The 61,051-nt window shown below is 43.9% G+C and overlaps 1 protein-coding gene across 1 annotated transcript; it reads right to left on the bottom strand.

Moving 5' to 3' along the window:
- Positions 1-20,665: 20,665 nt before the first annotated feature.
- On the bottom strand, positions 20,666-58,279 carry TF (transferrin). The gene is made up of 17 exons (XM_054982260.1): positions 58,156-58,279; positions 54,857-55,008; positions 52,937-53,039; positions 51,378-51,569; positions 48,295-48,430; positions 44,090-44,145; positions 43,089-43,258; positions 41,697-41,868; positions 36,813-36,964; positions 35,522-35,618; positions 33,566-33,607; positions 32,922-33,080; positions 29,205-29,355; positions 28,003-28,067; positions 24,745-24,929; positions 24,274-24,466; positions 20,666-20,885 (listed from the first exon to the last, which is right to left on the bottom strand). The coding sequence occupies exons 1-17, from the start codon at positions 58,190-58,192 to the stop codon at positions 20,836-20,838; spliced, it is 2,112 nt and encodes a 703-aa protein (XP_054838235.1). The 5' UTR covers positions 58,193-58,279; the 3' UTR covers positions 20,666-20,835.
- Between the last annotated feature and the right edge of the window lie 2,772 nt (positions 58,280-61,051).

Raw genomic sequence — 61,051 nt, 5'->3', positions numbered from 1 at the left:
ATTCATAAGCATAAGATTAAAAGCAAAGGCAATTCATGGGTCAATTCGTGAATGCAGGATTAAAAGCGGGCTAATTCATATATAGTTAAGCAATTCATAGAGCAATTCATGTATACATAGATCAGTTCATAGACTGATCTTCCTATATAAAACGAGCTGTCCTTCTTCCCACTGCCTTGGGTTCCTGACCCATCCTAGTTTGCGGTCCATGTCCTTCTGGGCTACACCTAACTTCTGGACCACCTGCATGTGGATGGCATGTACCGACGAGACAAGATCCTGAACCCAGGCATCGTTAATTACTACTGGTTGTATGTCGGCAGGGAGCTGAGTATCTAACCAGAAGGCCTCTGGTAGTTGCATTTTTCGTCCTGTCATGACCATATGGGGTGTTAGTCCGTGAACTGCGGTAGTGTCTCTAATAGCCATTAGAATGATGGGGAGTTTTTCATCCCAGTCTCTCCCGGAGGAGCGAACCATCTTTCAGAGAGCCTCCTTGAGGGTCCGGTTGGTTCTCTCTATGGCGCCGGAGGCCTGAGGATGGCCGGCGATGTGAAAGCGCTGCTGAATGCCTAGTGCCTTACAGAGCTCCTGGGTGACTTCCCCAATAATGTGTGAGCCCAAATCTGAATCCATGACTCTTACAGTGCCACACCGTGAAAATACGTTGTTGAACAGAAGCTTGGCCGTGGTGGCTGCGGTGTTGTGCTTACATGGGAACGCCTCGACCCATTTACTGAAGGGATCTATGACAGTAAGACAGTAGCGATTGCCGCGGGGAGTGGGAGGAAGGGGACCAATAAAGTCAATCTGTATGCGAGCCCAGGGTCCCTCAATTCTCTGATGCTGGAGGGGGGCTCTGGGTCCGGTGGGGTCTGCATTGACCATGGCACAGGACAGACAGTTGTCCACCCATTGTGCTACTTCGGTGTGCATGCCAGGCCACCAACCAACCTCTCTTACCCTCTCCAGAGTCAGGTCCTTGCCTCGGTGTCCCTGCTCATGGACAAACTGAATCAGGTCGGCCCTGACTTCCAACGGTACCACCCAATGGCGCTCACCATCTGCATCTACTGCCCATACTACACCTTCCTCCTCTCTAATCGCTAATTTCCCAGTCTGGTCTCTTCCTGCTGCCAGGAGGTTGGCTACCTCGGGGTTGGACGCTTGTAGCTGGGCTAGGTCTAGTGTACTTGCTGGTTCCTGAGCCTGGTCGCGGGCCTGTGCCCGAGTAATAACAGGATGGAGGGGGAAGCCTGGGGCTGGATCTGGCAGCGGAGCATTTTCAGTAGCGGCGGCTTTGGCGGTAAGGTCTGCCTGGTCATTCCAATAAGCGGTCTCCAAATTTATCTTTTGGTGCCCTTTAACATGCGTTACTTGTGTTGGGCTCGTGCGGGACTGAAAGAGCAAGGCTACACGCTGCCATAGCTGGAGGTGGGCCACGGGCTTCCCATCGCTCGTTCTCCACCCTTGGTTCTGCCACACCGGGAACCAGACCGTGGTGGCTTTGGCCGTCCAATCCGAGTCTGTGTAGATGGCAAGTGGGCTCTCTGGGGGCTCAAACTCAAGCACCGCCAAAAGCGCTTGCACCTCAGCCGCTTGGCTGGAATGGGGGCAGGCTGGACCCTTGAGAGTGAACGCATCACTCACTCGCACTGCGCCATAGCCTGTCCGAGGAGAGCCGCCAATGTGAAAGGAGGAGCCGTTGCAGAACCAGCAAGTGAAGCCGTTCAGCCGGGCTTCCTCCAGCGAGACTCCCCAAGTAACTGGCCAGACAACCTGCGGTGGCGGATCTAGGGGGCACTCGTGCTCGGTCCCGGTTACTAAAAGGCCGTATGGGGCAGGTGGCTCAGTTGCTTCCTTCTTAAATTCCACTCCATGGTTGACCAGGGCCAAGGTCCATTGTGCTATGCGGGCGTTTGATACCTGCCTGTCCTGTATCTTGCCAGAGAGTATATATTTGAGGGGCGTGTGGGTTGTCTGTACAATGGTGCGGGAGCCTCCTATAATAAATTCCCAATGGGTCAGGCTCCAAACTAGCGCAAGGCAAGTCTTCTCACAGGGGCTGATTTTGGTTTCTACCGGAGTTAGATTGAGAGAGGCATAGGCTACTACTCTTGCGGCTCCTGCGTGCTGCTGAGTGAGCGTGGCTCCTATGCTTTTATCGGAAACCGCTAACTGGATATAGAACGGCTGGGTGACGTCCGGATGTGCTAAGGCTGGAGCTGCGGCAAGACTGTGCTTAAGTTCGACTAAGGCTTTCTGCTGGTCGGGTCCCCATTCCCAAGGGGTGTTCTTTTTAAGGAGGGCATAAAGAGGGCGAGCCTTGTCTGCAAAGGACTCGATGAAGTCTCGTGAGAAATTGAACGTCCCTAGTAGAGCCCTAAGAGAGGGAACGTTAGTGGGGGCAGGCAGCTTAGAGATGACCTCCATCCATCCGGGGTGCGACCCTCGGGTCCCAGGGTCAGACCCAGGTACTTGACGCTGGTCTGAACCAATTGGGCCTTCTCCCTGCTTGCCTTGAACCCAGTCTCGCGGATGAGCTCTAGGACCTCCTTCGTGACTTGGTGGGCAAATTCTTCCGTGGGGGCGTGGACCAAAATATCGTCCACGTAGCTCAGGACGTGGGGCCTCAAAGAAGGTTGGAGGCGCTCCCACATCTGTACTACGTGGGCATGACAGATACTGGGGCTGAAGTGGAATCCCTGGGGTGTCCGCTTGAATGCGCACTGCTGGCCGCGGAAAGTGAACGCGAACTTGTACCAGCAAGACTCATGCAACCTGATGGAATGGAAGGCATTGGCCAGGTCTATGACCAAGTAGAACCGGGATCCGGCAGCAATGGCCGTCAGGATCTCATTATACTTGGCCACAACCGGGGCAACTGGGGGTGGTGGTGGTGTTCAGGGCACGGAAGTCGACCGTCATTCTCCAGGTCACTCCATCTGCTTTCAAGACCGGCCACAGCGGGGCGTTGCAGATGGACTGCATCAGGAGTATGACGTCCCACTTGAGTAGTCCTTCTATTGTCTTAGCTATCCCTGCCTCGGCCTCGGCTGGGTACCTGTACTGTTTCTGAGGTGGGGGATCCTTCCCTTCAATTAGGACGCAAGTGCCCTTCACTATCCCACACTCAGCCTTGTCTACCACCCAAACTTCGGGGAAGTCCTGAACCCAGGGATCCTCGGTGATGGGGGCCAGGGGCATGGGTGCCTTTAGTGCGGCGCACCGGTGGACTGCATTGACAAATCTGGGCCTCCAGGGATGCGCCAAAGGAGCCTGTTTGCTAAGTCAATGGTCAGTCCCTCGGCTCTGAAAAAGGGCATGCCCAAAAGTCCATCGTCTTCTCCCCGGTTCTCGCACGCCGAAATCCGGGTGGTCAGGTTCCCAACCATGAGGGGAATGTCCTGCCAGAACTGGGATTTCTGGGCGCCGCCTCCGAACCCGGCGAGGTGCATGGTAGTGGGGGTCTTAGTTCCTTGTGCAGCTAGGGTGGGCCGGAGTATGCTAAGCGATGCTCCGGTGTCTATGAGGAGGGTGGCAGGCTTTTTCTTCTTCCCGGGAGTCCCGATCCCTGCCTTCACTGTCGGTCTCCCCCATGTATCCGGCTTTAGTCTCGCGACTATGCCCGCTGAGGGAGACAGGGACTCCGGGCAGCCCTATTCTGATCCTAGGTCCTGACCAGCCGAGGCACTGCTGTCCCTGAAGGGGTTGTTGCAGCTCGAGACCTCCCGAACGGCGGCTATCGGGGGATCTGAAGCTGAGTTTTCAGGTGCCAAGGGCGGAGCCATGGGAAGGGTTGGGGGCTGCTGCTGTCTTTCCCAGTCCATGATGGCCTGCATTAGAGTGGACGTGGGCTTCCCGTGGAAAAGCTCCATGTCCGCTCCAAGGTTTTTGAGGCGCAGCCAGAGTTCCCAGCGAAGCGAGTCCCTAGACGGAGGCACATTGCCGTGGTCTTGGGAGCCCTCGTGCTCCCTCTAGGGCGCTCCCCAGGTGCTGGCTGGATCTGGAGGGGGTAGACCTGGTGGCTGTACGGGTGTGGAGCCCGAGAAGACGCGGGTGCCCAGGACGTGTCCTGCTTCCGGGGTTCGGGGTTTCCTTGCTGAGAGGGCGGACAGTAACTTGGGGTGGGTGCGAAGGAGACTCCCGATCGGTAGTCCCTCGGGCCACGTCCCTGGTTGAAACTGTTGCTTCTCCCGCGTAGGATTCCTCCCCGGGGCTCCGAGTACGGGCCGCGTCCCTGGGGCTGGTATTGGGAATGGGGGCCGTGGTTGGCGTACGTGACTGTGCTTATGGGCTCGCTCTCTTTCCTACGGAGGGCTGGGGACTTTACATGGCGGATAGCTCCAGTTTCCCGCAACAGGCCAGCAATGCTCCTAATGCGAGTTTCCAGCTCTCCCCATGTAACGCTCCCAGGATCTATCCCTGCTAGGGCCAGGCATGTGGTGCCATTGAGTCCATCTACGACTGCTGCCCTAAAGTCAGGGTCATCGAAATCTGTGACATCGTCATCGTCAACGGCCACTTCCTCAGCTAGCTCGGCTAGAAGCTGCTTCCTGGCTAAATATGCCTCGGGGTCTTCTCCTGGTTTCTGGAACTCAGCAATGTATAGGGCTCTCAAGCTTTTAGTGGGCCATAGGAATGAGCAGAGCTCTTTTTTTTTTTTTTTGAAAAAATTTTTATTGGGTTAGGATCAATTATTTTCACATTACAATCAATTCTCCCATTTTCCAATTTCTAACCCCCTCCCTTTCCCCCCCTTTTTGTTGACTTCCAACAGTTTTCCAACCCTTTGTCCCTTCTCCCTTACTCCTTTTAAATTCCTCTATCTAACAAATATATATTCTCCCTCTATTCTAAGCAATACTTCTTTGACTATTTTTAAAACTCTGTACCCTAACTATGAGTCCTTATTTCCATATTGGACAAACAATTTATCCCATTTTTCATAATTCAAATTTCAAATATTTCTATAGAACATAAACCATATAAATCATACATTCATATAAATCAAACAGTTTGACTTATACTCTATGTGTTACTCATTCTATCTTCTTCTTTCTGTTTTAGTTATGTTTAATTACATTAGTATTTCTATTCACCTTCAATAGTAGATCTATATTACTGTCATTATATAATCAATCCACTTAACTCATATATATCTTCAGATAAACATATTCAATTTGGTACATTATACAAATCTTACCAGAAAGAAAATATTATTAGTTAATCAGTCCTTATGGTTAACCCTTATGGTTAGTTATTTTCTATCAATATTCTGTTTGTTAATCTATATATATCAATCTATTAACCTAACTGCTTAGAGATTCACGTTTATCTCGTCTCCCCCCCGGTAAAGTCACCCCCCTCTACATTTTATTATACTTCAATAGTTCTTAAACTGCCACAGTTCTCCTCCCACCTCCCATTTCTTCTCCAAATATTGTTTCAGCTTCTCCCAGTCTGTGTTAAACTGCCCTGAGTCCAGATTTCTCAGTTTTCTTGTCATCTTGTCCATTTCTGCCATGTACAGCAATTTGTATATCCAATCTTCAATAGTTAGCACTTCTTGTACTTTCCATTTTTGCGCATACAAAAGTCTGGCTGCTGCCGTCATGTAAAATATCAACGTCCTATGATGAGCTGGAATTCCCTCCATTCCCAAGTTTAGTAGCAGGAGTTCTGGGTTCTTATTTACTTGAAATTGCAAAATTTCGCTCATTTCTCTTATTATTTCCCCCCAGTACTGCCTAGCTACCTCACACGACCACCACATATGATAGAGGGAGCCCTCATGTTTCCTGCATTTCCAGCATTTATTAGAAGTGTTCAAATTCCCTAGCGCAATCTTCTTTGGTGTCATGTACCAACGATAAATCATTTTGTAAATGTTCTCTTTAATGCTCGTACATGTCGTTGTCTTCATTGTAGTCTTCCACAAGTATTCCCATGCCTCCATTGTTATTTCTTTATTAAAATTTATAGCCCATTTCACCATTTGTGTTTTAACTATCTCATCCTCAGTGTACCATTTCAACAGTACTTGATATACCTTAGATATTCTTTTCTTGTCCTCTTTAAGAAGGGTCTGCTCTAGTTCCGAATTCTCTATTCGTATACCTCCCTTTACAGAGTCCGAGTTGTATAAATCTCTAATCTGTCTGTACTGGAACCAGTCATAATAAGGTGATAGTTCCTCCTGCGTCTTTATTCTGAGTTTAGATGCTTCTGTTCTAGTAATTTCTTTGTAAGTTAAACATTGTTGCTCATTATCGACAGCTCTCGGATCTATCACCTCATATGGAACTACCCACAAAGGGGTTCCTTCTTGTAAATAAGTTCTGTACTTCTTCCAGATTGTATATAAACTTCTCCGTATATAATGATGCAGGAACATCGAGTTCACCTTTACTTTATCATGCCATAGGTATGCATGCCATCCAAATATTTTTTTGTATCCCTCTAGGGCTAGTAATTTCTTGTTCTTTAACGTCATCCACTCTTTCAGCCACACTAGGCAGATTGCATCATAATAAAGTCTCAGATTGGGCAGTTGCATTCCGCCTCTTTCTTTTGCGTCTTGTAGAACTTTCATTTTCACTCGAGGCTTCTTGCCTGCCCATACAAAATCTGATATCTTCCTCTGCCATTTTTCGAATTGTTTAGAGTCTCTGATGATTGGTATTGTCTGTAGCAAAAACATTACTCTTGGTAACACATTCATCTTAACTGCTGCAATCCTACCCAACCATGACAGATTCAACCTATTCCATTTAATCAAGTCTCTCTCTATCTGAATCCATAATTTTTCATAATTGTTTTTAAATAAGTCTATATTCTTTGCAGTCAGTTCAATTCCCAAATATTTCACCTTACTTGTTACCTCACAGTCCGTTATTTCCGTTAACAATTGTTGTTTCTGCTTAGTCATATTTTTGCATAATATCTTTGACTTCTTTTTATTAATATAAAAACCTGCCAGGTCTCCGAACTCCTTAATCTTATCTATCACTTTTGGCATATTCTCCAATGGGTCCTCTACAATTAACATTATATCATCCGCAAATGCTCTGACCTTGTATGAATAGTCCTTTATTTTTATTCCTCGAATTTCTTCGTCTTGTCGTATTTGTATCATCAGGATCTCCAAAACTAAAATGAACAACAGTGGAGACAACGGGCAACCTTGTCTTGTTCCTTTGCTTATAGTCAATTTCTTGGTCGCTTCATCGTTCACCACAATTGCTGCAGTCTGGTCTCTGTAAATTTCCTTAATTGCTCTGATGAATCTTTCTCCCAATTGTAGCTTTTCCATAGTGGCAAACATAAAGTCCCAGTTTAAATTGTCAAACGCCTTTTCAGCGTCAACAAAAAAGAAACCAACCTCTTTGTCACAACGCTTGTCATAATATTCAATAGCATTAATCACTGTCCTTAGATTGTCTCTTATTTGTCTGTCCGGCAAAAAGCCTGCTTGTTCCTCCTCTATAACTTCCGAGAGCCACCCCTTCAGTCTCTCCGCCAATATCTTCGCAAAAATTTTATAGTCATTGTTAAGTAACGATATAGGTCTGTAATTTTTCACATTAGTCAAGTCTTGGCCCTCTTTTGGGATCAATGATATGTTCGCTTCACTCCAGGTATCTGGAATCCTTTGATCCCTTAGAACTCCATTAATCACCTCTTTTAGGAATGGTGCCAGTTCGTTGGCCATTGTCTTGTAAAATTTAGCCGTAAGTCCATCTGGCCCTGGCGCCTTTCCTAAATTTGCAGATTGTATTGCTTTACTTATTTCCTCGTCCGTTACATCACTGTTCGATTTATTTCTCCAAACTTCCGAGATTTCTGGAAGTTTCGTTTTCTCCAAATATAACGCTATTGATTCTTTATTTACTTCTTTCTTATTGTACAGCTTAGCGTAAAATTTAAAGAAGGCTCTACTGATAGTAGTCTGTTCCAAATACGTTTTGTTGTCTTCACAATTTTTATTTATTATTTTCTTTTCCCTTCTCTTCTTCAATTGCCATGCCAGGTACTTCCCAGGTTTATTTGCACCTTCAAACGCTTTCTGGTTCAGTCTTTTAAGGTTCCACTCCAATTCTTTGTTACTCATTGCTGTTAGCTGTTCTTGAAGTATTTTAATTTCCTGATATAATTTCTTTTTCCCTGGTCTCTTTTTTAACTGTGTTTCTTTGGCTTTTATTTTCTCCTCAATCTCTTGTCTTTTCTCCTCTTTCTTCTTTCTTGCTCTACCATTTAAGTCCATTAATATGCCCCTTATAACCGCCTTATAAGCATCCCAAACTTTACCAGTTGGTACTTCTTTATTCACGTTATATTGTATGAAGAACTTTGTCTCTCTTCTCAGTATCTCCATATTCTCTCCTTCCTGTAACAAGTCCTCATTTATTCTCCATGCTTTCCTTTTTCTCCTTTTCCCTAATTTCCACATAATTGGGTTGTGATCTGAGCCTACCATCGGCATTATTTCTACCTCCTTAGTCCATAACGCTAAGTCTTTTGAGGCCCAGATCATATCAATTCTTGATAATGTAGAGTGCCTTACAGAATAAAAAGTAAACTGTCTGGTTTTAGGATGTTCTCTTCTCCATACATCTTCAAGAGTCTCCTGTTGAGTCAACTCAAAAAAGAGCTTTGGTAATAATCCTCTTTTCTTTTGTGCCGTTATTGTCTTTTTATCTAATTCCAAGTCCGTCACTCCATTGAAGTCTCCAGCAAGAATTATCTGGTCATATGAAAGATCGTCTAATTGCTTCCTCAGATCCTCAAAGAAGCTTTCTTTTGCACCGTTGGGTGCATAAACTCCGACTACCAACACTCTCTTTAAGTTCCAAGTACATTTCACTGCTATAAATCTGGCTTCCATATCTTTCATTACAAATTTTGGCTGTAGCTCCTCTTTTATATACACCACCACTCCTCTTTTTTTCTTACTTGAGGCCGCTACAAATTCCTTGCCCAATTTTCCCAATTTTAAATATTTTACATCCTGCTTTCGAATATGGGTCTCTTGCAAACAAACAATATCACATTTTTGTTTTAATAGCCAGTGGAAGATATTTTTTCTCTTGTTCGGTGAATTTAGTCCATTTACATTCCAAGATATAACTTTACACTCCATACTCATAGTCTTGTTGGTAAGTCTTTTTCATTGTCCCTTATAAATCACTCCATCTCTCGCTCAGATCTAATGCGCTTTTTGGCACCTCCAAATTCAAAGGACAAACCTTCTGGAAGCTCCCATCTGTACCTGATTTTCATGTCCTTCAACATCTGGATTAGCGCTTTATATTTTTTCCGATCTAGTAACACTGATCTGGGTAATTCCTTCATTATGATAATTGTCTTGCCATCGATCTCCAATGGGTCTTGAAACTGTTTAGTCACAATCTTCTCTTTCATGTTTCGTGTTGTAAATTGCACAATCACATCTCTTGGTACTTTCCTCTGGGTTGCAATTCTCGAGTTTACGCGATATGCCACATCAAGGATAGCCACAACTTCCTCCTCCTCCTTCCCCAGGTATTCAGCTAACACCTCCGTCATCTGTTCTTGCACTGTCTTTCCTTCCATCTCCGGCAGACCGCGAAATCTCAGCTGCTTATCCATGTGTCTACTTTCCGCAACCGCCATTCTACCCCTCATCAGTCTCATCTCTGTTTGTTGCGTGTCTGCTAAGTTCTCCATCGCTCCTTCTACTGTTTTAACTCTCTGCTGCATTCCTTGTAATTCATTTTGTATTGTTTCCATACCTTTCTTCACTTCTGACAGCTCCGATTTTACTTCTGACAGCTCCGATTTTACTGTCTGTTTAACCTCTTTAATCAGCTCCAATTTCATATCTTTGAATTCTTTAATCACCTCTAAAAGTTTTTTGTCCAGGTTTTCTATTGCCAATTGCCACTCTTTTTTCGACATCGTGGGGCTTGCTTTAGCTCGCTCCCACGAGTCCGCTCTCTTCCTTAACTCTGTGGCGTTAAATTTAATACCTTTTTTATTTCAAATGTCCCGGTCTACTTGCATAAATTAATTTTTAAAGAGTCCAAAATGTCGGGCGTCTTTTCTCTATGGTCTCTCTATGACTTTGTAATCCAAGATGGCCTACTTCCTTTTTCGCTGAAGCCGCGATCCTTCCCCTTTCAAAGATGGCGATTCCCTTCTTCCTGCCCTCCAGCAAGGGCCGCTTCTCTCCAGCCACTCTATTGTTGTTACGCACTTCCTGTCTCCCGTCTTCCCACAGCAGATCTCGCGATGGTGTATTTTTCTCACAGCTCCATAACCCCAAGTATTCAAAACAATAGTCCGATTTCTTTAATAACTTCTTTAAACTTAGTCTCTTTTCAAATACAACTCTTGCCGAATCTTCCCCTCCTTTTCATTAGTCTGTTGCAGTTTAAAAATCTACTTTTTTTCCTCTCTGCTTTTATCAATCTGTCCCGTATCAGAAGATAGTGATCTTTACCTTCTCCTTCACTTTTCTCGGGTTGTAATCGCTGTTTCAATTTTAACTTCTCCTCTCCACTTCTTCCCCCAATCGAAGCTTGGGTATGTAGGTCTTATGCCAGCCGAATTGGCCCCAGAACTGCTGCAGAGATTGTAGCCGACCCGTCGCAGGATGGGACCTCAAGGATCGGGAGGGGACCCGTTGTGTAGAGCCCCCCCTCGTCCGAGATCTAACTCACCCTAGGGTCTCGAGCATTCTTTGCCTGCTCTCCGCCTGAGAGCAGTCGGCCGCGGGCTATTTTCACCCCGCCGGCCGCTTAAAACGGCAGTCCGGTCAGCTCTGCAAATGGAGCTGCTTCAGACCTCCATGGATCCCAAACCGGAAGTCGGAATGAGCAGAGCTCTTTAATGGATCCGTACTGACTGCGGGTGGCCAATTTTCGATTGGAAATATGGGCATTGAGACCTGCAAGTAAATCGGAGGTAGCGCAATGGCTGGCCAGCTGAGCCACATCTGAGCCGTTGGCGGTGGGCTGCGAGGTGGCTACATGGGTAAACCACTGGATGGCTGTCTCTCTATTTAGGGGCCCCAAGCGACTGGCTATGGCTTGGAGTTCATCGGGTTTCCAGTTGCGGGATTCTTTAATGACCTGATCGGTCTTCTTGCCTTTCTCATCCGTGGAGCTAACTTCTCTGGTTGCTACCGGGTGAAGGGGCTGCGGGGCTTCTTCGGGCTGGGGCGAGTGAGATGCCCAGCTATCGGTACTGTCTTCTGGGAGGGCCAAGATGGCTGTGGGATGCACAGCGGAAATTACGGCCTGCTGCATTCCCAGATGCTGCTTTAGGGCCTCTAGCTCCCTCCTGCAAGCGGTGTGGTCCGCTGCAGTTACCTTTGCAATTTTCTGTTCTGCCATGAACTGGGCAGCATGGGTCAACTTTGCAATTTTCTCCTGGCCTTCGATTACTGCATGCTCAGCCATATCGGCACGAGCGGTGGCCACTTCAGCCTTGTGCTGAGCGTCTTGGAGGGTGGTGGTTAGTCCCTGCTTTTCCAACATGAAATTAACGTGTTCTGAATGCCACTCGGCTGCTTTCTCCTCATATTCCTTCTTTTCTTTCCTTAACTTCTCTACCTCTTGTTCGTGGTCTTCCTGTGCTACTTGCATCTTGCTAATTAGGGACACGCTGTCCTGTAGGGCGGTGAAAAGTGCCCAAGTCCCATATCTGTCCTTTTTACTAGAGTTAGGTTTTTCCTTCTCACAGAAATCCTGGAAGGCGTTTCTAACTATCTGGAGCGGGTCGGGTCCCTTGAAGGAACCAGCTTCCCAAGGGCAATCTCCCTTCTTAACTAGCCACTTCTCCAGGCAGGGCACAGTGGGGGCTGCCCGGTACATTTTCCGTTAGTTCGGGGCTGATCCGAGGGAGGTTTTAAGAACGGATCAGTGGTACTAGGGTTGGGGTGATTGGGGCTTTTAAAAGCTGTCCTCTCTATGGGCCTTTTACGGGCTATTCTCCTTTGGGTCCTCAAGGCATTTTCAAAAGGTTCTCCAGGGGTTTTATCGGGTCCTACGCAAAACTTCGCCAGGAGCTGATTTCAGGGTCCTTCTATTTGGTTTTAGCGGGGGTGTTTAAGGGTCTAACACTCGATTCTCCTCCACCGGGGGAGAGGGGAAGATTCCTATTCCCGTTTCAAGCTTGCCTACAAGCCACGGGACCAGGAAAAGTCCAGACTAGCAGTGGTGCTGCCCGGTCTACTGGCTCAGAGGGTGCTCTCAAGCTCTCTAAGCCCAAGAACAAAAACACTCAGTGCTTCCAAGCCTCTGCCTAGAAGCCAAAACTCAGGGGTCTCCCAAGCCTATGTGCTCAGAAAACCAGAAAGTGTTCCCAAGCCTCTGCTCAGAAACTGAAATGCTCCCAAGCCTCTGCTTAGAAGCTAAAAATGCTCTCAAGCTCTCTGCCCAAGAACTAAACTCAAAGTGTCCCCAGGCCTCGTGCTCAGAGACAAACGGTTAAACTGTCTCCAAGCCTCGACCAAAAGACTAAAGCACTCAAGGACTGCCTCTGCACGTCCCCAAGCAAAAGTGCCCAGGAGTAAAACTACGGCACTCCCAAGCAGAAAGCGCTGAAGAGTTCTAGCAACTCCCAAGCAAAAATGCGCCCAAGAGTTCTAACTTAAAAACTCTCAAGCATGGTGCGGCCAGCTGCCACGGGGCTTCAGGAACCTGGCTTTAGATTCCCAAAGCTAAACTAAACGAACGGACTATCAATCCCTTCACGTTTCCTCCGGAGCAGGGTTTGAAGCCTAAGTGCTGGCAGGAACGGGGTTTGGACGGACTTAGGAGAGACGGGGGAGGGCGGAAGAAGAGTTTTATATGTGCTGCTTCAGGATATATATATATAGAGAGAGAGAGAGCCTACTTCTGGGATCCCACCCACATAGACGCGTTTAGGCGGCCCGGAAGGTGGCCAGGAACTTCACCAGTTCAGAGGTCCTCACCCACAGATACACCGGTTATAACGGCCATAAAGCCTCGCAGTGCACAAAATAAGGCAAGTAGTCCAAAGCTGGCTGAAGGAGGAAATGGGGAAAAGCCAACCCACAAGATAGAATTGCTCGCTAGAGCCACACACACTCACACTTTTAATTCCCTGAGCTAAATTGCGCTCTTTACACGGAGGTCTGGAAAATTTTCCTCTACGGCAGTTCGCTGAAAACACGCGTGTCAACTCACGTGGATTCACACGAACCGGGTTATGCCCGCATTCTCCACCAGTAAATTGTTACCAGAACTGCTTTTTATAATGGGGAAATTAGCTTAGCAGTCTGGAACTAAAATTAGCGCGGATCTAACCAACGTTTACGGAGGTCCCGATTCCAGACGCTCTAGTGACAAAGAGGCAGACTACAAATAGGTTCAATAAACACGTGTATTTACTAATAGTGTGGCGTAAGCCTGAACTTGCACATACACACAAGAAAGCATACAAGGACTAGGAAATACAGAGTAAGAAATATAGAGACGTTTGCATTAGCAGGTTCCACACGATGATAGGGGAAATACTCACTATCCTGAAGCGGAGCAGAGACACAACAGCGGGGTGGTCCAGTGCCAGCAATGGATCCACGGACAGACAGCAAGCGGTTCTGGTTAGGAATGGCCTGAGCACCATGCGGTCTGAGAGACCAGCTTAAATACCCCAAAACGCACCCTGGGGCTGGTGCTGTACTTGGTGGTTCCCACAGATTAAAACAAAGGCTCTAATGGGTTACTGAATGGCTTGGATGGGCCACTTTGGTAATCTGATTGTGATAAGTGACACGTCTGGAAGAGGGGACAAAAGAGGGAGGGGGACATCCGAGTGGGCTGAATGGATGTTCCAGCGGACAGGGCTTGTCCTGATGTCATCAGCTCTGGAATGCGGAGGTTTCTTTGAGATGCATTCTCTAAGTGCTTGGGATGGTCGGCACTTAGCTTCTTCTCCGGGGCGGCTCCTAAGATATGCAGAGCGGGGTGAGGTACTCTCGCTGCGGACGTGGTGTGTCCGCTTCGCCGAAATGGCTTCCCAAAGCAGGCTTCTTCCCTTCGTCTTCTGGCTGCCTAAGAACATGGTCGCCGGCTGGGCATGGCAGGGGCTGGCTAGCAGGTTGCCCGGTAGCAAGGGCAAGCTTGGGGACCGGCCCGCGGGAGGCTCCAGGTGGGAACTGACCAGGGAGCGCCTAGCCAGGCTTGCTGGAGGTTTCCCCGGCAGGCACCCGGCTGCTAGCAGTGGCTTGGGCCCAGATGAGGCAGGCTTCCATGGAGGCAGGGGGAACAGCACGTAAAACACAGTCCAAAGCAGGGAACAGGCACGGTCCGTGGCAGATGGCAATGCAGGCACGGGGCACACTTGTAACAAAGTCCACACACACACACACTGGGAAGTCCAGATATAGGTCAGGGCAGGGTTGCCCAGGAAGAGAGTCCTCTGTGCAGTTAACCAAACATGGAGTTTGGTAGTTTACACAGTCTATTGCAGCAGCAAGGTAATCAACAAGCAGGCAGGAAACTGACACATGTACCAGAACACACACGTGCAGGGCAATCTTTGTGTAGCAGTAAAACAGCAATGCAGGAAACTTTAACACAGTCCATGGCAGGCCTTAAAGCAGGAGAGGGAGCCTACTTGGCAACAACAGAGCCACCACATCCAGCACAGTGTCGACAAGGAAAAAACCTGTTGTTGCTATCCCCCCACTTCCACAGCTGCTGTCCTTCACCTCTGGTAGTTTACTCTTGACTAATAAGTCCTGGAGGTTTTTTGCTCTTTTCGCTGTGAACAAGGGGGGATCTTTGCATCTGGGAATATTGGACAGAAGATGCCTATGTCTAGCAATGATGGCCTGAACTGGTTTGTACGTACTGTTGTATGTTAAAGGGATGACCATCCTATCTGGATTCCCTTTCTTGGTTTGGGGCTCTAGATGTATTCTGAGCCCTAAAATATGCTTGTTTCAGGATTCTAGCTGAATAGCCTCTATCAGAAAATTGGTTCATCAGAATCCTAGCTTGTCTTTGGAAATCTGTCTCCGTCCTACAATTTCTCCTCAATCTTAACAGCTGAGAATATGGGAGGTTCCTTTTTAAATGACCAGGGTGGAAGCTGTCTCTTGCTAAATATGAGTTGGCATCTGTGGGTTTTCTATAGACATCTGTCTCCAGAATGTTGCCAATCCTCCTGATCTCTACATCCAAGAAATGCACTTTAGATGGTTGTTGGGGGTTTTCCGGGCTGTATTGCCGTGGTCTTGGAATTGTAGTTCCTGACGTTTCGCCAGCAGCTGTGGCTGGCATCTTCAGAGGTGTAGCACCAAAAGACAGAGATCTCTCAGTGTCACAGTGTGGAAAAGATGTAGGTCATTTGTATCTACTCAGGAGGGGTGGGGTTGAGCTGAGTCATTCTGTAAGAGTTTCCCAGGGTGTGGAATGCTAATGGCGGGAGGCTTCACTGAGTCATTCTGTAAGAGTTTCCCAGGGTGTGGAATGCTAATGGCGGGAGGCTTCACTGTATCCTGAGGAGGTTCTTTTGCATATGGATTGGTGCTTGATGTGCTAATCTTCTCTGCAGGGCTATTGTCGGGTGTGGAGTGTTTTGTTGGCCTGGTGTTTTTCAGAACTGGAGCCCATGCTCTGTTCATTCTTAAGGTTTCTTCTTTCCTGTTGAAGTTTTGCTTATGCTTGTGAATTTCAATGGCTTCCCTGTGCAGTCTGACAAAGTAGTTGGAAGTGTTGTCCAGTATTTTGGTGTCCTGGAATAAGATACTGTGCCCTGTTTGAGTTAGGCTATGTTCAGCCACTGCTGATTTTTCAGGCTGTCCAAGTCTGCAGTGTCTTTCATGTTCTTTTATTCTTGTCTGGATGCTATGCTTTGTGGTCCCGATGTAAACTTGTCCACAGCTGCAGGGTATACGGTATACTCCTGCAGAGGTGAGGGGGTCTCTGCTGTCTTTTGCTGATCGTAGCATCTGTTGTATTTTTCGGGTGGGTCTGAATACTGCTTGAAGGTTATGCTTTTTCATAAGCTTTCCCATCTGATCAGTAATTCCTTTGATATATGGCAAAAACACTTTTCCTGTAGGTGACTGTTTTTCCTTGGTTGTTTGATTCATCCTGGGTTTGATTGCTCTTCGGATTTCATTTCTGGAGTAGCCATTTGCCTGAAGTGCATGGTTTAGATGATTAATTTCCTCATTGAGAAAGCGCGGCTCACATATCCGTCTTGCACGATCCACTAATGTTTTCATTATGCCTCTTTTCTGTCGGGGGTGGTGATTTTTAAAATATAATATAGTCCATTCTAAAGTGCTAGAAATATTCTAGGTAAAATACTGGATCAAAATTTACTTCTAGCATTGTGTGATAAACTGCAAATATTGCAGTAGACCCAGGACTGCATTCACACAATGCTCATCACCAATGCTCCAATCACCACTTCCAACTACTTTGTCAGACTGCACAGGGAAGCCATTGAAATTCAGAAGCATAAGCAAAACTTCAACAGGAAAGAAGAAACCTTAAGAATGAACAGAGCATGGGCTCCAGTTCTGAAAAACACCAGGCCAACAAAACACTCCACACCCGACAATAGCCCTGCAGAGAAGATTAGCACATCAAGCACCAATCCATATGCAAAAGAACCTCCTCAGGATACAGTGAAGCCTCCCGCCATTAGCATTCCACACCCTGGGAAACTCTTACAGAATGACTCAGTGAAGCCTCCCGCCATTAGCATTCCACACCCTGGGAAACTCTTACAGAATGACTCAGCTCAACCCCACCCCTCCTGAGTAGATACAAATGACCTACATCTTTTCCACACTGTGACACTGAGAGATCTCTGTCTTTTGGTGCTACACCTCTGAAGATGCCAGCCACAGCTGCTGGCGAAACGTCAGGAACTACAATGCCAAGACCACGGCAATACAGCCCGGAAAACCCCCAACAACCATCGTTCTCCAGCCGTGAAAGCCTTCGACAATACATCAATGCACTTTAGAGTTATCAAAAGACATTTCAAACTTTATTATACTATGGATGTTATTCATGAATAAACCAAATTCCACCAACATCTCTTTAGTTCCATTCCAAATTAAAAAGATATCATCAAGGAATCTTTTGTAAAACATGATATATTCTCTAAAACCATTCCCCTCTAAGAAAATGTGCTTTCTAATCTATCCATGAATAGATTGGCCAGTTCTGGTGCAACCCTCAGGTGGGTTTGTTATTGGATTTGGAGAACCTAGGGGGTAATTAAGAGCATGTTAGGGAATAATTTTATAATTTGATACATTTTTTCTTTAGAGTGCAACAATAAATGATGAGCATTGTGTGAATGCAGTCCTGGGTCTACTGCAATATTTGCAGTTTATCACACAATGCTAGAAGTAAATTTTGATCCAGTATTTTACCTAGAATATTTCTAGCACTTTAGAATGGACTATATTATATTTTAAAAAAATTCCTCCCCCCTTCTTCTTTTGTTACAGCTCTAGATAAAACACCAGGACCATTGCATGATTGGTTTCCATATGTGTGGGTGTGTTTGATCATAAATTGTTTACAATTGACCGCTGAGGAAGGCCTAAGGGCCGAAACGCGTCTGGTCAGTTTTGTACTGTACCTTGGTCTGTTTGTGTTGGTCATTGCACTGTATCATCATCTGTATCTTGAGATGTTTTAGCAAGTTTTAGTATTTATATGTAGCCTGCCATTCAGGCCTTATGTTTTAAACTGGTTTTTATTCACATTGGTGCACATCTATAATAAATACTTTTAAATATTTAATATATATATATACTTTTAGGTTGTTACTTAACCCCTTTTGTTCCCCTCCAATAGCTACCCTTTGAGTTCATCCCATGAGGAATGATTTAAACCAGTTCAGGGCACTTCTCCTGATAGCTACTTCTTCCTCCTAAATTCTCAACAGGATGGCACGGTCAGGGCCAGTGCATCAATGGAGGCAGGGCCAGCAATCACCTCAAGTGCAGAGGCGCCAGAGGGGGTGTGATTGTGCGTGCCACAGAGCAACTGAGCAGGAGGGCTGGGAGGACGCACGCACACCAAGCATTCCCCCCTATCTCCTGCCTGTCGCCTCACAAACTGGAAAGGAGCGGAGGAAAAGTGAAATGTTTCTTTTGGGGGACTGGGGGTGGAGATGGGACAGAATAATGACAGAAGAAAGCAAAGGGGAAGGGAAAGGAGAAAGCGGGAAGGACCTAGAGAAACAGCTGCGCCTCAGGGTGTGCGCTTTGAATGAGCTGCTGAAGACTCAAATCCTTCTTCCAGGCACAAACCTGCTGGATGCGAGGGCACCCAAAGACCGTTCCGGGGTGGGCTGCTGCTGCTCTCTCCCAGGGTGCCCTCGTGTCGGGGGTTGGGAGGGGGGCTTGTGCCTGGAAGAAGGATTTGCGTCTTCAGCAGCTCATTCAAAGCGTACACCCTGAGGCGCAGCTGTTTCTCTAGGTCCTTCCCGCTTTCTCCTTCCCCTTCCCCTTTGCTTTCTTCTGTCATTTTTCCATCCCATCCCTCCAAGAAAACTTGCGCGGCCCCCGTCTCGCTCGCCCCGTGCTGCTGCCGCCACCACTAGCACACAGCTGCGGGCCAGGCGCAGCAGGTGGCCAGGGTGGTGCAGGGCAACTGAGCAGTCTGGGTGTGTGCGCGTGCGCACAGGGATGGCAACAGCCCTGAAGCTGCCCCCTGGCCTCAGGCGGCAGAAACTCTGGCACCAGCCCTGGGCATGGTCTACTGTGTCTAAGGTTGCAGAGAAATCCCAGAGGAGCGACAATGAAGCATGGTTGTGGGTTTTCCGGGCTGTATTGCCGTGGTCTTGGCATTGTAGTTCCTGATGTTTCGCCAGCAGCTGTGGCTGGCATCTTCAGAGGTGTAGCACCAAAAGACAGAGATCTCTCAGTGTCGAAGCATGGCCTTTGCCTCCATTCAGGCAAAAGTCATCAACTAGAGCCACCAAAGCCATCTCCATCCCATAGCCTAGCCTAAAACCAGACTGAAAAGGTTCCAAAGCACCAGAGCTATCCAAGAAGGCCTGGAGTTGATCAGCTATGGCTCTTTTAATCACTTTGCCCAGAAAGGGTATATTAGAGAATGGACAATAATTGGCTACATCATTTTTGGCAAAGGTTGTTTTTTTAAGTAGAGGGCAGATGACCACCCCTTTGAAAGATTGAGGGAAGGTGCCTTGACTCGGCAACAACAACAACAGCGTGCATATATACCACCCTTCTGGGCAGATTAGTGCCCACTCAATCACTGTTGTTATTATCCCCACAATACAACTGAGGAGCTGGGGCTGAGAGGAATGGCTTACTCAAGGCCACCTGCAGACAGTACAGTAGTGGGAATCAAACCAGCAGAATGCTGATTCACAGTCCAACTACTTAACCACTATGCTACAGATATATGACAGACATCAAAGGATCCTTTTATGTGGATGGGCAAGGATCCAGAGTACAAGTAGTGGCCTTCACAGATCTTAGAATTCTATCAATATCCATCACTGTAACTGGGTCAAAATGATTCAAAAACAGACCAGACAGTGTGTTAAGCATGATTTCTGGCTCACCTATATTAGAGGTGGCATCCAGAGATCAGACTGTATTTGAGCTATTTTATCAGAAAAAAACATTGTAAAGGTGCTTAGGCTTGAAGTACACATGTAGTAGCAAAAGAAGTGGTGTGACCCTGAGGAGTTAGAGTACATGGTACCAATTTTCAAAAGTTTCTTCATGTAAAGAACAGACCTGCTAGTAGAAAATGAATGCCTCAAGAGTTCTATGGCAACCTTCTTCCTCCTATGCAAATCTTCGGTTGCACAGCAATATTTTATGTAAGGATTTGGAAGCATTCAAAAATCCATGTCCAGTTTCCATGTCCACATTCTGCTGCATGTGTAAACTAGGTCATAAATCCAGCCAAATTTCTGAATGGGATCCATTGTTGTTGCCATTAGCCTTGATGCTTTACTATTCACAAGTTGTGAGGCATCTGAAATGTTTACTAAATTTATTTAAAGTATTTGTTTCCTGCACACTCAATTTATTAAATCCTGAGACAGTTCTACTTGTAGAACTGCAAACATTGGGCATAAAATTATGCTCTATGTATATTAATGCATTTAACAAAATGTAGCAACAGCGTAGTAAACCAACATGGACTAGTGGTTTGAGTGTTGGACTAGGATCTGGGAGACATAAGTCATAAGTCTGTCGTGAGGATAAAAGGGAAGAGAAGAGAATGATATAAACTGTTTTGGGTCCCCATTGAGGAGAAAGGCAGAGTGTAAATGAACTAAGTAAATAAATAAAAAATTAGCATGGAAATAAAGCTGAGGGTTTATTGCACCAACATGGATTCAAATACTGTGAAACTAGTTACACAAACCAAAGGGAGCTTTGGGATTCTTCTGATGCTATCCACCAGACAATAGTGCATGGCAAACATCTTTTAAAACAGAAGTGGTGTTTCTAAAGCAGTTGATGATGTGACACAGGGAAAAGTCAAAAGTTCCTCATGGCATATCCAAGTCCTAAAGTAGTTTTTTGAGCTTTGGCAATTATTTTTTGCTTCAGTAGTATATTCAAAATTCTGCAAAATGCTACTAAAAGAATCAGTGACCACAGCAAATGAAAATAATAAAATGGTTAGAGTTAATGTTATTTATTTTTCACTACAACACCAGGTAGTTACAAAGCCAGAAGCTTGAACAGGTTTTCCCCCCTTTTTGCAATGTTAAAGATAAAAGAAACAGGTCCCCAAGTTCAAAGTCAAAGAAATGAATCTTCTCAGTTGTTGGTGTGTTTTGTTTTTTTCATTACGAGGATGAGCAGACATGCTGATGGAATCTGCAGGCTTCTACAAGGGCTGAAATGGTAAAAGCAACAAAAAAGTTTAGGAGCAGAAGATCAAAGTAAAGAAATGCATTCATAAAGTCTACCTCTTCATTAAGAGAAGATAATGCCCTAGAAATTTCTACTCCATGGCCATTAAGGGTTTTTTTATACAGTGGTGACTCAAACCTTATCTAGAACAATTTCTTTGAGGGCCAAGCTACAAGTGACAAATGACATTTGAACAGCAAGTGAACAGACTCACATGTATTCCTCCCTGTTCACTTGCACTCCACTTGCGTTCTACTTGATCACTGTGTGATCGAGTGGAGCACAAGTGAACAGGGAGGAATACATGTGAGTCTGTTTGTGTTGTGTTTCTTACCTCAGGGCCAAGCTACAAGTGACGAATGACACTTGAACGGCAAGCGAACAGACTCACATGTATTCCTCCCTGTTCACTTGCACTCCACTTGCGTTCTACTTGATCACTATGTGATCGAGTGGAGCACAAGTGAACAGGGAAGAATACATGTGAGTCTGTTTGTGTTGTGTTTCTTAACTCAGGGCCAAGCTACAAGTGATGAATGACACTTGAACGGCAAGCGAACAGACTCATGTATTCCTCCCTGTTCGCTTGTGCTCCACTTGCGCTCCACTGGATCAATCAAGTGGAGCGCAAATGAACAGGGAGGAATACATGTGAGTCCGTTCACTTGCCATTCAAGTTGTCATTCGTCACTTGTAGTTTGACCCTGAGTTAAGAAACACAACAGCAGCCATGCTGGTTCACAGCAACAAGTCATTGACATTAGGATACTATTTTACACAGCAGCCAATCAGGTGATCTTCAGACCAGATGATATCATTATATTCCAAACTGCTTCAAAATATTGGGGAAGGAAAATTAAATACTTAAATTTCATGGTCTTTGGGACTGATTTAGGCGACTGTTGTCTATACTGGGTCAGTAAAAGCCATTATCGCCATTCTATGACTCTACATTAGTCAATGTAAAAGAGCTAGCTGTTTCCTTGTAGTTCTATAGCTTAAAATCTTTTATGAATGCAAATTCTGTTAATATGAGCCACTGTTCCAACTGGCTTTTGTTTGCTTTCTTTTTGAAGAGCCCATTAGAACCCCCAACAAATGAAGAGAGAAAATAAACACTTGGCACATCTACATTTGAAAAAGGGCTATTATTGTGGTGATGTTCTAATTATTTTTCTGTGGAACTGTAGGATAAGTAGTTGAGCAAATGCTCCAAAAAATAGGCCAGGATGGCAATTCACCACATTCCTGGTATCCTTCTTGGCAAAAGTGACCCAGTACTTGGTGGCACTCACATACTTGCAAAGACTGGTTATCAGAAACCAATTTATGGAAGCTGTGCGGCCACAACACTCAAAAAACCAATAACTAACTCAGGGCAGCTTTCCCCGGCAGCTCAAAGAGGCAGTTATCCATCCACTACTTAAAAAACCATCCTTAGACAAAACTGATGTAGCCAATTATCGCCCAGTCTCTAATCTGCCCTTTCAGGGCAAAGTGATTGAGAGAGCAGTAGCTGACCAACTCCAGTTCTTCTTGGAAAACTCTAGTGCTCTAGACTCTTTCCAGTCTGGATTCAGACCAGGGCATGGGACAGAGACAGCACTAGTAGCATTAGTAGATGATCTCTATCTAAATATAGACAAACACGATGCCTCCTTATTGCTCCTCCTGGATCTGTCTGCAGCCTTTGACACAGTAGACCATGCCATCCTGTTGAGGTATTTAGAAACAGAAGTGGGCATCAAAGGCTGTGCCCTGGACTTGTTTAAACTGTTTCTCATGGAACGGACTCAAAGGGTTGCCATCGGAGATCAGCTATCTCCAGAATGGGAACTATCTTGTAGGTTCTGCAGGACACAATCTTATCTTCCATGTTATTCAACTTCTACATAAAACCTTTAGGAGAATCAATTCACAGCTATGGACCTGGATGTCATCAATATGCAGATGACACCCAACTATATCTCGCCATCCAGGTCCCCACAGGATGCAGTAGAAATCTTAGATCCCTGCCTGACAGCCTTGGTGAAATGGTTGAAAAACAACAAATTGAAATTGAACCCAGACAAAACTGAAATGATGCTTGTTGGGAAGGCAGAGATCTTGAAGGATATTGTACTCCCCACTTTCGATGGAGTTTGTCTGACCCTTGCAGACTCGGTTAAGAACTTAGGGGTTATACTGGATCCAGCGCTACTACTAGAAAAACAAGTTAAGGTAGCCACAAAAAATGCTTTCTACAACCTCACTCTAGCCTGAAAGATGGCTTATCATCTCGACACAGCCAACCTGGCCACCTGGATCCATGCTATGGGAACATCAAGGCTTGACTATTGTAATGCACTATGCAGTGGTCTCCTAAGTTAACTAGGAGGTTCCAATTAGTGCAAAATGCTGCAACTCAACTGTTAGCAGGAGCAAGAAGGAGCATGAACATCACTCCCATCCTACCGTCATTCCATTGGCTACCTATCAGTTACCATGCTCAGTTCAAGGTATTGGTTATTACATACAAAGCTCTGCACGGTTTTGGTCTGGCATACCTATGGGACCACCTCCTTCCCTATGTTCCTTCATGGCAGCTTCACTCATCTGAACAGGGTCTCCTTGCTGCACATGGGAGAAATCAACAGGAGCCCATACATGGGCCTTCTCTGTAGTGGCCCCTACCCTGTGGAAAGACCTGCCTGAGGAGATCAGGAGAGCTTCCGCTCTCCTGGCTTTCAGCAAACAATGCAAAACTGAATTATTCAAAAAGGCTTTTTATGCAAATGGGAGGGCTGTATTCTAGGGATGGGGTCTCAGATGCTTCACTAATGAGTTAGGGACTGTAGAGTGTGCTTCATGTTGTCTAATGTCAGTCCTAGAATTGATTATGTTCTGTTTCAGTATTTCTTCTACTCTGGATTGGATTGGATTGGATTGGATCGCTAATGCTATGTCTTTTTAAACTTGTATCTATTTATTCTATGGCATTGTTTATGGAAATGTCCTTGATACTGTTTGAAAATGTACTTGATGCTGATTGCACTAATCTCATACTGTATAAATCCGCCTTGAGTCTCAGTGAGAAACATGGACTATAAATGACATCAATCAATCAATCAATCAATCAATCAATCAATCAATCAATCAATCAATCAATCAATCAATCAATCAATCAATCAATCAATCAAAAGATAATTTTTTCAGCTCTTAATAGGAATCTTTTGCCTTTCATTTAAGATTAAATATTAAGATCAAAGAAATACAGAAGTAGATGGTTTCTTTTATAAATATGATAGGCAGAAGTGCCTCAATTCCATTTTGCAGTATAAATACAATTCATGCACATGAAGCTTCCTGACATTCATCTGATAGATTGGTACCTGAAGGTGAGATCTTCTTGATTGAACTAATAGCATCTACGTAGTCACTGCCAAGAAGATCCCTGTAGGTTGCTCCCTTTTTGACTTTGCCCAAACAGATAGTGCGATCCTTGAACAGGAGATCTTTGTTCTTGGGATCAGGTTGGAACATCTGGAATATATCTTTCTGTGATCCTTTGCTTCCAAAGAGAGCCTATAACAATTGAATTAAATCAAGATTCAGTTAACAACCAGGCTAAAAGTTACTTTGCTGTTTGTAAACATCAAACTATCACATTCAACCCCTTGGTTAACTTGGCTACTCTTTTCATTGCCCCCCTTTTAAATGATTTAACTACTTCTCACTTGTTCTCATGTTACTCAAGCAAAAGAAAAAACATGTTTTCCTTGGGTAAACTCTGGGAACTCCTGCATGACCTTCTATAATTTAGAAAAAATCATAAGCTATCAAGTCCCCAGTTGCAATTTCACCTCTTGGTCATTCATCACACGACGGACTAGGTCTGCTCGGTCAGGGTGTGCTACTACTCCATGAGGGGGAGCTTGACCCAAATTACAATCACTGGATGAAGTAATTGGCCGACGTTCTCCATTGCGGCACAGCAGCTCAAAGTCTTCACTCTTCAGTTTGCTTGCCCAAGCTTCTTGGTTGTTTCCTGGAAAGAAGGCGTTTATAAGAGGAAGTAGCTTATGACAATGATAAGGATACACTCTGTATATGCACAAAACTTGCAGATGTTTCCCCTTGTATGTTTGCTGATGAGATGTATATCTAGACCAGGGATGGGCAACTCAGAGGCCATTCTATTGCCTGGGCAGTGGTCTAGAGTTGGGGGGGGGTGTAGGGTTGCCAGCTCCAAGTTGGGAAATTCCTGGAGATCTTGGGGGTGAAACCTGGAGAAACTGGGGTTTGGGGAGGGAAAGGACCTTGGTATGGCATAATTCCGTAGAGTCCACCTCCAAAAGTAGCCATTTCCTCAAGGTGAACTGATCTCCATGGCCCGGAGATCAGTTGTAATGCCAGGAGATCTCCAGCCACTACCAGGGGACTGGCAACCCTAGGGGGGGTGTCACCTATACTATAATGTTGGTACCATCGGTTATAGAAAGTATAGGTTCAACTACATTACAAATTACATACAAACATATATGTTATTACACACAACATTCAAAAACAGACGTAACATTCAAGTATGAAACTTCTTGAAAACTATTTACAGCTTGAAAATATTTTTAGTAGGAACATCAGGGGTGTAGATGAAATTCTTCAGTGTCACAACTACCTGACAACCCCACTCTAATCTACAAAACTGTTCCCTGAACTCGTAGAGTTTGCTGCCATGATATTACATGGTCAGGCAAGCAGACTGCTCTCGTTAGCAGATTTTCAGTGAAATCCTAAGCAGAGTTACACCAGTCTAAGCCTATTGATTATACTGGTGTAACTTACTCCTTAGACTGGAGTAACTCTGCTTAAGATTTCACTGTTTGTCTCTTTCATCACCTACTCAGTGTTGCTTTAAGAAACGGCTATCTTGGTATTGTATCTATTTCCATCTTGTACTTGCGTATGCATTATGATAGCGATTCGACCAGCTATACACTAAAACAGGAAAAGCCTGTTAAAGTGTGGTGGACAGACAATGCTTAAATGCATCAACTGATGCTTTAGAGCCTGAACACAGGTACAGAAAATGCCTGAGTTTAAATGGCAACGTGCATAAGCTGTAGAATGACTTGTGAATTATACATGCACATTTTTTATTTTCTTTGTTATTATTTTATTGCAGTATTACAAAAATCTTTTAAAAAATAAAACAAGCAATCAATTTGACTGCAAAGTTAAAAGAGTTAAGTCCCTTTCCTCACCATGACAAAAAAGCTGCCTCATATGAAAATGGTTACTGTATTGGTGCAAGAATACTGCCTTGGAATGGTTTTGTATTCTTTCTTTCCCTTCTATTTCTTTTTCTTTAACTGAAATCCCAGGTTACAAATTCAAAATTTTCTTCCTAAAAATCAGGGCTCATTTGGATGCGGAATGCGCCGGAATGGCATTCAGGTAGATCTGAAAAGAGGTCACGTGGGTTTTGGCCCCCACCCACATGATTCCTTTTCCTCCTGGCTGTCCTCGTCTTTAGCAGCAGGCTCTGCTGCTTTATTTTCATTTGTGACTTGTGAGGGAGAGGGAGAGAGAGAGAGAGTGAGTGAGTGAGTGCAAGCCGAGTGGGTAGTGTAGTGCTGGGCTCCAAAGGAACGTAAGCTGCTTCGAATTCATTCTGCTCTGCTGCTTGCTTTATTTTCATTTGTGACAATGTCATAAGATTATAAAATCCTATGAAATGTCCTTGACATTGTATGGAAATGTCCTTGATACTGATTGTACTAATCTCACACTATGTAATCCACCTTGAATCTCAGTGAGAAAGGGAGATTATAAATGACATACATACATACATACATACATACATACATACATACATACATACATACATACATACATACATACATACATACATACATACATACATACATACATACATGGTTCCCTGGGTAGTGTAGTCTTACAAAGAATAGCCGCTCTATTCAATTCTCCGCCACAGGAAGAGCGGGGGGGGGGGTTTCACTCTCTGTCTCTTGCAAAAATCCTCTGCTTGGGTTTTCCTCCAGGAGCTCAGGGGCGAGGGGGAGGGGTGCAAGAGAGAAAGAGAATCCGCAATGTGATTATCAACCAAGGAAAAGAGTGGTGGTGGGGATTCTCTCTCCCTCTATCTTTTGCAAGAAGCTACCCTACACACACACACACCGCCCCTCAGCTCCTGGAGGAAAACCTGAATGGAGGCTTTTTGCAAGAGACACAGAGAGAGTCCCCCCCACACACACCGCTCTTCCCCTGGTGGAGAATCGCATGGAGCAGCTGTTCTTTGTAAGACTACATTAATCAGGGAACCTTGTGGGACCCAACACATGAAGAACACGGGTCGGGCATCTCATGTAGTTTGCCTCTGTGAGATTTCTTCATAACTTCTATAACCCTCTCCTACCAATTGTCAACGTGTGAATTGTTAATGTCATATAAATAAAAAAATAATCGTTATTTAAAAGTTCCTTATATTATTCCTTATCCCTTTATCTTTCACACTACATTTACAGTTACTGTAACTAAAAGCCCCCCCACACACACACACACACAATCATTTAAGCATTAAGGCATCAGCTATCTTGGAACATAATCAACCTGTAGCAGGGGAAATTTGGCAGAGCTGATTTAACCCCCCAATTTTTCCAGTTCTAAAACCAGTTTCATTCTTTAAGTGCAAACACTCAAGTCATAAACTAGAAAGCTTGCTTTTCAAAAAAAATTCTTCGGTGGGGCAAATAAATTCTGCACATGTGGTGATCCATCCAGTGGCAGGACCTCTCAGGGGTAAAGAGAGATCCAGGCCATTTGAGGCCCCTTGCAATAATAGAAATTTTAAATGATTACATATGTTACAAAACTTATCAAATACAAAAACATTAGCTAGTGCTGAAACATGCACCCCCCTAACTGGGCCAGATGGCCCTCCGGCTTCCTTTGGCCTCTTCTGATTGGCATTGTCCACTGGTCCCACCTGAGTTATAGCCCTGAATAGCCAATGAGGGTCAGTGGTTATGTGTATGTTCAGGCTAATATTGCAATGTATTTTAATGACTATTCAGAACACTGATCCAGAAACAAATACATACCATTTGTGTTCTCAGGGACTGTGGTACCTTTAACAAAGCATACGTCTCCTTTCTCTACCAAACACCTAGAAAACATAACAGAAGACCACGATAAAAGGTATTCATAAACTCCTACCTTCCTTTTTGGTCCCTGGGTGTATATTTTGGGGGTGGTAGAGTGTACCCTCAAATCAGAGTTGACGTCTGGCAATCCCTGGTGGGGTTTTCATGGCAAGAGACTAACAGAGGTGGTTTACCATTGCCTGCCTCTGCAACCCCAGTCTTTGCTGGAGGTCTCCCATCCAATTACTAATCAAGGCCAACCCTGCCTAGCTTCTGAGATCTGACAAGATCAGGCTCACCTGGGCCATCCAGGTCACAGCATATATTTTGGTAGACATAAGGAAAATACATGTGCTTTGTTGCAATGGAGTAAATGTTATTTATGCTACTAGACTAGATGGAAAAATGAAATCTTGACTCTATTTGAGATGGGACTTGCAGCGGATAGAACTTGTTTTCTGTACCAAGGCTTTGCCTTGGAAAGTGTGTTGTTGCTGGATTATTATTATTACTATAATTATTATTATGTTCCTCTGAACTATGCAGAGCCCCTACTGAGCAACTGCAACCAGACTCTCGCATGCACCAGAAATTAAAGGAAAAGGGCTGCCCGGTAGAATTCAGACCTAGTATAATCAATTCCAAAATTAACCAGTGCTCACTTAATTTACTTTCTCTCTGTGATCATTTCCTGCATGGGATACTGAACCTTGAGGTTACTTTGAAAATGTTGTTTTGAGTGGCTTAGATAAAATTTCCCTTGGGAAGTCTGTGTTGTTCAGGCTCCTGCAGATTTATATTCATTTTGTTACATTTTGGGATCAAGAACAAATTTTCTCTCAGATCAAAATGGCTGGCAACTTGAAAAAATGGAGTTGCTAATCACCTCACTTGCATTTCATCATCTGGAGTTATTTGCTTAGTGGGTATCTTTCTACACTCTACCTGCTCTCTGCTGGTGGTACATGGTCTGAGCAACAGGCAAAAGTACATCAGTTTGGTGGATCTGTAGCTTAATATAGAGAACAGAGGTTGGGAAGGAGACTGAAAATATAACATGGGGAATGGTAAATGGTGTGAATTCTGTGTGTAGTGTGAAGGAATTGCCATCCTTTGTCACCCCCAAAGAAAAGTTTGGTTTGAGTATCAAAGCTACATACCGAAAAGCACCAGTATAGCCATAGTATAGCTCATGGCTGTTAGGTGCACACTTGTATTGGTCAGAGATGGAGCTGCCACTGCCGACACATAGGCTGCAGAGTGGAGATTCAGGAGGTGACCCTGGTGCACAGCCTTCACTGAAGAAGTGATCTAACATAGGAACAGAGAACAAAAATCTTGAATTCCATTGTCATAAGCTAACCTAAAATCGTATGTGCAATGAAATGACATCACTAGAAACAAAAGAGAAAAATATTTGGAACTTTGGGGATATTTGGAAACCCAATGTCCTCTTTTTGAACCAACTTCTGCCAAGTGCAACCAAGGGAGCTCAAATGGAAGTTATTGCCTCAGAAATATCATCTCTTTGCAATGGTTTGCCAACCCAAGCTATGAGGCCATTGTTAATACATCCATGGTCTCTAAAGTTGCCAACCTCCATGTGCAGCCTGGAGATTTCCTGGAATTGCAACTGATCTCCAGACTACATAGATCAATTCCCCTGGAGAAAATGGCAGTTTTGGAAGGCAAACTTTATGGCATCACATCCTGCCTCAGGCTCTGCCCCTCAATCTCCAGGAATTTCCAGATCAAAAGTTGGCAATCCTAATGTTCTGTTTGGGAGGGGCAAGATTGCTATAATTGCACTCAACCATATCAGATATCCAAGTGGACTGGCTAATTCCTAGTACTTTAATGCATAATGTTCAGCCCAGACTTCACAACTTTCTAACTAGTCTACTTTGTACAGAAAATTTAAGATAGCAGTATAAAGCATCTTAAGGCCATTTTTAACACAATTGCCTACAGATTTGTGTTTGTGTCACCAGAAACCAAAATACTAGATAAAGGTAAAGGTAGTCCCCTGTGCAAGCACCGAGTCATTACTGACCCATGGGGAGATGTTGCATCACAACATTTTCTTGGCAGACTTCTGTTATGGGGTGGTTTGCCATTGCCTTCCCCAGTCATCTACAGTTTACCCCCAGGAAATTGGGTACTCATTTTACTGATCTTGGAAGGATGAAAGGCTGAGTCAACCTTGAGCCGGCTACTTGAACCCAGCTTCTGCCAGGATCGAACTCAAGTTGTGATGAGCAGAGTTTGGGCTGCTGTACTGCAGCTTACCACTCTGCGCCACAGGGCTCTAGAGAAGCATTAATTTAACTTAATTTAATGTATTAAATTTCTAAAACGGTCTCCCCACAAACAGGCTCAGGGCAGGTAACAACATTATTATATAACAACAATAAATACAGTATAAATACAAGTATAAAACACTGTTTAAAAACCATAAAAACATATCCAACAGCAGCAAAGATGTTAAGACTATACACCTCTTTGGCAATCAGAGGGGGTAGGACAGGAAGGTCATAGATGTTCGGATAGCAACGGACCAAGGCCACAGCAGAGAGGTAGACCAGGTAGCCCGCCCAGATCTCAACCACAGCCAAAGGCCTGGTGGAACATCTCTGTCTTACAGGCCTGGTGGAACTGTAATAAGTCCCACAAGGCCCTGGTCTCAATGGAGATAGAATTCTACCAGGCCAGCGCCAGGGCTGAAAAGGACCTGGCCCTAGTTAAGGCTAGACAAACATTCTTCAGGCCAGGGACCACCAGAAGATGCTGATCAGCTGAATGTAGAGCCCTCCAGGGAACATATGGCGAGAAGTGGTCCTGCAGGTATATAGGTCCCAGTCCATTTAGGGATTTGAATGTCATAGCCAATACCTTGAACTTGACCCGAAACTCAACTGGAAGCCAGTGCAGCTGGCACAAAACAGGTCTAATGTGTGTCCTAACTGGAGTCCCAGTGAGGATACATGCTACTGCATTCTGGACCAGCTGTAACTTCCAGATCAACCTCAAGGGCAGCCCTGCGTAAAGTGAGTTACAGTAATCCAGTCTGGAGATGACCATTGCTTGGATCACTGTTGCCAGGTCACTAGTCGAGAGGTAAGGAACAAGCTGCCTGATCTGCCAAAAATAATAAAATGCAAACCTAGCAACTGCCATGATCTGGGCCTCCATTGACATGGAAGCATCCAGGACCACACCCAGACTCTGCACTGTCAGCATAGGCACTGGGCTGGGAGCCATATTCCTAAACCTGATCCAGATACAGGACTTCCATCTTCACAGGGTTCAACTTCAGTCAACTCTGCTTCAACTACCCAGTAACAGCCTTCAAAGCCCCAGCTAGGGTATCTGGTGTGGTGCCTGGTCGGCCATCTAACAGTAGATATAATTGGGTGTCATCCACATATTTATGACACCCTAAACCGAAACTCCGAACCAGCTTGACAAAGGGATGCATATAAATGTTAAATAACATCGGAGAGAGTATTGACCCCTGAGGGACACCGCATACCAGTGGGTAGCGTGGTGATGTCTGCTCCCTGAGTGTCACCCTTTGTGCCCAATTGTGGAGAAAGGAGATAAGCCACTGAAAGGCCGTCCCACATATTCCCGCATCAGTGAGGTGGTGGGTCAACAGGTCATAGTCAACCACGTTTAAACGCTGCTGTTAGATCTAACAACAACAGCAGCACTGACCCACCCCGATCCAGATGTCTACGGAGATCGTCTGTCAGGGCAAGCAGTGCCATCTCTGTCCCATGACCCGGGCGGAAACCAGACTGGAAGGGATTCAGGATAGAGGCGTCCTCCAGGAATACCTGCAGCTGTGTTGTGGAACATGCACTTTATCAGAGATTCTCCCTACTGCAGATAGTAGGAAACTGTTCCTTGACTTAAGAGTTTCTCTACATGAGACCCCTTACGCAAGGATTCTCAGGTGAAGGGAGACTCAATGTTAGCCGGGAAGCGTAGTTTATTTCATCTGCAGCTCCCTGAAGCTCTGTCAATTTCACCTCCCCTTTGGGAAGATGAAGATAAAATAAACAAACCCTCTGAAGAGCAATCTCCGCTGGATCTGTCTTTTAAAACTACACTTCTCAGCTAACATAACATCTCCCTTCACTTGAGCGTCCTCGTGTAAGATGTCTCATGCAGAGAGACTCCGCGAATAGTTGGCTGGTATTTCCACAATAGGTGTTAATTCTGAGGAGATAATCCCTTGATAGCTCCATTACATATCTATGAGTCCTTGAAGGTGACCTCTTCCAGTTAACAGAAGGTGTAGGTTTTGTGCGCGTGTGCGTGTGTGTGTGTGAGAGAGAAGAAATAGTCAGTTTGAGATAATAGAGAGAGAAACTTATAGAGATTGCTATCAATTGGCTGAAGTCTTTGAGGGTGCAGGATTGAGTATGTGTTGTAAAGCTGCTAAACTGCAGGACTGACCCTTTGCCTCCATCTACATATAATCTTTGTAAAGAAAGCAAACAACAAAAACACCACAAGATTTGGGTGCTCTCTTCTCCAAGAGGAACCAATGCTGATAGTGCTGCCCCTAGAACTTCTTACTGCTCAAGCAAGTGGGGTATGCTTAACATTCTCTTGAGTCTTTAAAGGCACAAGGATATAGAGGAGAATAATACGTATAAGACAGCCAGTGTGGTAATGATCAGAGTACTATACTTAAACCACAGAAATCTGGCTTCAGTTTTTTAGGAAACTTTGGGCCATTCTTTGTCCATTTTCCTAGCTATGCTCACAGTAAAAAAAAAAGGGGGGGGTCATGTATGCTGACTTAACCTTTTGGGAAGAAAGATAGGATAGAAAGGTAACTAATAAGTAAATATAAAGTCACCCACCAACATCAGTAATTCCAGTTTCATTGATAATCATGCCCATAGGTATATTCCAACCAGCAGTTCTATCGCGGCCGGTATGGCAGGACTTCTTCCCTCGCAGGTTCTTCCAAGTGATCTTACGATTGCTTTTCTTGACAACAGCTACAGCAACGTAGGTGCCTTTACCAAGAGACAGAGAAACCACAAAATCTCTCAAATGAACAGCAAAGCTAAATACTTGCAAGGGCGAATCAGTATTTTTGTTCCATGTACAAGCTTATAAATCACATTTAACAAGTACTTTGTCAATGGATTTAGTCCAGAGCTCCAGTATTAGGCTCATTATTATTCCTAAATGATGGGAAAATTAGGGCACTATATTTTCCATTTTCAAGTAGAAGTTCAAACACCCAATGCTCTCTTCTATACCTGTGCGCTACATAATTGGTAGCCATCAAAGTTGACTTATTGCAACTCCTGGTGGGGTTTTCATGGCAAGAGACTAACAGAGGTGGTTTGCCTTTGCCTGCCGCTGCAGCCCTGGTCTTTGTTGGAGGTCTCCCATCCAATTACTAACCAAGGTCAACCCTGCTTAGCTTCTAAGATCTGACAAGATCAGGTTCACCTGGGCTATCCAGGTCAGGGCGTGCTACATAATTACTCACCTCGGATCTGTGTTCCTTCACTACGGCATGCTTCAATGTCCCCTGCAATGAGAATAAGAAAGACCCTGTGATGGAATTCACTTCAAAGAAGGTTTCCTAAGTGCAATGCTCAGGGAGATGGAAGGGTAGGAGTTAACAATTGCCTGCACTGAGAACTTGATTGACAGGCTGCTCCCTCCTCTCTCTGATTGGCCAGTCAGAACCAGCCCTCAGGATGACAGTTGGTGGCTGACAGAGTTTTCTGAGTTCAGTTGAGTGTGTGAGAGGATCTGACAAGGAGGGTCAGACAGGTTCCCCTCTGAAGCGAGGAAAGGAAAACATTTGTCCTAACTGTAACAACTTTGTCTTAAGGAAGACATTTACAGTGAAATTCTAAACAAAGTCACTCCAATCAATGGGCTTAGACTGGAGTAACTCCATTTAGGATTTCACTGCCAGTTAAAAATTCCAAGCATAAAAGCCAGCACAAGTTGAAACCCATTTACACAGCCAAGATAGAACTGGGTGTGTTTTTTTGGCAGAGTGGGTGGGTAGTAAGTGGAGACTCCCATTCAAGCCAAGTGAATAGAGTTATGTCTTTAAGGTGAAGAATAGTAATTCCTGCCCAGTGTCTAGAAGGGGGTTTGGCTCAGGTCTATTGTAAAGGGAAAACAGTGTTGAACTAACATCAGGACATCTGAGTTGAAAAGGGAAATCTGTGAAGAAACATTGTTGCTTTAACCAAAGTATTAAACAAACACCTCTCACTCTTAAGGATTGTAAACATTGAAACTAAGCTGCAAAAAAACTATTTTGCCTATTATTTTGCCTATTACTTTTAAAGTATTCTGTTCTACCAACAAATTTTATCTCGGCAATTTCATCGCCTGACTGCCCATATTCCATTCCTGCCTGTTTAATAAAGTTGATGGTTCTTTTGAAAGTTATTCAGCCTCTAGTGCCATTTTATACAAAGAAGAAGAGGGCTTCTGCTTTTCCCCTATTAATTTTCTGGCCTGGGCTAAAAAGCCAAGAATATAACTGCGTATCAGGGTGAGAAAAAAATAACTTTACGACCATAAACAGAGACACGTTACTTGTTGCTGCTCAGCCATAGCAAGCAAACTTTGATTTTGGTAAGAAATCTGCCTCAGTGTGAGGGAGTGAAGGGAGTCCATCACAGCACCCCCTTTTAGTGATCTTTCTTTTAAAAATAAATCAAAGCGGCTTGCACAAAATACACTACAACTGATAAACAGTGAATAACCAGTCTAAAAACACAACTATAAATTCTCATCACGGAAGGCAGAAACCCAGTTCAGCATCTGCAGAAAAAAACCTATCCATCTTTTTTTGGTAGTAAAGTTGTAACTGACTTAGGGCAACCCTGTGGGGTTTTCAAGCCAAGAGATGTTCAGAGTTGGTTTGTCATTGCCTGCCTCTGCGTAGGGACCCCTGGACTTCCCTGGTGGTCTCCCGTCCCAAGGCTGGTCCTAGCTTAGCTCATGAGATCTGATGGGATCAGGCTAGCCTGGGCTATACAGATCAGGGATCCACCCAATAACTTCTGAAATAAAACTGTCTTGCAGAATCTATGGAATGCAGTTAAGGAAGGGGTTCTATGCACATCCTCAGTCTGCTAATAGAGGTGCTACAGCTGAAAAGATCTGGGATTATATTGAGGGTGGTCCACCCACTTGTGTGGAGAGCATGGTTTGGAGAGCATTTTAGCTGCAGGATAATGTCTGTCTGATTCTCAGGGCAATCCTATGCACAGTTAGTTCAGTCTAAGCCAACAGCTTTCAACAGAAGTAACTGTACAGGATTGCCCTTTCTGGGTACTGGTCCTTTGAAAATCCAGAGTATGTGAAATTTCCTTTGACACATAGCTCTAAGCTTGCCTAAATCTGATGGTTAAAACTAATGGTTATATGTTTTCAGCAGTGTGCATGTGAAGCTGCCAGAGTCTCTACTTACTCTGATCAGTGATTTCTGATGCCACTGGCACCAAGCCACATTCTCCTGCAACATAGATGAGGCCTCCATCTAAACTCATGGCATCAGCTTCCCCTTTCTGCAATGAAAATAAAGTGTGCTAAATTGAGATCTTTCACAAAGAAAGGTTAGATCATAACGCATCACTGTAACAGTTACACACAGTTACAACAGCTATACACAGCAGCAGTTATACACAGCAGCACGTTACACAATAGAGATCTAGCACAGCCATCAAAAATACCCTTTAAGAAACTCAATTGGCTTTATATTAGCTTATACATGGTGATTTTGATACATTTAGTTTGTAGGGTAAGCAAGGCTTTTTTTCAGCTGGAACGTGGTGGAACGGAGTTCCAGAACCTCTTGAAAATGGTCACATGGCTGGTGGCCCCGCCCCCTGATGTCCAGACAGAGGGGGGTTTAGATTGCCCTCCGCACCGCTCAGAGGGAAATCAGAGGGTGGGGCCACCAGCCATGTGACCATTTTCTCCAAGGGCAACCCACTGAGTTCTACCACCTCTTTTCCCAGAAAAAGGCCCTGAGGGTAAGGCATATGAATCACAGGGCTAAACTCCTCCTGCTCTAGGGCTAAAGAAAACCTTCAGAGCAGTACAAGCCTGAGAAACAATCGGTAGTTACCAATAAGTGTGAAAAATATTGCATGAACTGTTCCTCTATGATATATAATGACTACCACATTCAAATCTTCTAATTCAAGTAAATCAGAACATCTAGTCCCTGGGTGACCTCGCCTTCACAAGTGAGGGCAGTGGCTACCAGGGCCATGAACTTTGCCAAGGTGGCGTCTCATCTTCCCTTTTCTACAGGATTGGTGCTGACATTAATGGCTTTTATGTGCCACATAAAGTGATTTCCAGATCACTAAAGGCTCTTAGTGGTCTTTGACGGGTTTTAATATACTACTCTGGACTGGATTTCAATTTTCTTGTTTTGTTTATTTTGCAATTTTTAAAAGTTCTGTGGAGTTTTATTCTTCTAGATGGACTTGTAGCTTAGTTGTAAGATGCTTTGGAAGCTATGGTTGAAAGATAACGGATAAATATTTTGAATAAACAAGCATGCACACATGCATTCCTCGGTGTTTGAGGAATAAAAGGTAGAAGGCACAGACATACACAGATGTGCTAAGAGCACTGTGAACCAAACCACACCAAAATGAAAATGGAAAGCTGTGGGATGGGCAAGGCCTCAGTCACTGCTTTCAATGGAAAGAGACAAGGGAGAACAGGATGCAAGTTTTAGCCCTTACCAGAATCTTGACAATGGCGTCCTCTGTATTGTCAGCCACAGCACACTCGATTGCGCCTCCACTCACTGCGCTCCAGGTATCACACTTGGCTTTCTCATTCTTGCCCACGGTACACCACCGGACCCTGTTTGTTGTATCAGGAGCAGGTCTCTCTAAAGGACCAAAGGAGGAGACTCTTCAGTAAACCAGGAGTTTGGCTGCCCTGCTGAGCTGCAAACAAGTTGCATAGCCACGGTATGCACCAACTGATTAATAGTCACATTAAAATTGCCAAAATGTATAAACAGTTGTTGAAATTTGAGACAGAGGAAGAGCGAGCGAAGGAATGTATTATTAAATGGGTGAAAAATGTGGATATGATATATTCATGGAACAATGGGAAAATAAGTGGTTGAAAAGGTTAAAAACTATATTAAGCTCCAGCCTTAAGGAGAATTTTTATAAGACGGTATATTGTTGGTATACAACTCCTGAGAAACTGCCTAGAATGTATAAGGGCTTTTCGAACTTATGCTGGAAATGCGCTCAACATGAAGAAAGATTTTTTGGACACAAATGCAATTATTAATTCAGAAAATTTGAAAGATTAAAATACAATTGAAATCAGAGACCTGGGCCGTTTCTACACGGCTTACCTGCTTGCGTTATGTCCCAGCAGATCGCGCAAAAAACGTGATCTTCTGCATTTTTTGCACAATCTGCTGGGACATAACGCAAGCAGGTAAGCCGTGTGGTAACGGCCCTGTTTTTTGGGAATAATAGATATTCAGTTGGAAAGAAGCTATGGAACTTTGCTTTTATATATGATCACGGCAGCAAGATTATACACAAAATTGGAAGAGTCCAACACTGCGTGTAATGGACGAATGGTTAATAAATGTATTGGAATTAGCAATGGTGGTGAAACTTACTTCATTGATCAGAGAGCAGACAGAAAGTTCATAGTTCTTGAATGGAAACTTCTTTTTGACTTTTTACATGAAACAGACAATAATGATTTGATGATTTGTGAATTTATGGACTAAGGAATTTGGACATTAGAAAAAAGAGAGTTTTTATTTTTAGCACAGAGTAATAGAAAATTTGAAAATACCTATATAGTTTATTTCTGTTTATTCTTTGTTCTGTTTCTATGGTTTGTTATTTTTGTCCGTTTGCTGACTTTTGTTTAGATAGTTTTTGTGTAATTGTATCTTTATGATGGTTGTTGTGGGTTTTCCGGGCTGTATTGCCGTGGTCTTGGCATTGTAGTTCCTGACATTTCGCCAGCGGCTGTGGCTGGCATCTTCAGAGGTGTAGCACCAAAAGACAGAGATCTCTCAGTGCCACAGTGTGGAAAAGATGTAGGTCATTTGTATCTACTCAGGAGGGGTGGGGTTGAGCTGAGTCATCCTGTAAGAGTTTCCCAGGGTGTGGAATGCTAATGGAGGGAGGCTTCATTGTATCCTGAGGAGGTTCTTTTGCATATGGATTGGTGCTTGATGTGCTAATCTTCTCTGCAGGGCTATTGTCGAGTATAGAGTGTTTTGTTAGCCTGGTGTTTTTCAGAACTGGAAACCAGCTCAACCCCACCCCTCCTGAGTAGATACAAATGACCTGCCAACATCTTTTCCACACTGTGACACTGAGAGATCTCTGTCTTTTGGTGCTACACCTCTGAAGATGCCAGCCACAGCCGCTGGCGAAACGTCAGGAACTACAATGCCAAGACCACGGCAATACAGCCCGAAAAACCCACAACAACTATCGTTCTCCGGCCGTGAAAGCCTTCGACAATGTATCTTTATGCTTTGTCTATTTTTTATTATATAAAACTTAAAATTCTCTTATCAGGCACATGCAAGGCTACCAGAAGACAGTATTAATGGAGTAAATAGATAAAATAACAACTAGTAATTTATAATTAGATCAATTTGCATCATTTTTCTTCTGGAAACTGAAAAATCAGAGTTGAAATGTCAGTCATCTTTATGCTAGCCAGAAAGCAGCAGTAACATGAAATGCTTCTTAAATGAATGCTCTGATTAAAAGATGTTTACATAGGTAGGATACAAGGAGCTATTAATTCTAAATAATATGTTCAGGTAGCCTCAGGGAGAGCATCCCCAATTTAGGGAAGATTTTTGTTCATTCTGCTTTAACTATAAAGAATCTTTCCATAATATCAGTTCATAATACATTCCTGCTCGTTATTTACTTCCAGTGTCTTCCCTCGTGAGCACTTCCACTGTGAGAATATTATATTTTCCTAGTACTCAAGCCAGACTCCTTTACTGCTTAAAGCTGTTGGGAGGAATGACTGGTGGACTAGATCTGGAAGATAACCGATGCCTCCTTGAGAGAGGGGGTGGTTGCTCCTACCTTGAAGTGGGCAGTGATGCATCCACTCCTAAAGAGACCTACTCTGGCCCCAGGAGATTTGAATAACTATGGTCCAGTCTCAAATGTGCCATTCTTGAGCAAGGTGATTGAACAAGTGATGGCTGGCCAGCTCCAGGGACTCCTGAATGAATTGTTTGGATCCATTTCAATCTGGTTTCAGACCAGTTATGGGACTGAAACAGCCCTGGTCACCCTGATGATAACATGCAATGGGATATGGACAGGGGGAGTGCGACCCTGTTAATTATCCTGGAGCCCTTTGGGAATTTTGATGCCATCAGTCATGGAATCCTTCTGGACCACCTTTTGGGATTGGGACTGGGAGGTACTGTTTGGTAATGGTTTTGGTCCTACCTTGAAAGTAGGTTTTTGGGTGTGGTGCTGGGGGAATGCTGCTCTGCCCCTTAGCCTATGTGGTGCCTCAAGATTCCATTTTGTCCCCCATGCTTTTCAATATCAACATAAAGCCTCTGGGAGAGAATTTTGCATGAGTTGCCACCAATATGCGGATGACCCTCAGCTCTATCTCACACTGCCAGCAGATCTCAGGGACTGTAGTTCATGCCCTGGTAACATATATATTAGACAACTGCAATGTGCTCTATGGGGGCTGTCCTTGAGGACTGTTCAGAAGCTTCAGTTGGTACAGAATGCTGTGGCCTGAATGCTGAGTGGATTATAGGGACCATATCACTCCAGTTTTGTTTCACCTGCCCTGGCTCCCAGTTTGCTTCTGGGCCCAATTCAGAGTGCTGTTATTGACTAAAGGCGTATACAGCTTGGTACTAGCTTATCTTCAGGACTGCCTTCTCCCATATGAACCTACACATTCATGCCAATCGTCTTTGGAAGCCCTGTTTCAGGTGCCCCTACCATTTGAAGCTAGACTGGTGGCAACCCAGGAAAGGACCTTCCCAATCATGGCAACAAAACTTTGGAATTCTCTTCCCAGGGAGATTTATCTATCACTCTCTATCACTGTCTTCCATCAGTGGGTGCAACTTTTTGTTTGGCATACCCCCAATAACTGTTATGGGCCTCTTCCCTGTTCTTTTTGTGTTGAGTGTTTTTGTGTGTTGATCAAATTGTTTTGATACCACTTGAAATACTGTTTTAAATTTAAATGGTTTTAAATTGTTGTTTTCAGTTGTTTTCAGTGTTTAATGTTCACAGCCTTGGGGACCCTGTTTTGGGTAGAAAGATGGCATACCAATGTTTTAAATAAATAAATAAATATAATTAAAGGGTGAATTAAAGGGTCAGTCATCTCTAATGTGATGCCACAGATGTGTTTCTTGGTACTCCCTTGGTTCTTTCCCAAAGCATCCGTTCTCCAAACAAGCATCCAGTCCTGACTTTCCTCCACCTAACAGGTTAAACCATACAGTTTTGCCCAAACTGTTTCACCGGGCCTTTGGTTGAGAGCGAGCGAATTGTCCCCTTCCTGTTTGCCACATCCTGTGCTCCACTGGCAGCCGCCCTGGGCTGTGTACATGGTTTTTTAAGATATTCATTATAGCCTGAGTTGATCACAGTGCTCGTTGCTTTATATTGTTTCTATGGTTTTTAGATATGTATATGGTTTTAATTGTATAATATATGTTGTTAGCCACCCTGAGCCCATTCACAGGGAGGGTGGGGTACAAATTTGATAAAATTAAATAAAAAATAAAATACTAGGGCATCTGTGGTATCACTTGGTGATGTGATGACATCACTTCTAGGTGCACAGGAATGACATTGTGATGATGTCACTGGCACGCCCTCCCATATGTCTTAGTAAGCCCCACCCCCACCAGTAGTTGCCAGAGGAACCTGGTAACCCTGCCACCCATCTAGCCTCAGAAGACTGGGGCACCCAAAGCAAGGCCTCTAAAGATTATGATAAAAGTTGAGAAGGTTTGTATGGGAGTAAGTGGTCCTTAAGGGATGTGGTCCCCAAGCTGCACATGTCTTTAAAGGTGAATACCTGCAGCCTCAATGGAGCCTGGAAGAAAACTGGAATCCTGTGTAGATGAAACAAGAGTGGAATCCCCATGACCCGTATCACAGCATTCTGCACCAGTTGTAGTTTCCAGACACTTTTCAAGGGTGGTCCCATATAAAGTGAATTGCAGTAATATAATCTACATATTATCAGATCGTGTACCACAGTGGCAAGATCCTTAGTAGAAAGGTTGCAGCTGACTCACCAGCCAAAGCTGATCAAATGCACTCCTGGTTACTGCTGCCATATGCTTATGCTTATCGAACAGGAGACCCAGATCCAGCAGCACTCCTAAGCTGCAAATCTGCTCCTTTCAGGGGAGGGAGTGCAACTCATCCAGAACAGAAGACACCTCAATATAGAGGTCAGTCCCTCCACCCATAAGTAGAGCCTCTGTCTTTTAGAGATTGAGCTTCAGTTTCTCAGCCCTTATCCATTCCAAAACTGCCTCCAGGAACTGGTTCAAGGTTTCCACACCTAGCTTGACAATCCATTATAGCAAATGCCCTGATTACCTTTTCTGACATTCTGAATAGCAGCCAGGTACTGGGGGCCCAGGTACAGTTGAGTATCTACTTTCAGAGGGACACGGATAAATTTCATAGCAGAGTCCTTACACATGAGGTCTTTCCCATGGGAGGAGCCAAAAAATTGACATGTTCCTTGAGTGCCCTTGGGATACCGTTTCTAGGATGAAAGAAAAATGGTTTAGTGAAGAGAAAGCAAGCATGAAGAAGATGATGTGGAGATACTACATGGAAATTGGGTATTAGAGAAGAATAAATTGTATAGAGAGCAATGAGGGAGAGCAAAGCAACTTGTGCCCTCCTCTCCTTGCTTCTTCCTCACATTTCTGGTGCACAAACCTCTTCATTCCTGTTAACACTTGGCTATGCACTTGCCCACTCCCCAAGGATGTAAATCAGAGGTCACAGAATTTCCAGCACCGCGTCCATGAGGATTCCTTTTCCTCAGTTCTTCTCCCCTAGTGGCTCTGATGTCACCTCATCTTCATGCCTGCACACTCCTATTCCCTCACTGACCCTCTTTCTGTAAATATTTTATTTATTTATTTTATTTATGTCATTTATATTCCGCCTTTCTCACTGAGACTCAAGGTGTATTACATAGTGTGAGATTAGTACAATCAGTGGCAAGGACAAGGGCAGGCATTTCCATACAGTGTCAAGAACATTTCCATAAACAATCGCATGGGGTAAATGAATATAAGTTTACAAAGACACAGTATTATCTGCCTATAAAAGTAGTCTCAATTCTCCCAGTAACTTTGTAGGAGGATCTCCCTACCTATCGCCCTCATGATGCTGCACTGGATTTCCAACAGAGCCTTGCAATCAGATCAGTCTACGAACTCTCAGTTATTCTTCTCTCTTCTTCACCCTCTGGACCCCCAATTACCTCCTGGGATCACCCTGCACACAGTCATTGTGCATCCTTTGTTACCCTCCATTGGATCCTCCTAGACTCCTATTCCTGCAAGGATCAGGCTTGTATAAGTTCTCTCTTTCTTTCTTGCCCCTACTAATCCCCTTCTGGAACTTAGGTATCCTAGCTAATAGGTTTTGATTGCATATTGACCATGTGTGTGAGTGTGCGTGCATTGTGTTGCTAGTCACTCCGTTTCATGCCATGTTTATTTCTCTGCAGTATTTCCCTAATAATGGTGACTGTACCGAACTAGGGTACCTTTTTTCAAAAAAAGAAAATAGGGTTTTTATAATCTGTGCTTTTCTACCTAGTTGAATGGATAATGGTCTTTTATTTGTGCAATATATCCCTTTTTGAAACATTTTTGCTGGCAATGGATATCATGTATTCTCCCACTTTCAATCCTTACATTTTGGCATTGAATTCTTTATCTCTAGTTAATAAAACTGGAAAAATACCTGTAATGTTGAGATCAGTTCCCAGATTTCATCAATATGACCATCACTTCGTGCTACCACAGCATGAGCAGGAACTCTAGCCAAGTTACATGATCTATACTGTTCCACTGGCCTTTTGGTCCCATCATAACAAAGCAGCTCATATTTGTTCCTTTCTTCTTCAGAGAGGCCTACAGGGAATAAGGACAAAGAGTGCGATGGAAATTTGAAAGTAAGACTGACTTACTTTCTTACTTACTTACTGACTTACTTACGTATTGGTACTGGAGCCTCTGAAAAGCAGAGCTTAGACATTCAAAACCATGAGTAAAAAGTTCCACACTGGGAGTTTTCTTCAGTTCTGGCCACATACTGCTTCAGTTTATCCCATGGTTTCCACACACATTTTTGTGCCTTAATTTTTTGCTTTGGTTTTGTTTTTTCCGGTTCTTTCGGATCACTTTTACTTCGGTGTTTTTCTGAAAGCCGATTTTGAGTCACCTTTTCCTCTCATGCAAAATGTTATTTTCTGGGGAGAGGGGGTTGCCCCACCCACCTCCAACTCACTTTTCAATTATTGGACTGTCATCATCATCAAACTAAGAACATGCTTCATCCAAGTTTGTATAGTAGGAATGTGGTTGGATCAGGAATTAAATCCAGATTTTTGCTACCTTGAAGAATTCTCTCTTGAAAAATGTTAATATGTCACAAAAGAATGTAATTACCTAATATAATTATGTACTCATATGTATTAATTTAAAACAGGATGGATAGCCGGATCTGTAACAGAAGCCGTTTTCACACTGCTTACTGGCCATGGAACATCGCGCCAAACTCCCGGAACGACAGCATCTTCCTAGTGCGAAATCGCACCAGGAAGATGCTGTCGTTCTGGGAGCTTGGCATGATGTTTCGTGGCCAGTAAGCAGTATGAAAATGGCCCTAGTAGGAAGTCAGCACAGATTGACTCAAACTTCATGCCTTCCATCTGCTAAGCTAGACATATCCCAAATCCTTACTTAGTACAGTTTCTTGTTTCACAAAGGCCACATCTCCAACTCCGTCCATCAAACATCTAGAAAAAGAAGAGGAGGAAGAATTACAACAATATTTTCTCTTTTTTTGTACCAGCCATGCCCAATGCATACTGTCTACTATTACTCTTTAATATTGCTCAGTAATACTGTATGGATCAAAGAAGGGATATGGTATCAGCTTTGCTCAGAGGGCTTACAAATGCAAGACATGAATGAACTCAAAAGTGATCAACGGCCAGCAAATTAGTAGTGTGATGTTGAGGAATCATTAAGGCTAAGACATTCAGGAAAGAGTTATCTGAAGAAGGGGGAGCTATTTAAAGGGGAAAGGAGAAATGGGGACTCAAGATATTTCAGTATTAGAACACAGACATAATAAGTAAATTTTTTATGAAAGATAACCTTGCCACCTCTTATAGGTAGAACTGCACAGTGCCACGTACAAATGGCTAACCAGTTTCTTGCCTCTCATATTAATCAGAGAGGTCTAGTTCTCTCCTTGTAGAATGGAATGTTATTAAAATGGTAAAAATCTGAGATCTCAAAGTACTACCTGTAGTAGTAGCCTAATCCCACACTGAAAATCTAGGGCCTTACATACATTTCCCCCTTTTGTGTGCAATACATTTACATTTGTTTGTTTTGCACAACGCCTAAGGTCATATTTCTGTTGTGTGGGTATTACAATACACTCTCTCCCTCTGCACTGTGCATGCACACACAGCGCCATGGCTCAGGAAGGGGCTATGAATCAGTAGCAGAGCACAAGGCATTGCATATACAAGGTCTCAGGTTCAGACCATGCCATCTCCAGATAAAGGCTCTCAAGGTAGCAAGAATTAGGGAAGGAACTTTCACCGCTGGCAAAGCTGGCCCATCCACTAGGCAAATCTAAGGATTCACCTAGGGCACCAGAGCTGCAGGGGGTGGCAAAAGAGTTAAAGGGCTATAGGCAGCTCCAGGGGTGCAGGGCAGAGAGGAAACCGAACTAGCATTCCTCCTATGCATGTCTACCATGCCTACTCAGAAGTAATTCCCACTATGTTCAATGGGATTTAGTTCCAGGTAACCATGTTAGGATTGTAGCCCTTGAAATGAGCCAGCTGATGTTTTCTCAGGGCTTTTTTTCAGCGGTTCCAGCACCTCTTGAAAATGGTCACATGGCTGGTGGCCCCGCCCCCTGATCTCCAGACAGACGGGAATTTAGATTGCCCTCTGCGCCACTGAAGCAGCGCGGAGGGAAATCTAAACTCTCCTCTGTCTGGAGATCGGGGGGGGGGGCACCAGCCATGTGACCATTTTTGCCAAGGGCATTTTAAACTTTTAAAAACTCCCCCCTTGTTCCAGCTGACCCAAAGTGACGTCATTGTGCAGTCTTGAGTTCCACCACTGAGTTCCACCACCTCTTTTCCCAGAAAAAAGCCCTGTGTTTACTGATAGGTTACTGTATGCAAGCTGAATGAAAGGGGGCACCATAGTCATCATTTGCCTAAGGCACCAAAACCCTTGGGCCAGCCCAGATTGCCTGAGAGCCAAGCTACAAGTGACGCCTGTCACAGTTTGGACACTTGTCAGCTTCCCTCAAGTTTTGATGGGAAATGTAGGCATCCTGGTCTTGCAGCTTACAGAAGTTTACAGAGCGGCAGTCTATGGGAGGGAGAACATGTGGTTGGGAGGGGAGTCCAGGCGTCAGGCTCTTGCCAGGTGCCCCCCTTCCCCTCCACTGTGTGTGTGTGTGTGAAGGGGTTCTGTAAACTTTAATTAAATGGAGAGCCAAGCTGTAAGACCAGGACACCTACATTTCCCACCTCCACATACAGAGGCTGCAAACCTCTGAATCCAGTGCTAGGAGTCAGCATCAGGGAATGGCCTTGGCTTCTGTGCCCTGTTACTTTTCCAGGTTATCCAGGATAACTTATTGGCTGTTGCATGCCAACAGGATGCCACACTAGATGGGCCACTGGTCTGATCCATCAGGGCTCTTCTTATAATCATGTCCTGACTTGTTATGAGGCAGCTTCATATATGATTGCAGCATGATATGTGGTTTGGGAAATGTTACAGATTCCTATTACATATTGCTTGTGACCAGCAGCATCATTGCCCATGCCTGCACTATTCTCTTCTCCGGCAATAAACTGGTTTCTAATCTGCCCGTTCTGGGAAAAGTGACTGAGTGACTGGTGGCAGAGCAACTCCGTGATTTCCTGGATGATACATCTGACTTTGAGTCTTTTCAATATGACTTCAGTCCTGGCTACGTGATGGACTCAGCTTTGGTTGCTCTGGTGGACAATCTCCACCAGATAAAAAGGATGTTTTCCTTTTCACTTTATTTGATTTCTTGACTGCCTTTAACCAGTTGGCCACTTGGTGCTATTACAGTGACTGGAGAGCACAGCAGAGATTAGAGGATTGGCATTCAAATGATAAAGATCTTTTCTACTGAACTGAATACAGGTTGTCATTGGATAATAAGATTCTGTTTGGGTTTTATCCTCCATGGTTCCTTATTATTGCTTGTGCTGTGGAACATTTTTGCAAGGCCTTTGTCTGAAATCATTTAAACACTGGTTTGGATTCTGATGACTCCCACTTTTTGAATAAACCTCCTGAAGCTTCTGTCTCTGCCCTAGGCCACTGCCCAGAAGCTGTAGCCCAGTGGCTGAGGGACCACAGGCTGAAGCTGAATCTAGACAAGATGGAGGTGATGCTGATTGGCTAGGCTGACATGTTGGTGAGAAGTGTGCTGCCTATTTTGGACAGGCAAGTCTTTTGTTGACCCAGTTAAACTCTTAGAAGTTATGTTGGGTACAGTTATTGTATTAGAAAAATAAGTTAACCATGTGGCCAAAAATACTTTCCCCTGCCCAGCAAATAAGAGCAAGATTGCCTGAGACTAGCAGAAGAGTAAGATTCAGGTCCAGCAGCAACTTAAAGACCAACTAGACTTCCAAAGTATAGTGGTCTTTAAGATGCTACTGGACCTGAATCTTACTCTTCTACTACAGACTAACACTGCTACCTACCTGAAACTATATAGCACATAAGTAACCTTCCCATGTGGATTCAGCTAACATGGGCACACTCATCATACTACAGTAACTTCAAGCCTAGACTATTGTAATGTGCTCTTCATGGGACTGCCCTTGAAAAAAACTTGGAAGCAACCATTGGTTTGATGTAGTACATACTATGCTTGTACTTTCTATGCCTGTCCTGAAAACCTTCTCTTAGTTGCTTGTTTGTTTCTAGGTCCAAATCAAGATGCTAGTTCCTACCTTTAAGGCTTCTCACAGCCCAAGATCCTCATACCTGGGACTTTACCTTCAGGAGCCCTCCTTCCAGCAAGGGTGTTTAGCTATCCTTTACTGTAGACTTAGATCTGCCTCTGCCCATTCTCAGCTCATAAAGATAGCTGTCCCTACACGTTGGAACTGCCTCCTGGAAGTACTTAGGAAGGCATCACCCCTCTTGGCTTTGAGAACAAGTTATAAAACCAAACTTCTCAGAAAGGCTTTTTAAGGAACATTGAAGCATACTGAGGCTGGTTTCATTATTGCTGTATATTTTCTTTTTAAACATTCCTTTAAAATATTTATTGGTTTATTTGATTGATTATTCTTTTGTGAAATTTGTACTGATACTTGTAACCTTTGTAGGACAACTGAGCCCTTGTATGGGGAGAAAAGTGGAGCAGAAGTATGTCAGATAAATAAAAATAAACTAAAAATCCCACATAGTGTTACACCTTTTATAGCCCATTGAAGGTTATTGCTGCTCCACTACAATGGCCTGCCATGTTGGAAATGGTCTTATTTTGTTTGTTTGTTTGTTTGTTTGTTTACTCTTAGAAGAATGTGTCTCTCATATGCTAATATGGGATTCCGGCCAGATCTCTCTCTCTCTCTCTTTTTTTAAGGCAAACAGTTCTAAAAGTAAATAGTAGCTGTAACATGCTCCAATTGTGTGGAAAGCCAATCAGGCCACACACCCCATGCTACTGAAAGCATGGCATTCTTTTAATGCCAATAATGGGGATAAGCAGGTTGTAATCTAAGGCCAGAGAAACCTTGCCATAGCATCAGTGTAAAGTCCCAGGCATTTTTACACCATTTTATTTACAAAGCACTTAAAATTACTAAAGCTTTTTAAAAAAAGCCTATACAAAAGCACTTGCTACTCACCTCAAAGCTCCAGAATAGCCAGCGTAGGGATCAGAGGCAGAACATTTAGCTTCCCCTTCCCCAATACATAAACGGCACAGGCTGGGTTCATTGGGAACCCCAGGGACACAGGAAGCAAGGAAAAAACGGGCTACCGCTGCAAACAAAATATATACATGCGATGAGTCATTGGTAGGACCTCTGTTATTAAAATGCACTCTCACATAAGTTATTAGGAATGGCTCAGCCTCCCATGTCTTCCATTTTTACAGGTGGCACATCAGTAGAAAGCAGATATAGTGAGAAGCATTTATCCCCAGGATCTTCTAGGTCACTGAACATGCTGGGGTGCAAGTATCAGATCACATGCATCTTTATTGGCGTCAGTTGCAAGTTAAGCCACCTCTGTCAAATTGCAAATAATCCAGATATACTTGTTAGACTGAGTTTTGCAGCCACTTGGATTATCCTTAGTTTTTACACTTAATTATTTGAACAATGTTTAATAATAATATTGAGTGTTCATGTGTCACTTTCAGTGTTCAAAGTGCTTTGTGGCACTCTGTGGCAAACCCAAGTTGACACTGAGAGATCTCTGTCTTTCGATGCTACACCTCTGAAGATGCCAGCCACAGCTGCTGGCAAAACATCAGGAACTACAATGCCAAGACCACGGCAATACAGCCCGGAAAATCCACAACAACCATCGTTCTCCGGCCATGAAAGCCTTTGACTATATATCAAACCCAAGTTGCTTTGTGGCAATCTTTACAACAGCCCTTTATTTATAGTTACTTTTCTCCCTCAGACTCATGGAGGATTACAAGATGTAAACAGTGCAATTAGACAGCATAAAACAACCAACGAACAATGCAAAACTATTAGGATTGCAGAATTAGAGAAGAATGTTAATGACAAATGATATAAACCCAGTATATTATAATTAATACAGAATGTGGATTACAAAGTAAAGACAATGCAGTAAAAGCAGGTGATACCTACAATGGACTATACTATTATAAAGGTGCCTTGCTGGGTTGTTGATTCTACTAATTAAAAATGCAATTTTTATATCTTTTTTAAACGGCTTCCTTGAACATTATGGTTTTGCACATCCTGTAGAATGACAAAAGTGTGGGTGCCTTTCTGACCAGGCATGCCATTCCACAAGGCAAGAGTCACTACTGAACAGGCAGCTGCCAATCTTAGCCATTTGCAGGATGGCAGCTTTAGAAGGCTCAGCTCAGATGAGTGAAGCTAGAGTAGGACAATGGTTGTTGTGGGTTTTCCGGGCTGTATTGCCGTGGTCTTGGCATTGTAGTTCCTGACGTTTCGCCAGCAGCTGTGGCTGGCATCTTCAGAGGTGTAGCACCAAAAGACAGAGATCTCTCAGTGTCACAGTGTGGAAAAGATGTTGGCAGGTCATTTGTATCTACTCGTGAGGGGTGGGGTTGAGCTGAGTCATCCTGTAAGAGTTTCCCAGGGTGTGGAATGCTAATGGAGGGAGGCTTCATTGTATCCTGAGGAGGTTCTTTTGCATATGGATTGGTGCTTGATGTGCTAATCTTCTCTGCAGGGCTATTGTCGAGTATAGAGTGTTTTGTTAGCCTGGTGTTTTTCAGAACTGGAAACCAGCTCAACCCCACCCCTCCTGAGTAGATACAAATGACCTGCCAACATCTTTTCCACACTGTGACACTGAGAGATCTTTGTCTTTTGGTGCTACACCTCTGAAGATGCCAGCCACAGCTGCTGGCAAAACGTCAGGAACTACAATGCCAAGACCACGGCAATACAGACCGGAAAACCCACAACCATCGTTCTCTGGCCGTGAAAGCCTTCGACAATACTAGAGTAGGACAGCTCCAAATTGCAGCTGAAGAACTGAAGCAAATAAAAGCTTTGCATCTGGGAGCTGATTCTTGAGGCCAGATTGGAACCTGAGGCATCCCATACACATCGCATTCTCTTAGCCACTGTGCTATACCACCCCAAGTGAAATTTTCACTTCAGGGGAATGCCTGCCATGTGTTATTATGGCCAGAGTGAGGGCTTCTTACTCACTCCCAGTCCTAGGTTCCACCACCACCCAAACTGAAACAGGCTTAACATTTCACCAGCTATTTGGGAAACTGGTGAGCCTCTGTGTGTGTGCAGAGTTCTAGCCAATGGCTGAGCAGGAGGCTTGCGGCTGAGGCTTGGACACAGCTTTACTTAACCAAAGAAAGATCTGGATTGTACTGCAGCAGAATATAAAATACAGAAAGCACAGTGATATACAGAAGGAGCAGTGCACAAGACTTAACACACCTAATAAAAGAGAGAAAAGGAAACAAAACATTCTAATACCAAACTATCCCTTGAGAGTTACCAAACAGTACCTGAAATTCCAGCAGGGATGGGTGTTTGTCATTGAGGTGGGGGGGGGGTTGAGAAAAGAGGCAAGGCTGCCTCTAGTGTCCTCCTTTCTCCGTCCCAATGAACCGTCCACACAACAGGCACCAGAGCCTTTTTAAACCCTCTCTTTCCGGGGGTGGGGGTGGGATTTCCCTCTCTCCTAGACAGTCAAAACCAATATTTCCCAAACTCCATGACCCAACTGGCCCTTGTCATGTAGACACATTTAGGCCACAAAGCTGGTTTTATGATGTCACCCCAAAGGCTAGACCAACATCTATTTATCCCTCACAGGATGTTAGTTTATAATAAACATCCCAAAGAGAGGTGTCAGAGTAAATGGTGTACTACCCTGCTGGGTTTATTGCCCTCTCCTCCCTGCTTTTCCAGGGCTGTATTTTCAAGGTAAATCACAGGTCAGTTTGATATCTAACAGGCCTGTGGATATATATCCTTATCTTGACATATGTCTTCCACTAAAAGGAGAGAGCACCAATTCATCTGTACCAAACGTTTTGTTTTTCTTCTGGTGTATAAGATTAGCTCTCTCACACACAGATAACTCAGTTGCCTGTAAAGTGTCATCACACATTTTGGTTTTTTTTTGTTCCTGCAGATGAACTTGGCTGACATTTTTCTGAAGGCCTTAAGTCTATGACCTTGACACCTCTTGAGCACTCCACTGTGTTCTTTGCTGTGCTTCTTACCTTTCTGTATAGGCTCGTTTTCTGCTCCAGCCCACTGTATGTAACCTTTTTCCAACAAAATTCCTATTGGCACATTCCATCCAGCAGATCTGCCGAAGCCAGTGTGGCAAGATTTCTTCCCTCTGAGGTCACTAAGTGAATTGACTGTTCCTTTCTTCACAACAGCCACAGTATAGTAACTGGTTGCACATTCTGAAAGGGAGAGAGAAAATCAGAAATGTGGACAGCGAAAAGCTCTTCAGTTGTTCCTTATGGCTCAAGCCTACTTTGATTGGCCACATTAAACATAGAGATATTAATTTAGTCCCAGGAAATCTGGGTAAAAAGTGCTTGTGTGTTTTTTCTTCTATCTCCCAAACAAAAGCTCTGAATTCAAGGAGAGGCATGGAATATTCACAAGGACCTGTAGGGTTCCCAAGTCCCCGCCCCCCGCCCCCGGTAGGGGTGGGGATCTCCCAATCCCAGCCCCAACCTCTTACTTGGCCGGCGGGGGCAGGGGGAGGGTGTGCAGGGAATGGGGATAGGAGCTCCAAAGCGCACTCCTGCACTCTCTAGAGTCTTCCTTGTTGCACTGGGAATGACATCATGGTGAGTTTCCCCCACACATCTCCCCCCCCCGTGACCCCTATCGAGGGGGGCATTGCCCCCATATGCCCTTCTAGCCACTAGACTGTTTCAATGCTCATAATGCAAAATAGAATTTCAACTATTGTTCAGTGTTTCCTGCTAATTGTGCTGCAGTGTTTTAGTTACAGTAATTTCTCTCAATTTGCACCCAGTGCTAGCACAGTATGTCTTACCCCTAAGGCCACTCAACGTGCTTCTGCTGCTACCTTCTGCTACTGTCTTGAAACCAGAGCAGCTAATCCTCCTTATCCTCCCTCTTCCAACTTTAAAATCTTATATGTCCTAAAGGGGAAGTAAAATGGTGGCTGGATACCTGTAAGAGGAAGGGATCATGTGATCCCAATAGGGTATGTATGGTTCGCTGAGCTTCTTTTAAAGGGAACTTGGCCAAGAAGGCAAGGAAGTTTAGCTGATCTGGAACTGGGATGTGTGTGTGTGTGTGTGTGTGTGTGTGTGTGTGGTGGTGGTGGTGGTGTTTGAGGCATCAGGGTAGGATGCCAAACTCCAGGTGGGACCTGGAGATATCCCAAAATTACAACTGATCTCTAGGCCACAAAGATCAGTCCCCTGGAGAAAATGGCTGCTTTGGAGGGTATATATACCTTGTTGAGATCCCTACCTTCCCTAGGCTGCACCCCCAATCTCCAGGAATTTCCCAACCCAGAGCTGGAAACCCTACAGCTGTTGCCCCCACCTGCCCCCTGAGGCAACCACTGCAATTGATCTCATGATACAGCCAGCCCTTTTTGCATCTCTCCAGTCCTAGATTCTATGTGTAAAGCTTAACAAAATCCCAAGTTCAGTCTTCCGCTAAGAAGATCTTGGTTAGCACAGTGGGGGAAGAAAGCAGCTATTAGGATGCACTAATGGACAATTGCTGGTTTTTTTTTTTTTTTTTACAAATTCTTATCGAGGTTCATTTTCAAAGTTACCTTCTCCATATACCTCAGCTGCAATGGGCTTCAAGTGATAAGGGGCCAAACCTGCATCATAAATAAGGCCACCATCTAGGCTGATAGCATCTGCTTCAGAGTTCTGAAAACATACAAGAGTAGTAAAATGAGAACACAGAAATCCTTTCCCTAATTTTCCACTATAGATTGAAACATGAAGGAGAAGGGCTAGAAAAAAGTTCCTTCCAGTACTACCCCAGTTTCTACCAGAATTAGCAATCAATACAAGAGAACTTCCCAGAAGTTCCAGAACAGAGTAATTAAGCTAATACAGAGATGTGCATTCATTCCAAACTATTTTAAAAAATTAAGGTTGTTTCCATACTTGATTGATTGTCTGTGTAGAATCCATTGCTATTGCAAATGCAGAGGTATTTGTATTGGCAATGGAGCATCCATACAGAAGGTTCCCTGAACTTTCCTTGCCTCAGCCTTCTATGACCACAACTTTCTACCACCACCAGGGTGGGCTTTTTTCAGACTTTAAAAAAATCAGAACTAGCTAAATCACTATAGCATTATAACATTATAACAATCTATTGCAACCATGTATCAGTTACCAGTTCATATAACAAAGTCTAGTCCTTTTCATTGAAGAGATATACTGGGAAATATGCAAAAAAAAAAAAAGGAGAGACTTTTCAATCAAAATGAAAGCTGGAGACTGGAAGCTTGTTGCTGTAGATCATTAGAATGCTGCATCAGTTTAGCTAATTCGGATTTTTAAAAAGGGTCTGGAAAAGCCTTGCAAGGAGGTAGAAATGGTTGCCAGGGGCAATGAGGTAAGGGAAATTGCAAAAATGTACATGCTCTCATCCACTTGGTGTCCAAAGTTTCTTTGGTTGCAATCTTTTCAGAAAGATGGTACCAAATTAGGTCTGGGGAAGTTTGTCACAAAACAGGGGAAAGCACAGGATGACATCATGTGGATATCCCCCAAATCAGTGCTGCAATAATATCCATGTGGAAACAGCCCATGTGAAAAGCCACATTTTTATGTTGATTAGAATATGAACATGAATATGTATAAAAATGAAAATAACAAAACTAATAGAAAGATTAATGAATGAACAGATGCTATTTTCTGATTTAATGTCCTGACACCCAATGGACTGGTTTAGTAGTAATGGCTTCCCAAAGCTTAATTTGGGTTGGGAAAACAGTGCAGGAGGTAGGCTTAAGCACCATATCCCAGCATGTCAGGGTCTCAGTTTAAATCAAGATCCCCCAGTGCTTAAAAAGCATAGAGCTCCTAGACTACTTCCATCACCTGGGCCTGGGGACATACCTAGGGAAAGCATGTTGTGTTATAGAAAACCAGTGCTGAGCTCCAAAACCTGGTACATTTCAAAGGTGACATAACAAAGACTTTCCCCTATTGATTCTACCCTTGGATTTACCACAAGGGCCACTTTGGTGTAGTGGTTAAGAGCAGTAGGACTCTAATCTGGAGGACAGGGTTTGATTTACTCTTTTGCTTGAAGCCAGCTGGGTGACCTTGAGTCAGCCACAGCTCTCTCAGAGCTCTCTCACCCTACCCACCCCACAGGATAATTGTCACGAGAATAATAATAACACACTTTGTAAAGTGCTCTGAGTGGGCATTAAGTTGTCCTGAAGGGCTGTATATAAATTGAATATCGTTGTTATAACCCACCAGATTCAGGCCAGATTTGCTCTGGCTCCACCATAACCAGCCAGATTCTTTCAGGTTCTGGCTTTGACAGAATTCCATTGTGTAGACAATTCTGGTTCTACCTCCTGATACCAACCAGGCACTGGTCTTTTCCAAATCAATCTTACTGTACATGGTTGCCCAAGCCATCAGTGAAAGCTTAACTGGTCCTGCTCACTGAATTCTGGGAAGTTCCCCACCAATTCAGTTTCCACGTCACTTACTGCAATGGCCTGTATGCAGTCATGGTAACTAGTTTTCTTCACACAGTGCATTGTTATGTTCCCTTTCAAGCATGTTTGCAGGTCCATACATTTTGCTTGCTCAGCATCAGATACTGTGCACCATTTTACTGCGTGAGTCACAAGACACAATGCTGTGGAGAAAATGAAGGCAGGAGTAGTGATGTTATACCGTGGACCTTGAACAATGAGAATACCACCTATCTGAACCTCCCCCCCTCCCCAAAATCCCTGCCATTACCCAATACCAATACCAAATGACCCGATCAGCCTTTTTGTGCTATTAGATGGGGGGGGAAGTAGTGAGTTGCGGTTGTCACAGTTCATCCTGACTGTTTCACTGAAGTTAAGTAATGATTTGGACAAAACATTCATGAATATTTCAACTGAAGTAAAAAAAAACTCATATGACGTTAACCCAAAATAAGGTCTGTCATTATCATTTATTTAAAGCATATTGTGTCATCGTTCCACTCAGCTCAGGATTCCCAAGGTGACAAATTATTGTTTTTACTTCTTTTATGCCCTGCCTTTCTCCACAGTGCAGACCCAAAGTGGCTTACGTCATTCTCCTCTCCTCCATCTTACCCTGTGAGGCAGGTTAGGTCGAGAGTTTATAACTGGGCCAAGGTCACTCAGCAGGCATCCATGGCAGAACAGGGAATCATGCCTGAGACACTCAGATACCAGTTGGTCATTCTAGCCATGACACCACACTGGCTCTCAAAAATGATCAAAACATTTTAAAATACAGATTTATAAAACAATAAAAAACACTAACTCAAAAAATAGCTCCGGAATGCACTGCTATTAATAACTTGTTGTTATTATAGTTTTGTTGTTACTGTTGCAAACAGAGTTGGATAAACACTCAGATGCTGACTTGCCAGAACCTGCAAGCACATTGTTCACAGCCAGTAAGGTTGCTAAAAAACAAAATTTAAACTTGAGTATCTCTATAGTTTTGCCCCATGAATGTGCATCAAGAAAATGGTGCAAAGCTGAAAACTTACGCACTGCCACAAAATATATCACAGGGAATAGTCCATAAGAGTCCATGGTGTTTGCAAAATCATATTCCATCAAGTAATTTAAGTTTCAATTCCTCAAATGCTTACACAGTTGGATTACTTTGCACGGTTTCAACCAGGCTTCATAACAAAACAGAGTAGAGCAGAAAAGCACTCTCTGGTCACAAAAATATGATTGCAAAATCAGAACGTTTAAGCCATCACTATATGCCTACATAATCAGATGCATATTTTTGAATTACTGTTATCTTGTCAGGAGAGATTTTTCTCTTTCAGGAACTAATTCTTCCATCCCATCTTTCTTCCAATTCAAGGTGTCATTATTTGGGAACCTCGAGCAGCCTCTCATGCAGACACTCAGCTGATACAGGCCTGCTTAGCTTTGTAAGGGCTCTGCTCATGTGCCTTGCCTACTAAAACTCTGTGCGGCCACTGCAAAGCTACAGCCTGGTATTGGGACTAACACTACTTCATACATGTCTCCACATGTAGTTGGTTAGTCTTAAAGGTGCTACTGGACTCTTTACAAAAAAGAAAAGCACCCCCCATTTATATGTGTTGATGATGATGATGATGATGATGATGATGTATATCTCAGATTTCAAACAATATTTTACTATTTAGAGTCAATGCTCATGACTTTTTCAGCTCATCATGATAACTGGAGTTTTTATTCAGCCTGTGATGACTTCCAGCTGCTCTTCTAGTTGTATGACTGAAGATGCCACATACTGTCTGCAGTATACTGACTTCTGACACTCACAGTGTGATTGTATGTATAGTTACATCCTCTCAGTTTACCCTCTCGGTCAACGGGCTTAGAATGGTGGAACTCTGTTTAGGATCGCACCGGCAGTCACAAATGCACCAAAACAGTAGTCATAATCAAGGAGGTCCACCCCAACATGTTTTGGTGCTTGAAGCAGAAAGTCCACATGGCTCTTCCATACACACAAACATTCACCAATTAATGGACGAGAGCACTGTGATCTTGCAGGGATCCAATTAATTTCAATGGGTCTTGAGAACAGATAGGTTTGTCCCCACTGCCATTGGTGCTGCCCAGAGTATACTGGTAGGGAAGACTTTGTGATCAAGTGTCAAATGCTAATCCATGTTTGGCCATTTTCACACTGCTTACTGGCCATGGAACATTGCACCAAGCTCCTGGAACGACAGCGTCTTCCTGGCGAGATTTCACGCGAGAATGGCCAGTAAGCAGTGTGAGAACAGCCTTTGCCACACAAGCCATGAGCATGCACACATCCAGCTTAACCTGAAAGTTATCAGCTGAAAACTGCACATTTCACAGGCTGAATTTCATCCGAAATTCAGTAATATTTTTATAACGGAGGGAAGTAACATTGCTGGCTCATGGTGTTTACTGTTTCCAAGACATCAGTCCTAGCACTCAAATAGAAAGAGCTACAGCTGCACGGTTCTGCTTAGAGTTACATTATTTTCATATAATTCTAATGCAAAAGCTTGCGGGGGGGGGGGCTGTAAGGGATGCCACTGCAAATAAATCCAGATTGTTTGCAATTCATTTTTTTTACCAGCTGTGGAAACTGCTAGGGTATATTTTCAGGGCAAAATTAACAGATGTAAGATGGGTTAGTTTGCCCATCTCACATTGCCAGTTCTTTCATATAAATGTCTTTCACCTTGTACTTGTGTTACTTTGGCAAACAAAGATTTGGAAAAATGCATGTGCCACACTGATTTTCCCAAGTTAAAAACAATCACAGAATAGTTGTCTTTTGTGGACTCCAGAATGACCTCAGCAAATATTCTTTCAGCCCATATCTTGCTATTCATTGCATTAAATACAAAGTGAACTTTACACTTATAGTTAAGTACCATTTTAAGCTCTGAGAAAGAGACATGGGTTTAAAGGTCAGTATTTTGCTTTAACTCCCATCCTATTTATCAGGACTCCAGTAAGCACATACTTGAAGGGCAGGACACTTTTTGGATCAAGTTAAGCTCGCAATAAAGGTAGCTATTGCTGTGATGCTATTTAAAATGACATTCCAGCCCAGTGAAGTCTCTGGGAAGGATAGGTTTGCATTTTTTAGTGTTTTGCCTTTCAGTGGCTCTGTCTTTTTCTTTAAAAAGGAATGCTGTAAGCACTTATAGCACTATTTTACAGATTTCCCTTTCTGACCATTAGAAAAGTTAACTCTCTGATTCTGTCTAGCAAGTTCCTCGGACTTCCCACTTCAAACTTGCAAGTCTGAAGTCACTTACCCAGCAGGCCAATCGTGGCTTGGAAGATACGTGTCATCTTTTTCTCCTCAAGCTTTTACACAGGTGTTGCAGAGGTGTCTGTCACAGACTGCTCCTTACTGTCTGTGACAGCTTTTGACTCAACAACCTTGCCTTTTTATAGACAGTGGACTCTGCAGTGTTAGCAGAAGCAGTGACCCAACTGTGTTTGTTCTTCCTTGTTTCCCAATAGCTCCTGGCTCAATCCCTCCCTTCTAGCCAGCCCATTTACAAGAAGAATTTCTCTTTGGCACCAAATTCACAAAGCTCTTCTAGCTGGCATGGGTGAGAAGAGCCAAAAAGTATTTGTGAGGCTCAAATGGGAAATCCCCCATCATTTAAATGCCTCCTTTACCTGAAATGTAGTCAAACTGGCAGGAGTATTTCCTAATTTATTCCCTCACCCCCATCTTTATAAAGACAAAGTACAGAAAATGTAGTTAGAGCTGGCTCTGAATTTGGACTGTTTGAGTAACAACCCAATTCCCCAAAACATCGTTTGCTGTGGACTTCTGCAACCTAAACCTGTACATCTATTATCACTACACAATTATACTAAGACCTCTGCAATCAGAAAGTTGTACAGGCATCAACGAAAGGAGGTGATGAAACTGAGGAGCAACTGAAGATGACGTTTCCGTAGTAATTTGTCTGGCTTGCCTGGATAGTCTAAAGCCGAGCGAAAGCCAGCAAGATTTAGAAAAAAAACAGGCACCAGAAATAAAATCCACTATGTTTCAAGAAACCAAACCACAAACCTTAGTCAAAATAAACAGAATATAGGCTGAAGTTATTATATACTGTTTCTCTGTGCTGAACCAACAAGAGAGTTCCAAGTTCCAGAAGTCCCTCTGTAAAATCAGGAGAAAGATTGGCTGAAGCAACTTTCTGCTTCAGTGTGCAAGTTACACACTGCACATAGTCCACATATTCACCAAAGTGGCAGAAAGGCTAAAAGATTCCATCCTCATAAATATAACCTAATGGGATGTGGGCGTTATGAATGCACAACTGTACACACACAAACTCAGTTTACCTGATATTTCATTGGTTTTTTTGAAGACAAAGAGTTGCATGAACGAATCCTATGCACTACCTTGCACAGAGTAGTACTACTACCTTGAAGCAACCAACAAAATACAATGACCACGACTGGAGCCATCTTGGAAATTCTTCTACGGTAATTCAAGCCAGAAACGTTACAGTCTTGAGACAATGTATTTTGAGGAGGAGAATGGTCCAAAATTTGCCTCCAAGACAGGTCCTTAAGACTACTTCATGATCAGGCTGTTATGTACCCAGCTGATCCATAGTCTGAGGAGAGGTTAATTCTTTACAGTATTTAGAATGGTCGTCATAACTATTCTCATTAGCAGCAGGTGGAAAAGATGCAGGGATAAAAGATTTCTTGCTAGGACTCATTTCCAATTGTGTGGCTTTTGCTAGGACTCATTTCCAAATTCTAGTCACATGCTGGGACACCCAGTCAGGGCACAGAAAGTTGCCGTGGATTTTGACTGTTTCATCAGATGCCAAGATGAGCAGTACCAGACTTACAGATAGAAGGATGTTACTTCTTTTTCCAATCAGGCTAAGAATGTTGTAGCATGTCAACCATTGGAGTCCATAATTCACAAAGTTATTGAGAAAGGAGGAGGTATGGATCAAATAAAAATGGGAAATATGTGGATTAGTTGCATTCCATATCTTGACCACTGCACCATGTTTATCACATGGCAGATGAATAAGATAGTTGTGGGAAGACATTCCTTTGCAGAAACAATGGAAGGCTTGGTTATGTGAAATCTGTCAAAATAGGAAGGATCACAATCCACCCAAACAGGTGACTAAGAGTCATTGGCATTGCTTACTGTAGAGAAGGACCAAGAGAACAGTGTGTGATTATGACTAAGTGACTTTGTCACATTGTTTTGGATATGTTTTAGAGGTTTTTTAATACACATGTTAACTTTTAATATGTCCATTTAAAAGGAACAAGTGGGGGGAACCCAAGGACTTGCAGGGGGCATCTCATTTCTACCCTCCAATGTCTTCTTTCTCTTCCCTGCCCCATAGCTTCTCCCCTTTTTCCTATCTACTTTTCTCTTTCCCATCTACCTTTGTCTACCTCCCCTCATTTTCACCTCCCCACCCTAGCAGCCTCTCGCCTATGGCCCAGTTGCACACTGCCAGCTGATCCAGGCCCAGTTATATTATTTTTGCTTTACTTCCTCCTGGTAGCCTCCATATGCTCACCTTTCTCTATGTCCTCTCCTTCAAACCCTACCCCCATCTTCTGCCTCACATCTTCACCTATATTTCTGAATTTACTTCATGTATATACTGCCTTTCTCCACAACAGGGACCCAAAGCAGCTTACAACATTCTCCTTTCCTCCACATTATCCTCACAAGAGGTAGGTTAGGCTCAGAGTGTATCTCTGGATCAAAGCCACCCAGTGAATTTCCACAGCAGAATGATGATTCAAACCTGGGTCTCCAAGATTCTACTGTGAAACTGTAACCACTACATGGGCTTTTGTGGTGAGGGTGGGGGGCTGCTGTTGAATAGTAGCAAGCAGCCAGGCCTGGGCAAGTCATGCAAGACTTGTGATATCTAATTGCCTAGTGATTGCTTCTGGCCTGGACCAGTGAGGCTTTCCTCAAAAGCCAAAGAACCCTAGAAAGGACCCTGCCCCTCTTCTGCCTTTTACTGACAGAAACCAAGCCTGGAATTCTGGCTAAACTGTTTTGGTTGCCTAGCAACAGCCACTCAGGGCATGTGGTTAAACTTATGGGCAATTCTTTCATCATTTGTTTTTTTTTATTTCAGATTTTTCTGCAAACCTGGGGCATTTTTCAGGAGTGTAGGCGGATAT

This window comes from Eublepharis macularius, chromosome 6, assembly GCF_028583425.1.
Source record: "Eublepharis macularius isolate TG4126 chromosome 6, MPM_Emac_v1.0, whole genome shotgun sequence".
NCBI lineage: Eukaryota > Metazoa > Chordata > Lepidosauria > Squamata > Eublepharidae > Eublepharis > Eublepharis macularius.
This window is presented reverse-complemented; position numbering and strand designations above follow the sequence as displayed.

Excerpts from the sequence above, each read along its gene's own strand:
- TF (XM_054982260.1), bottom strand. The coding sequence starts at position 58,192 with ATGACACGTATCTTCCAAGCCACGATTGGCCTGCTGG. Across the intron at positions 28,068-29,204 it reads GGCTATACTGGTGCTTTTCG|GTGTTTGGTAGAGAAAGGAG; the intron begins GTATGTAGCTTT and ends TATGTTTTCTAG. Across the intron at positions 24,930-28,002 it reads AGTCCCTGAGAACACAAATG|GAAACAACCAAGAAGCTTGG; the intron begins GTATGTATTTGT and ends CCTTCTTTCCAG.